The sequence below is a fragment of the Stomoxys calcitrans genome, chromosome 2, assembly GCF_963082655.1.
Source record: "Stomoxys calcitrans chromosome 2, idStoCalc2.1, whole genome shotgun sequence".
Taxonomy (NCBI): domain Eukaryota; kingdom Metazoa; phylum Arthropoda; class Insecta; order Diptera; family Muscidae; genus Stomoxys; species Stomoxys calcitrans.
The window spans coordinates 141,460,945-141,533,033 of NC_081553.1; the positions used below are offsets into that span (position 1 = coordinate 141,460,945).

At 38.6% G+C, this 72,089-nt stretch overlaps 1 protein-coding gene across 3 annotated transcripts; it reads right to left on the reverse strand.

Moving 5' to 3' along the window:
• Nucleotides 1–1,673: 1,673 nt before the first annotated feature.
• LOC106094502 (calcyphosin-like protein) lies at nucleotides 1,674–52,685 on the reverse strand. 3 transcript variants are annotated; one of them, XM_059363199.1, is made up of 6 exons: nucleotides 52,626–52,685; nucleotides 16,953–17,101; nucleotides 16,735–16,854; nucleotides 16,595–16,652; nucleotides 16,250–16,462; nucleotides 1,674–1,900 (listed from the first exon to the last, which is right to left on the reverse strand). In XM_059363199.1, the coding sequence occupies exons 1-6, from the start codon at nucleotides 52,659–52,661 to the stop codon at nucleotides 1,799–1,801; spliced, it is 678 nt and encodes a 225-aa protein (XP_059219182.1). In that variant the 5' UTR covers nucleotides 52,662–52,685; the 3' UTR covers nucleotides 1,674–1,798. The 3 variants fall into 3 exon arrangements, with proteins under 3 accessions (XP_059219182.1, XP_059219183.1, XP_059219184.1); XM_059363200.1 differs by lacking the exon at nucleotides 52,626–52,685 and adding an exon at nucleotides 52,177–52,242; XM_059363201.1 differs by lacking the exon at nucleotides 52,626–52,685 and adding an exon at nucleotides 33,371–33,460.
• Nucleotides 52,686–72,089: the final 19,404 nt, after the last annotated feature.

The following is a 72,089-nucleotide window of genomic DNA, read 5'->3' on the forward strand; positions in this document are numbered from 1 at the left end:
TTGGGGGACCAACCCACTTCCCAAAACACCCCTAAATCGTTCATATTTACCGACGATGTCAATGTGGAGCTTAAATGAAAGGTATTGGGGGGTAGAACAAGCATTGATACCCACTTTCGGGACCAATTTTCTGGGGGTCTACCCCTTTCCCGAAATACCAGACAAACAGCACTTTTTTACTGATCATCGCTATATGGAGATCAAATAAAGGTATTTGGAAGTAGAATGCGAGTTAGATATTTAAATGTAGGAACATTTATTTAGGGTATCACCCCTTTCCCAAAACACCCCCAAACGAAAAAATTTTTCGACAATGACAATATGTGGCTGAAATGAAAGGTATTTGAGATTAGAAAACGAAATTGATAACCCATTTTGGGGCCATTTGAGAGAAGAGCACGATGCTGATATTTTTTCAGGCCCAAGTACCTGGGGGATCACCTTTCCCCCGAAAACACCACTAAATCAGACATCATGAGAATATCGGACTGAAATGAAGTATTTTAAGAATGGAGTACACCTTACATCCAAACTTAAATTCGTAGACCAATAAAGATCGTATGAGATTCATATAATGACACTTATATTGTTAAACTGTTAGTCAAGCGATATACTTTTTTCGTACCATGGTATTTCACTTAAAGCTCTTTAATTGTCGAAAATAAATATTCCAAGGAAACTTTTGTTCCATATAAAGTAAAAGTAGGCGCAGCGGAGCGGGCCCGGGTCAGCTAGTATAGAGATAAAATTTCATCAAAATCGTGCAAAGGAATCGAGGGTCGGGCGTAATTGGTTAAAATTTTGTCTTTAAAAATATTTATTGAAATTTGTCTTTTGAAAAATTTTTAGAAAAATGTTGTTTGGGGCAGATAAGCATAATAAAAAAATAATCTCGAGGATAGGTTGTCTGCAGAGAGTTTTTCGCTGAATGTTAATCCTTAAAAAAATTCATTAAACCTCCCAAGAAATCCATAGTATGACCACGATTGTTTAAAGCTTTATAGGCAAGAATTCGGCGTGCAGGGCAACCATATCATCAGTATCAACGCCAAGGCACATCCTCCCGCAGAGACGAAAAAGGAATTCTGGTAACTGATACAGATATTGTGATTGGAAAGTACATTTTCCCCAGTTGCTATTACCTGACAGTGGCTTCGAAGAGGATACCGTAGAAACAATCCATGATGATTGTAAAGAATGTATACCGCCTAGTCAGAATGAGGTGTAAGTGGCAGTTACCTGACAGAAAAACAGCATGAGTCGATAGGTCCGATCATTGGATCCTCGTCTTACCCTGTACCGTACACAAGAAAGGAGAAAAGGCAGTATGTGCCAACTAAGGAGGATTAAATCTCCTTCCCATCCCATACAAAATTCTCTCGAGGATAACTGTTGTAGACCAGATATTTACACAGCCCCAAATCCTGGAAATGATCCGAGAAGGATAGGTCTACACCATCTTACCATCTCTTCTTTGACACAACGCCGCTTTTGATTGTCATGTCTACGTCGGGTATCCGTTCAAAATTAAGAGCTACATATATTAGTTTAGGGTAGTAAACAAATACAAGTGGTGAAGAGCACATATGTATACAAATTAAATGTAATAATGAATAATCCGATCCTAGAATAACTTACCTGTACAATACTAAATACAAAATAAAACTGATGAATCTTATTTAGAACATTTATTAAAAATTAAATCAAATTTTAAATAGAATAATAAAAGGCGGACATATAAATTTATAAATTAGTATTTAATACAGAAATAACATTTATAAATATAAAGGCTGGAAATTCACAAGGCAAAAGCACGTCTCATCATTAAATCGAAATACATATTATTATCAATGGATGCACTTATTGTGGCGTAATAGTTGACAAACTCTTCCTTCGTTATCTATTGAAAAATAAAAAAAAAAAACATTAGAAAAGGTTCCATATTAGGTGATGACATTTAGTAATAAACAAATATTGTGAAAGACGGAAGAACAGTGCTAATGAACAATTTTGTGAGTTTATATGAAGTAAATAAAGGGTGTTTATTTTTTAAGAGATATAGAAAAGTACTTAAAAAAACACATAAAATTCAAAGAAAATGCATGAAATCTTTATGCATGTTTGAAGATTATTTAATGCAAATGTTGACCGTGACTGCGCCTAAAATGGTCCATCCGCTTAGTCCAATTTTGGCATACTCTTTCTTCAATGGTATTGCCAAAGCGTCAATTGAAGCGTGCTTGTCTGTGTAGACATGAGCTTTAACATAGTCCCACAAAAAAATAGTCTTAAGGCGTTAAATCGCACGATCTAGGTGGCCAATTGACCCATCCCGCATGTGAAATAAAACGTTAACCGGACTCGTCTCTCAATAAGTCGATTGTTAGGCGTGCTGTGTGGCATGTGGCACCGTCTTATTGAAACCACATGTCATGCAAGCCAAGCTTTCAAAAAAAGTTGCATATCTTCTCACGGTAGCGCTCATCATTCACAGTTATGTTACGATTCGCACCATCTTTGAAGAAGTACGGTCCAATGACGCCACAAACCCATAAACCACACCAAACTGTGAGTTTTTCTGGATGCATTGATAGCACTTGCAATGCTTCTAGCTGATTTTCACTCCAAAATCGACAATTCTTCTTATTTATGTACCCATTAAGCCAAAAATTAGATTCGTTGATGGAATGGAAGAAGCGCACGATGAACTTTCTTAACAGATCACGCATTTTGATAATAAAGTTCAATAATTTGCAAGCGTTGTTCGTTTGTAAGACGATTCGTGGTGAAATTATAGACCAAACTGATGATGTTTGACAGCGAAACAAAACAAAATACGAAACGTGCGTAAGCTGTCAAAAGAAATAAGCTAAAAAATCACCCTTTATACACAAGTAAAAACTTGATATGTTCGGCCGGGCCAAATCTTGGAAACTCAACGCCGTAGATTCTTCTAAAAAATTAGCTTGAAGTGCATAATTTTACTCTTGACTTAATTTCCCATGAACAATTAATCCACTAAACTTCGCCTTACTAAAGAATTTTCTATACGTCGTTTATCAATACCCACCCGTGAGAAGCATACGTTTTAAAAAACAAATGGTTTTACATTACATTAAAGAGGAAGAGAGCTTTGACTTTCAATCGCAGATGATTACAAGAATAACAAGTAAAAGCGTGCTAAGTTCGGCCGGGCCGAATCTTATATGTATACCCTCCAGCATGGATCGCATTTGTCGAGTTCTTTTCCCGGCATCTCTTCTTAGGCAACAAAAGGATATAAGAAAAGATTTGCTCTGCTATTAGAGCGATATCAAGATATTGTCCGGTTTGGACCACAATTAAATTATATGTTGGAGACCTTGTAAAATGTCAGCCAATTCGAATAAGAATTGCGCCCTTTGTGGGCTCAAGAAGTAAAATAGAGAGATCGATTTATAAGCGAGCTGTCGGCCTATAGACCGATTCAGACCATAATAAACACGTATGTTAATGGTCATGAGAGAATCCGTCGTACAAAATTTCAGGCAAATCGGATAATAATTGCGACCTCTAGAGGCTCAAGAAGTCAAGATCCCAGATCGGTTAATATGGCAGCTATATTAGGTTATGAACCGACTTGTACTTTATTTGATATAGTTGTTGAAAGTAACAATAAAAAACGTCTTGCGAAATTTCAGCCAAATCGGATAGAAATTGAGCCCTCTAGAACTAATAAGTACAAGTCATTGTTCAATTGTGTATAACAAAATATTGGTCTTTTAGTAGCTATATCTAAAAATAAACCGTTCAGAACCATATATAACATCGAAAGCCTAACATAGTCAATGTGTCAAACTTCTGTACTCACTGTCCCAACTTTCGGTGACATTGGACAATAAATACGCTTTTTATGCGCCTAAGACCCTAGATCGGAGGATCGGTCTATATGGCAGCTATATCCAAATATGGACCGATCTGGTCCAAATTGACGGTGAATATCAAAAGGCCTAACACAACTTACTGTCCCAAATTTCAGCAAAATCAGGTAATAAATATGGCTTTTATGGGCCTAAGATCCTAAATCGGAGGATCGGTCTATATAGCGGCTACATTCAAATCTGGACGGATCTGGGCCAAATTTATGAAGGATGTCGAAGGGCCTAACAATGTGGCTTTTATGAGCCTGAGACCCTAAATCGGAGGATCAGTCTATATGGCAGATATGTCCAAATATAAACCGATCTGGGCCAAATTGACGGAGGATGTCGAAGGGACTAACAAAACTCACTGCCCCAAATATCAACAAAATCGGATAATAAATGTGGCTTTTATGGGCCTAAGACCCTAACTCGGAGGATCGGTGTATAAGGCAGCTATATCCAAATCTGAACCGATCTGGGCCAAATTGACGAAGGATGTCGAAGAGCATAACGTAACTCACTGTCCCAAATTTCAGCAAAATCGGAAAATAAGTGTGGCTTTTATGGGAGTAAGACCATAAATTGAAGGATCGGTCTATATGGCAGCTATATCCAAATCTGGACCGATCTGAATTGATAGCGGATGTCGAAGGACCTAACATAACTCAGATTTTTACGCTGATCCAGAATATATATATTTTGTAGGGTCGAAAATGGATATTTCGATGTGTTGCAAATGGAACGACAAAATGAATATACCCCCATCCTTCGGTGGTGGCTATAAAAATATATATAGGAGCTATAACCAAATCTGAACGGATATCAATGAAATCTTGCAGATGTGTTAAGGTCGGTAATTAAACAACCAGTGCCAAATTTTGTGCAGATCGGTTGAAAATTGTAGTTACTACTGCTATTTCAGTGCAAATCGGCCGATACATATATATCGAAGCTATATCTAAATCTGAACCGATTTTGATGGAATCTTGCAGATATGTTAAGATCAGTAATAAAACATCATTGCCAAATTTTGTGTAGATCGGTTTAATATTGTAGTTTCTACGGCTATTTAAGTGCAAATCGGGCGATACATATATATGGGAGCAATATCTTAATTTGAAGATATGTTAAAATCGGTAGCAGAACAATCCATGCCTAATTTTGTGCAGTGATGATTAAAAACATCCACTGAGACATTAACATATGTGTTCTGTTTTTGCTTCTAACATCCCCTTCATAATTAAGCAGCAACAAGTTTCAGCAAACAACAGACTTTACAGCAGCGAGCCTGCTACTCTGAAATTGCAGTACAACTGCTGTAATAGCAGTAAAATTAACTACTAATATTCAGCAGACAGTGTTTGCTATTTTCAGCAAACATTTTTCTATGAGTGTAAAAATTAGGCAATATTTATACATAAACTTATTTAAACCAATTGCGAAATTCCGCAAAAAGATAGTTAACACCATAGCTATGTAAAAAAAGTATGTATAATATGAAATTAAACCTTGTCTAAAAGCATTTACTTCATTGAATTCTTAAGTGGTCACCCGGGTGGGTATTGGTAATCCACGTAGAGATTTTCAAAAAATATAAAAATGTTAATGTTAGAAGCGAAAATTATAATTTTTTTATTATATTTCAAATATATGTTCAGTGAGTCCAAACCACATCAAAATTGGACTAAAATTGACTAAGATATATGAATAATAAAACCGAAATGGTCACCCGGATGGGTATTGGTAAGGCGAAGGTTAAGGAACAGGGGATACTTCTCTGATCTCAATGAGTGCAGATCGAATAAAGCATGAGCTCAATGATAAGGGGCTCCTTTTTTATGCCAAGTCCGAACGGTGTGCCGCATTACGACGTCACTTGGTATAGAAGTTTTTAACATGGCGATATACATCACAATTGCTGCTAACATTAGTAAGGGGATAATCACCGCTGAAAATTTTTGGATGTTTACGGCGGGATTAGAACGGACATGTCAACTTCTGCGCCACGGTGGCCTAATTTTACATTACGTACCGATTTTTGCCAAACTAGACAATAATTAAAGCTTTTAGGGTCTTAGAGGAATGATCGTGAGATCGGGTTATATGTGAGCTATGTATAGCAAATTAAAAACTGATTTAGGCAATACTTATCATGGATACTGGATGTGATAAATAATACTATGTACGTGCAAAATTACAAATAGGACAAAAAATCTAAAAGTCTTATTGGCTCAAGAAATCAATTTGGGAGATGGGTTTATAAAGTAGCTCTATCAGGTTATAGACCGATTTTTATACCCCATGCCACTACTGTGGTACAGGGTATTATAATTTAGTGCTTTTGTTTGTAACACTCAGAAGGAAGAAAGCCAGACCGATCTATTGATAAGTATACCGATTGATTCAGAGTCATTTCCTGATTCAATTTTGCAATGTCTCTCTGTCCGTCCATCCGTCTGTCTGTCCATGTTATTTTGCGTACATAGCACAGTGCGCAATTTTCATTCTATCGTCTTCAAATTTGGCACGGGAGTCTGTTTTGGCCTAGAGACAAAGGCTATTGAAATACGAAAAAATCGGTTCAGATTTGGATATAGATCCCATCAGCGACGTAGCAAGAATTTTATTTGGGGGTGCGCCAAATTTTTTCAAAATCGAAAATTGCCAAAATTCTCCTTTTACTATGAAATCGGAAAAGATACCTTAAACTTTTTTTTTTTGTAACTTGTGGTCGCTACCGGGTGAAGGATCAGGCCCATGGGTGGTAACATTTGGTTAAAGTCAGAGCTGAATTTTGTACTGCTTGGCAGCACACTATTTATAGGGCGGTCCTAATCATTCAAAAGCTTCAAAATGTGGTTGTCTTTGCATATGTCTGAAAAAATAATTGCTACATATTTCCAAAAAAAAAAAAAATTTTTTTTTAACAATTTTTATGACATTTTTGATGGTAAAGATGTACGGTAGAAAAGAATTTCAAACCCACTAATTTTTACCCCGTAAATAAAATTAATAAATAATATGTAATGACAAATGACCTAGCAGGAACCGCAAGTGTAGGAATCTGCTGACTAATATTATTTTAACACATTTCCTTTCTTAAGGTGGGCACAACAAGCCGATTACTGGCTTAGGTGTATGTCCATAGTGGCATGGATGGATTAATATATGCACCCTCTTTTCATCCTAACCTAACCTAACCTAAGGTGGGTGTTAAGTTCTTTCCATTGTAAAAGGATTTTCTTTGAAGAAAATCAGTAATTCAAAATGTAAATCTTAAAATTTTTTAAAAAATGTTTCACTGTGTCGTAATCTGCGGTCAAAGCCTACAGAAATAATAAATTTCTACCAGAATCAACGCTGCTTGCTATTGACTGATAGATTTCGATCCTAAGACATTTGAAATAATTATTTTAAAATGTAAAACAGGATATAAAAAAATATTTGCTCTGCTATTAGAGCGATATCAAGATATGGTCCGGTTTGGACCACAATTGAATTATATGTTGGAGACCTGTGTAAAATGTCAGCCAATTCGAATAAGAATTGCGCCCTTTGGGAGCTCAAGAAGTGAAATAGAGAGATCGATTTATATGGGAGCTGTGTCAGGCTGTAGACCGATCCAGACCATAATAAACACGTATGTTGATGGTCATGAGAGGGTCCGTAGTACAAAATCGGCAAATTGGATAATAATTGCGACCTCTAGAAACTCAAGAAGTCAAGATCCCAGATCGTTTTATATGGCGGCTATATCAGGTTATGAACCGATTTGAACCTTATTTGACACAGTTGTTAAAAGTAAGAATAAAATCCGTCATGCAAAATTTCAGCCATATCGGATAGGAATTGTGCCCTCTAGAAGCTCAAGAAGTCAAGACCCAAGATCGGTTTATATGGCAGGTTATGAACCGATTTGAACGATACGTGGCACAGTTGTTGGATATCGTAACAAAATACTACGTGCAAAATTTCATTCAAACCGGATAAGAATTGCGCACTCTAGAAGCTCAAGAAGTTAAGACCCAAGATCGGTTTATATGGCAACTATATCAGGTTATGGACCGAATTTATCTATTCTTAACACAGTTATTGGAAGTCATAACAAAACACGTCGTGCAAAATTTCAGCCAAATCGGATAGGAATTGCGCACTCTATACGCTCAAGAAGTCAACCGATTTCAATCATATTCGGCACAGTTGTTGGGAGTCATAATTAAACACCTCATGCAAAATTTCAGCCAAACGGATAAAAATTGTACCCTCTAGCGGCTCAAGAAGTAAAGACCCCAGATAGGTTTATATGACAGCTATATCAGGTTATGGACCGATTTCAACTATACTTGCCAAACAGAATGACGAAATTAGTAAACCCCCATCCAATGGTGGACGGTATAAAAATTAGGTATAACATATAAAAGCGTCCTAAGTTCTGGCGGGGCCGAATCTTATATACCCTCCAACTTGGATCGCATTTGTCGAGTTCTTTTCCCGGGTTTGTCGAGTTTTTTTCTTTCCTAAGAAGAGATTTAGACAAAAAAGGATATGAGAAAAGATTTGCTCTGCTATTAGAGCGATATCAAGATATGGTTCGGTTTGGACCACAATCAAATTATATGTTGGAGACCTGCGTAAAATGTCAGCCAACTCAAAAAGTAAAAAAGAGAGATTGATTTATATGGGAGCTGTATCGGGCTATAGATCGATTCAGACCATAATAAACACGTATGTTGGTGGTCATGAGAGAATCCGTCGTACAAAATTTCAGGCAAATCGGATAATAATTGCGACATCTAGAGGCTCATGAAATCAAGATCCCAGATTGGTTTATATGGCAGCTATATCAGGTTATGAACCGATTTGAACCTTATTTGACACAGTTGTTGAAAGTAAGAATAAAATACGTCATGCAAAATTTCAGCCAATTCGGATAGGAATTGCTCCCTCTAGAAGATCAAGAAATCAAGTCCCCAGATCTGTTTATATGACAGCTATATCAGGTTATAGACCGATTTGAACCATACTTGGCACATTTGTTGGATATGATAACAAATTACGTAGTGCAAAATTTCATTCCAGTCGGGTAAGAATTGCGCACCCTAGATGCTCAAGAAGTCAAACCCCAAGATCGGTTTATATGACAGCTATATCAGGTTATGGACCGATTTCAACCATACTTTGCACAGTTGTTGGATATCATAACAAAACACGTTGTGCCAAATTTTATTCCAATCGAATAAGAATTGCGCACTCTAGAGGCTCAAGAAGTCAATACCCAAGATCGGTTTATATGGCAGCCATATCAAAACGTGGACCGAGATGGCCCATTTGCAATACCAACCTACCTACACTAATAGAAGTATTTGTGCAAAATTTCAAGCGGCTAGCTTAACTGCTTCGAAAGTTAGCGTGCTTTCGACCGACAGACGAACGGATATGGCTAGATCCACTGAAAATGATATTACGATCAAGAATATATATACTTTATGGGGACTCAGACGCATATTTCGAGGTGCTACAAACAGAAAGACGAAATTAATTTACCCCCATCATATGATGGAGTTCGGCCGGGCCGAATCTTATATACCCTCCACCATGGATCGCGTTTGTCGAGTTTTTTTCCCGGCATCCCTTCTTAGGCAAAACAAGTAAAAGCGAGCCAAGTTCGGCCGGGCCGTATCTTATATACCCTCCACCATGGATCGCATTTGTCGAGTTCTTTTCCCGGCATCTCTTCTTAGGCAAAAAAAGGATAAAAGAAAAGATTTGCTCTGCTATTAGGGCAATATCACGATATGGTTCGTCATGGACCACAATTTAATTGTATGTTGGAGACCTGTGTAAAATGTCAGCCAATTCGAATAAGAATTGCGCCCTTTGGGGGCTCAAGAAGTAAAATAAAGAGATCGATTTATATGGGAGCTGTATCAGGCTATAGACCGATTCAGACCATAATAAACACGTATATTGATGGTCATGAGAGGATCCGTCGTACAAAATTTCAGGCAAATCGGATTATAATAGCGATCTCTAGAGGCTCAAGAAGTCAAGATCCCAGATCGGTTTGTATGCAGCTATATCAGGTTATGGACCGATTTGAACCTTATTTGACACATTTGTTGAAAGTAAGAATAAAATACGTCATGCAAAATTTCAGCCAAATCGGACGAGAATTGCGCCATCTAAAAGCTCAAGAAATCAAGTCCCCAGATCTGTTTATATGACAGCTATATCAGGTTATGAACCGATTTGAACCATACTTGGCACAGTTGTTGGACATCATAACAAAACACGTCGTGCGAAATCTCATTCCAATTGGGTTAGAATTGCGCACCCTAGAGGCTCAAGAAGTCAAGACCCGAGATCAGTTTATATGGCAGCTATATCAAAACATGGACCGATATGGCTCATTTACAATACCAAAGGACCTACACTAATAAGAAAAATTTGTGCAAAATTTCAAACTGCTTCTTTACTCCTTCCGACAGACAGACGGACGGATGTGGCTAGATCGACATAAAATGTCGCGACGATCAAGAATATATATACTTTATGGGGTCACAGACGAATATTTCGAGTAGTTACTAACAGAATGACGAAAGTAGTAAACCCCCATCCTACGGTGGAGGGTACAAAAACTGGGAAGACCCTTCCATTTCTCAAAACTCAAAGCTGAGACCCCCAAATTTATGACATATTTTCATTGCCTCAAGTAATGACTAATTGCATGCAAAAACTTTTTGCGCCATCCAAGGACTGAGGTTTCCACGGACATTTTATTAAAAAATGCCAATTTTGCAAACATCTTTCCCCAGTGTATGGATTTTGTGTGTTTTCATCAAAAAATGTGGTCAAAATTTGTACTCAATTTTTTAAAAAAAATTAGAACGAAATCTTTAATAGTTTAGGCTTTATGTTATTTTTAATTTGAATTTTATTTTTCACAAAAGTGTATTTGTTGGTGTATTTTGTATTGCAAACATATAAGTAATGAACAAACTGCATCCCTTGGTACACAGTTATAATTTCGAGACACCTTTGTGCATCGATTTTAGCCCATATGATAACATAGTAAATCATAGTAAATTGTAATAGCTTTCTACAGTAAATTAGCTGTTTAGAAATGCTTTCTCAAGCATCATAATAAGCCTCTGCGAAAATTTCAAAAAGAAATTTGTTAGTCAAATTGCTCGGACAATGTAAAAGCTATTCCGCAGGGCTTTTTAAGCACTTTCCAGCAAACAAAATTTTTGAAAATCGGGCCATAAATTCGCTTTTGATAACCCGAACAAAATTTTGTGGGTCGAGGTGACCAAGTTTGAAAGCCCATCAATGGGCCCCTGGGACTTTTAGGGCCCTGAAATCTTAAATATAAAAATCAATTTGAAGATGATTCCATCACCCACTATCTAGGAGCCCATTTACTGGAGGGCCATTGATTGAGGTCACAAAGATAAATGTTCAATGGAGCGAGCCAGCACACGCCCTAATGAAGAAAATCAGCAAGAGCAAAATTCATATTGTAGTAGTTCCGGAATTATTCTTTGCTAAAACTGTCATAATTGGAGGCCACCGTAGCGCAGAGGTTAGCATGTCCGCCTATGACGCTGAACGCCTGGATTCGAATCCTGGCGTGACCATCAGAAAAAATTTTCAGTGGTGGTTTTCCCCTCTTAATGCTGGCAACATTTGTGAGGTACTATGCCATGTAAACTTCTCTCCAAAGAGGTGTCGCACTGCGGCACGCCGTTCGGACTCGGCTATAAAAAGGAGGTCCCCTTATCATTGAGCTTAAAACTTGAAACGTACTGCACTCATTGATATGTGAGAAGATTGCCCCTGTTCCTGAGTGGAATGTTTATGGGCAAAATTTGCAATTGCAAAACTGTCATAATTATTTAAATTATATATTTTCCCCAGATTTGCTTACGTGGGTTGCAACAGTGATGAGACAGGGAGACGGTGGAGCATATCTTACATCACTTTATCTGCCTTTCGACTCTCCGACACCGTTACCCACGTTGGAGCTGCAACGTCTGGTAGGAAAGGTAGTACCAACATTAATAAGCGGGGCACGCTCTGGCAGAATTCTTGAATACTAACGACCTAATACAACTTAAAATTGATAGCACCGCTACCTTTGTTAATAGGATTAGGAGGAGGAGGAGGTTTTAGATGCGACAATTTGTTCGGAAAATCTAATCAATTAGTTTCAGGCATGGAGGGCTTACATACAACACTCCTTCTCTGAACAGAAAGAAAGAAGCCTTTGTAATAAGTTGAAAACGAACTAGAGAAAATTCGGAAGACTACTCAGAAGAAAATTTGGGCAAGATAATTTAGATTGTCCAAACATAGGAGACATTGACAATAAGGCCAACGTACAATTGAACTAGTGGAGTCTTACGAAAATAGATAAAAAAGTTGCTCTCAAAACCCTTGTCCAAACTGACATGGGAGTAAGAGCAGAGACAGCGTAGGATATATTGAGGCTTTTAATAAAAACGCATTTTCCACAGGATACGACGGGATTCACGGACACACTGGAATCTTGGAATAATTTGGTTGATCGAAGGCTTATTATACGGAATTTATGGTCAAGGAAGCCTTGAGGAGCTTCAAACCATTTAAGCCACCCGGGCCTGATGGAATATTTCCGGCGTTACTACAAAAGGAGGCAGACTATCTGGCGCCCCAACTGGGCACTATTTTCACAGCATGCCTGGCACTTGCATATACATCGAAAGCCTGGCAAGAAGCATGGGTGTTATTTATACCCAAACCCGGCAAGGCAAGTAATGCAACACCAAAGGGTTACACAACAATAAGCCTTACGTCCTTTCTTCTCAAAACCATTGAACATATAGTGGATACCATGATACAGAGTAGAATAGTCAGCGAACTGGTCAGATACAAAATACACGCCTATTACAAGGGAAGTTCAGTGGAGACTGCCCTGCACGAGATTGTGCATAAAATAGAAGAATCCTTCAATGCGAAGACGTACACATTGACGATATGCATTGACATCGAGGCGGCGTTTAACACCGACCGACATACTGATCCAATCGTTAGACCAGTACCGGGTAGACCTGGAGAGACTGTATAAACCATATGCCAAGGAACAGGTTGATAGATTTTGGGCCCCATGAAGGTCGGTGGAGACTGTCCTGCACGAGGTTGTGCATAAAATAGAAGAATCCTTCGATGATAAGACGTATGCATTGACATCGAGGGGGCTTTTAACAAATTGCGGACGGACGCACTGTTCCAATCTTTAGACCAGTATCGGTTGGACCCGGTCCTTAAACCATATGCTAAGGAAAAAATGGATAAGTTGAGGGTTCCATGACGCAAGCAAGGGAGAAAGTGGCATAGGGTGACCATGGGTGGCCAGCATAAATAATCTTTAACGGATGCTGACTGAGGAGGGATTTGAACCCAGATAATGTTATAATACTTCTAAGAGGTAAGGATTTGAACCATCTATGCAGAAGAGGCGAAAGGTTCTCGAAAATACCATATGTTTTCTCAAAAAAACGATTTCGATATCTAACAATGTCAAGTACTTCTTGAACAGGAAGTGTCACATTCAAGAACGTACTGAGAAGCCTCACAGATGGGCACTATGTAGCTTGGCCGTAGTCACGAAATGGGGCATGAATCCGAGAACAGTCCATTGGTTGTACAAGAGAGTTACTAGACCAATACTTACTTACGTCTCAGTAGTTTGGTGGACAGCGATGGAGAAAAAGTGAAAGGTAAGGATAATACAACAGATTCAGATATCCGACCCATAGACATATATATAAAGTGTGGGGCAGCCACTACGGGAGAATAGATAGAGAAGCAGGTCATACCATCGATGTGTAATGGAGGCGATGATTGGAAACCTGGAAAAAATGGAAGAAGTTCCGATCGGATACCTGAGACGTCGCTTCAAGTCGAGTGCAAGGCAGTGCTACCAGCGACACAGTTTTGTATTGACGGAACTCTGGAATTGCCATATGGAAGGTCATACCACACAGATGCATCAAAGCTAGAGCGTAGGGTGGGCCTGGGAGTCAACAATGAGAACCCAGGGACTAAGATTTGTTTTCGACTGCCTGACCATAATACGGTACTGCAGGCGGAGATCCGGGCGAATGCGTGAGGTGGTGTGGTGTTAACGCAGACGTCGAGTGTAAATATCAATTTTACTAGCTGTGTATGACAGCAAAATGGCCATCAGGACAATAACAACCAAGATGACAACTGGTTGTTAGTGTAAGAAGATGACAAACGCATACTTTGATGATGGCACGATTCTCATCGTTTGGGTGCCGGGACAAAGCGGAGAAAAGAAGAATGATAGCTGACAATTTGGCCGTGAAGATTAGAGACTGCCATTAATAAACTTGGTTAACCTGAAGCCTTTCGGGTCGCCGCAGTTCGAGTTAAGGGCGTGGACTACGAATGCGAAACAAACGGCAGGACGGCGAAAATCTTATATGGAAATCCAGATTGTGGAAAGACGAGGCTATTGCTGAAAGTAAGCAAGCAGAGGGTGAGTATAGCTCTTGGTATCATAATAGGACACATAGGACTTCGAGGTCACTTATGCAAAATCGATGCGTCAAGTGATGGCACGTGTAGAGCATGTGATGAGATGATGCTTTAGAAAATTTTTGACAACAAATAATTTTCATATTGAAAATGACGCCTTTTTTAAGCCGCTAAACATATTGACACGACTCTTATTTTTGTACACACATATACTGGCACAATTTGTGTAAAATTTGAAATACAAAGCTAAAAAATTGACTAAGTTGATAGAAAAAACTCCGAAAAAAACTAAGGCAAAATGTTGATATTTTAAAATTAAACAATCCATACCTCGTTAATGGTACACGATGGTATAGCAATGTTTTTTTTTTTGGACCTCGTCAAGCCCTTTCTCCATAATCCTAAACCATGCAAATCGGTTGAGTACATTCAGAAAAATGCTTATCGTAAATATGAGTTGATTACATGGTATACGTTAGTTCATACTCTTTACTCAAGTTTAATTAAAAATTCGTAATGGTTTAGAAAATAAACTTTGTAAAAATAAAACCAATTTTTTATAAGTATATATGATATAATTAAAAACTCAGGTGGTGTTAGTAATTTTACTTAAACTTATTTCTTTGGAAAAAGCAAGCACTTTACCAAACATTGGTAGAAGCATATTATGGTCGATGATACCTCTTCTAAATCTAATTACTGAATAAACTAGTCAAAGAAATTTCGAATTTTCATTTTTAATTCAATATATGTAACTTAAACGTTTACAATTTTTATTTCTTGACTTCACAATAACATGCTCAGAAGTAAATATATTTTAAGAACTGTTAGTTAGTGTTGAACTAAAATTTAATTTGCTGATGTGCATTTGTCAAATTGTTTGCATTACTTTTTCAAATATACAGGAGTTATATCAGGTTATTGACCGATATGGACTGCACTTGTCATGCCGTACAAGTCATAGAAAAACGTCACCTCCAAAATGTCAGGCAAATTGAGTATAACTGCGCCCTCAAGAGACTTATAAAGACAAATATTATAGATTTCTTGACCTTTAGAGCCACTAGAGAGAGAAATTCTTATTTGATTTGATTTACAACAACTGTGCCAAATATGCTTTTAATTGGTTCATAACTAGATATAGCTGCCATATAAACCGATCTGGGATCTTGACTTCTTGAGCATCTAGAGGTCGCAATTATTATCCGATCTCTCATGAACTTCAACATATGTGTCAATTACGGAATGAATCGGTCTATAGCCTGATACAGCTCCCATATAAACCGATCTCCCTATTTTACTTCGTGGGCCCCTTAAATTTTATTCGAATTGGCTGAAATTTTACAGAGCGACTTCTACTATGGTCTCCAACATTCAGTTTAATTATGGTCCGATCGGACGATAATTTGATATTATAGCTCCAATATCATAGGAATTCTTTTCTTTATCATATGTTTGCCTAAAAAGAAATACCGGGAAAAGAACTCGTCAAATGCGATCCATGGTGGAGGGTATGTAGTATTCGTCCCGGCCGAATTCAGCACGCTTTTACTTATTAAACATCAAATGAATTTCTTTTATGAGTCTTTTTGAAAATATTCACATAATTTTAACAAATACGGTTTAGAAACTTGGTTTTTGTCGTCTTAACCTTGAAAATGTTATTTTTATATGCCACCCTATGTCTGCTGAGGTCAAACTATCACTCAATTCTTTGCTCATATTTGAGTAAGTTCCAATTTGTTCATGGTCCACTGTACATTGCACTTTTATTCATTAACAACAAAAATAAATTTACTCACGATGCCATCGTTATTGCCGCGTCCTCCTTCGAAATTGTTCAAGTACTCTGTGAGTAATTCATCCTCAGATATTTCGCCAGTTTGATACTTGGGATTCTCCTTCACAGAGTAAACATTTTTCAAGTCGTTCACTGTAATGACTCCATCATCATCTGCATCCATTTTATCAAAGGCTTGATCAATGATGTCTAGACGGCACTGCGGCATGGATGGCTACTCCAAATGCCAAATATTTTTGAAAAGAATATCAAGGAGACGAAAAGAAAAGAAATGTGATCAAAGGAATTATCCTTGCAGTTCGCGACATGGTGGACACAAACGACCGCACACCTAGACTAAACTCACCCTTAGCTTGAGCAGGAACTCTGTCATATTTATGGACCCGCTGCCATCGTCGTCAAACCTGTATTATCGTCAAAACGCAGAATTAATGTCATTCATTTCATTCTTGGCCTTAACAGGCGTTGTAATGTAATGTAACTTACTGATGAAACAACTCCTGCATCTCCTCATCACCCAAGTCCAAGCCGAAATCACGTATACCTTTGACGAATTCATCTTCATTTAATGCCTTACTGCCATCATCGTCCATATTGCGAAAGGCTCTTTTGTCATAATAATTATTCAGGAACAGAGCACACGTAATAAAATGATAAAGTATTAAAAATTTATCTCAATTTAATGACGAGCCCAGGACACATACCTGCCAAGGCCTGAGATGCCGGTAGCACCACGACTGAAGCACAATAAACGCAATTTAGTTAATGTGTCCTTTTCACTACCATCGGCCAATTCCCGTTGCGATTTGTTAATGAGCTTTGCTTCGTGTGAATACAGATTCTTGGTCTTGTTCTGAAAAAGAAAGAAAAATTTAAAAAATCTTAATTAGTAGTCTTACCACCTGCAATCGAAAATAAATTCAAAGAAGGAATACAAATGGCAATACGTTTGTCTCTGTTAATTGTCTACCTGACGGAATTTTAATTTAATGACCTTACATCCAACAAAAATTTTTTATATAATCTAACACCTGCTCTAACTTGCCACATTCCATAAACTTATAAAGCTAAAATAGGAAAATATTCTTGGTAATATTCATCATATATACAATCATACTTGAATTTGTGAAAAATCCTGATGTTCCAATATTAAAATCTTTGCCAATACTAGCCTTAAGTAAATGGGCTTCTGGTGATGGTCTTATCGTCACACTGTGGCACACAGAGGAAAGAGGTGGCAAAAATCCAAATTTTCATGTGGACCTTCAAAATTTCGAAAGAAACTATGTTATATAAAATTTGCAAACAATTTCCAACACATGCACAGAATCATATGTACCTCCGAAGTAGTGTAATTGCCACAGAAAAAATGTCTGGCATTTCACAAAAACACATGCATTGGGAAAAAGTATAGCTTATTGACAGGGTTGTCGAGCGTGGTTAATGTGGTGATTGTATCATAGATGCATTTTCGCAATTTGTACGATTCAAATACAATTAACCAATGCACGGCCCTTGAAGCCATCACACCTAATATGGTTGAAAAGTCTTCTGACCAAAGATGAAATGGGTCCCATAGTGGTTGGTGTGTGTTGCTATCTTTGGCTTTTCTTTTCCATTTGCAATCTCCCATCATTTACCTCGTCTCGAAAGAGAGACAAACAAAGATTTCAAAAGTGGTACGTGTAGAAAAGACAGATTTTTAGTCTAGGAGATATGACCGTTACAAGTAGACCAATTTTCGATTTTCAAAAAAAGTACACAATTTTCAGATAGGAATAATTCTATAACATTTGAAACTTAACATAATGAATGTGAAGATACCCAGCAAAAAATTGTTCCTGTCTTGGAAGCAATAAGAAAATATTCTAGCATACTAATTCGCATTTTGAAGGCTCAAAAAGTATGTATGAAACTATAATATAATGTAAAGTAATATTCTTCAAAAAATTTACAAAAAAATATGGTTTTAACATACTTTTGTGCTGTAATCTATAACATAGGGTATGCATGAAACATGGTTTCAAAGTATGGTAAAGACGAATTTGTTTTGCATCCACATTGCTTCTGATCAGCGGTTGTGCATGCTAATAGTGCTTTGAGGTCTTTGAACGAAGATCAAGTAAAACAATTCGTTCTTTACGAAAGCTAGAAATTTACCCGATCTTTATCGGCATGCTTTAAAGAGTTTAATATCTTCAGTTGAATTTGCGAATTCGGGCAAAAGGTTATCGCGCGTGTTGTGTTTTATCTTTTGTTGTTGTTTTATACTTTTTAAGGCAGTATTCTTAAAAGATTTTGAGACTGAATTCAAATTTAATTACTTTTATTTTATTTCATTTATTTTTTTATTTAATTACAATAAAACGACATCTGAGACTGAGCTTTGTATGTTATTGACAAGACCCGATCTTGGGTCTTGTCTTCTTGAGCCTCTAGAGTGCGCAATTCTTATCCGATTGGGATGAAATTTGGCACGACGTGTTTTGTTATGACATCCAACAACTGTGCTAAGTATAGTTCAAATCGGTTTATAACCTGATATAGCTGCCATATAAACCGATCTTGGGTCTTGACTTCTTGAGCCTCTAGAGGGCGCAATTCTTATCCGATTGGAATGAAATTTTGCACGATCTATTTTGTTATTATACCCAACAACTGTGCCAAGTATGGTTCAAATCGGTCCATAACCTGATATAGCTGCCATATAAACCGATCTTGGGTCTTGACTTCTTGAGCCTCTAGAGTGCGCAATTCTTATCCGATTGGAATGAAATTTTGCACGACGCGTGTTTTGTTGCGCGTGTTTTGTTACGATATCCAACAACTGTGCCAAGTATGGTTCAAATCGGTCCATAACATTATATAGCTGTCATATAAACCGATCTTGGGTCTTGACTTCTTGAGCCTCTAGAGAGCGCAATTCTTATCCAATTTGAATGAATTTTGGCACGTAGTATTTTGTTATGATATCCAACAACTGTGCCAAATATGGTTCAAATCGGTTCATAACCTGATATAGCTGCCATATAAACCGATCTGGGATCTTGACTTCTTGAGCCTCTAGAGGTCGCAATTATTATCCGATTTGCCTGAAATTTTGTACGACGGATTCTATCATGACCATTAACATACGTGTTTATTATGGTCTGAATCGGTATATAGCCCGATACAGCTCCCACATAAATTGATCTCTCTATTTTACTTCTTGAGCCCACAAAGGGCGCAATTCTTATTCGAATTGGCTGACATTTTACACAGGTCTCCAACATATAATTTAATTGTGGTCCAAACCGGACAATATCTTGATACCGCTCTAATAGCAGAGCAAATCTTTTCTTATATCCTTTTTTTGCCTAAGAAGAGATGCCGGGAAAAGAACTCGACAAATGCGATCCATGGTGGAGGGTATATAAGATTCGGCCCGGCCGAACTTAGCACGCTTTTACTTGTTTTTAATTACACACTGCAAATAAAAACAAAATAATAAAAAAATCATTTATTTTATGGGGCATTAAGCGCCGAAAACTGTGTTTTAATTGAAAACTTTACTTGCATGAAAAAGCAAATAAAATTTGTGCTGATAATGTTTCATTTTTGATGTTAAACAAGAAGCACATTTTGGATCTTTAAACAATCGCATTTTAGTGGGACATCGGAAAAATCATGCATGCCGGAAGCAACTGTGTATGCTAATGTCACAATAGTTTTGACTTACAAATTTGGGGAACCTAGTAGGTCCAGGGGCTGACATGGGGCGTTTATGTTGGCATGCATTTATAGGGCGATAATGACGATTCTTTTTACAAAAGATAGAGCTCGTGAAATCCTGCAAACATGCCTCTTGTCTCGAATATCTATAACGGTTTATGAGATATTGGAGCTACAACAATTTTTTTGGAGATTTCAGTCAATGTATCGTCGCACAGTGGGAATAAGTCTGCCATTTAAGAATGGATACGGGTAAGCTTATGAAATTTTATACTGTTCGGCATTTAGGGCATCACCCCTTCCACAAAACACCTTCCAAAGGGTAAAAAATTTTCAACCATGCCAATATGTGGCTCAAATGAAAGGTATTTAAGATTAGAAAACGAATTTGATAACCTATTTTGGGGCCATGCGTTTGTTTGAAAGTAGTGCACGATGCTGATATTTTTTCAGGGCCAAGTGAATGGGGGGCGATCTCTCCCCCAAAAACACCACTAAATCAGAAATCATGAGAAAATCATTAGGTGGAAATTATACTAAGGGAATAGATGGCACAGCGCACGCAACAGGGGGCATTTTATCGCCACTCCTATGGGTGACCACCTGACTGATGCTGACTGAGGAGGATTTTGATGTTACAATACTTCTAAAGGCTAACGATCCGAGTCAGTTATGTAGTGTAACCCAGAGAAGACTGAATGAAGACGAAAGTGGACTAATTTGACGGGCCATGTTTTCAGAATTCAACGATTTCGATACCTGGCAAGGTCAAATATTCTTGTCTTGGCATAGGCGGAGCAATGTGGGCCACGCTCATTAGGGCACTGGAGATTATTCTAGATATCCAACCCATAAACATACAGATTAAGCGTGAGACAGCCACTGCGCCTATGAGACTTCAGGCGATGAGAGAATAGAAAGAGGATAGTAGCAGGTTATACCATCGCGGTATAATCGGGGCGACGATAGGAAATCTGGAAGGAATCAAAGAGGTTTCCAATCGGATACCTTAGATGACACTTGAAGTCGAGTGCTGCCAACGGAACAGACTTGGATTGACGGAACTCTGGTATTGCTGCACAGGTAGATCAAAGCTAGAGGACAGAGAAGGCCTGTGGGTCTACCTTGAGAATCCGGGTACAGAGATCTGTTATACGGTCAAGCAAGCGGAGATCCGGCGAACATGGAATGCGTATACTGGCCACCAGGCCAATAACTACCATGATGGCAATGTCACGAACTGTCTTGGAGGGTAAGAAGGAGATAACGCCTTATCTGAGGATGGCACCGTTCTTATCACTTGGTTGCTGGACTAACCTAACGATCTCCTAAAGGGAGATCCGGATCGTGGGAAGACGAGGCTTTTACTGAAAATATGTAAGAAAGAGGTCATTATTGCTTTCGGTATCATAAGGGAACACATAGGACTACGAGCTCACTTATGTAAAATCGGTGCGGCAAGTGATGGCATGTGGGTAAGATGATAAGACGTTGGACAATTTTTTAGTGGCCACAGTGGCATGGGTCGGATTAATATCAATATCAAACAAACCTAACCCATTCTGATATACTTTAGTTACGAGTAATAATTAGTAGGGTGTCCAAAGGATAATTAGTAATATTTTTTTATAAATTATTTAAATTTCATAAGCAATGAAATGAAAAATTAAGGACACGAAATCACAATTTTAAAACGCCGAAATTATTAACCAGATTAATGTACATTTTGAAATAATTATTAAAAATGAAACCATTTCGTTTTCTTTACGAATCTCATAGTAATTAAGAATCGGAACCTGTATTCAATAGCTAGCAGTGTTGATTCTCGTAGAAATTTGTTGGTTTTGTAGTATTTGACCGTAGTTTTGAGCACAGCCAAATTTTTTTTAAATGTTCAAAATTTACTTTTTGATTTTCTTCCAAAAATGTTTCTACAATGAAAAGATTTTGTGAAAAGTAAATTCCTTAAAAACTGTAATGAAATTTGACGAGCCAAATTCAATGTTTACGAAAAATTTCAAAACCCTAGATAAGGAAAATAAGTAAGATTTTTGGTAAATCCCATTAGTAGCACACTTTTTCCTATGAGAGCCATTTTTATATATACTACACTTCCGTTTTGATTTTTGGTTCTTACATCTTATTTTATCTCCAATAAATTGGGGAAACTTCAGGACTTTAAAAGAAATGATGCAAATTATAAGCAGATGCAATTACATTACAGGACATCTTTTCAGACAGCTTCTTCAAGAGATATTATTTAAGCAGAATTTTTTTTTTTTAAATATTTAATAACAATAGTTCCTTAATGTTTTCAGTTTGTATGCGTAAAATTTAATGGAAATAAAAGTAATCTTAAATTTGATGGACCGACTCAAACAATAACCTGTTCAAATCAAAAACTAGTTTGAGAGAAAATTAAAATTATACTGAAGCAAACACATTTTGATGGACTTAAAAGCTTAGGATTGGCGAATAAATAGGTAAGGCAAGCAGTTCAAAATGTAGCTCGGACTTTATGAAAAAATGTTGCCGGCGATGAATAATTTCTTGCATCAAGTAGTGACTACAATTTTCAATAAAAAATTGAAGTATTTTCACCAATTGCATAGTAAAAAATAATATTGGCATTTTTTGGGTTTTGAAAAAAGGTGCGTGCTCAATGTGGCTTGGAAACCAAATGGTCGGCTTTGCCCGACTTTAGCACGTGCTTACTAGTTTTGATTTACGAACTTGTTATTTTGGTAAATTGTTACATTGCAAATGCAATAAAAACATGTAAAAGCGTGCTAAGTTCGGCCGGGCCGAATCTTACATACCCTCCACCATGGATCGCATTTGCCGAGTTCTTCTCCCGGCATCTCCTCTCAGGCAGAAAAGGATATAAGAAAAGATTTGCTCTGCTATTATTATATTATTACATGTTGGAGACCTGTGCAAAATGTCAGCCAATTCGAATAAGAATTGGGCCCTTTGGTGGCTCAAGAAGAAAAATAGAGAGATCGATTTATATGGGAGCTGTATCGGGCTATAGACCAATTCAGATCATAATAAACACGTATGTTGATGGTCATGAGAGGATCCGTAGTACATAATTTCAGGCAAATCGGATAATAATTGCGACCTCTAGAGGCTCAACAAGTCAAGATCCCAGATCGGTTTATATGGCAGCTATATCCAATCGGATAAGAATTGCGCACTCTAGAGGCTCAAGAAGTCAAGACCCAAGATCGGTTTATATGGCAGCTATATCAGGTTATGGACCGATTTGAACCATACTTGGCACACTTATTGGACATCATAATAAAATACGTCGTGCAAAATTTTATTCCAATCGGATAAGAATTGCGCACTCTAGAGGCTCAAGAATTTAAGACCCAAGATCGGTTGATATGGCAACTATATCAGGTTATGGACCCATTTGAGCTATACTTGGCACAGTTGTTGGATATCATAACAAAACACGTCGTGCAAAATTTTATTCCAATCGGATAAGAATTGCGCACTCAAGAGGCTCAAGTAGTCAAGACCCAAGATCGGTTTATATAGCAGCTATATCAAAACATGGACCGATATGGCCCATTTACAATACCAACCGACCTACACTTATAAGAAGTATTTGTGCAAAATTTCAAGCGGCTAGCTTTACTCCTTCGGAAGTTAGTGTGCTTTCGACGGACAGACGGACGGACCGACAGACGGACGGACGGACAGACGGAAGGACGGATAGACGGACAGACGGACGGAAGGACATGGCTAGATCGACATAAAATGTCGCGTCGATCAAGAATATATATACTTTATGAGGTCTCAGACGAATAGTTCAAGAAGTTACAAACAGAATGACGAATTTAGTAAACCCCCCATCTTATGGTGGAGGGTATAAAAATAAACCGATTTAAACCATATACGACAAGGATGTCGAAAAGCCTAGCATAAGTCACTGTGTCAAATTTCAGTGAAATCGCATTATAAATGCGACTTTTATGGGGCCAAGACCTAAAATCGAGATTTCGGTCTTTATGGCAGCTATATCCAAATATGGACGGGTTTGGCCCAAGTTTCAGAAAAATGTCGAAGAGCCTAAAACAAAACTCACTGTCCGAAATTTCGGCGAAATCGGACAATAAATGCGCCTTTTATGGCCCAAAAACCTTAAACCGAGAGATCGGTCTATATAGCAGCTATATCCAAATCTGGACCGATCTAAGCCAAATTGAAGAAGAATGTCGAAGGGCCGAACACAACTCACTGTCCCAAATTTTGGCGAAATCGGACAATAAATTCGCCTTTTATGGGCCCCAAGGCCTTAAATCGAGAAATCGGTCCATATTGCGGCTATATTCAAATCTGAACCGATCTGGGCCAAATTAAAAAATGAAGTGGCAGGGCTTCACAAAACTCACTGTCCGAAATTTCGCTGAAATCGGACAATAGATGACCCTTTTATGGCCGCAAAATCTTAAATCGGGAGATGGGTCTATACTGCAGCTATGTCCAACTCTGGACCGATCTGAGCCAAATTGAAAAAGGATGTCGAAGGGCCTAACATAGCTCAATGTCCCAAATTTCAGCAAAATCGGATAATAAAGGTGGCTTTTATGGGCCTAAGACCTTAAATCTGCGGATCCGTCTTTATGGGGGCTATATCAAGATATAGTTCGATATAGCCCATCTTCGAACTTAACCTGCTTATGGACAAAAAACAAAGAATCTGTGCAAAATTTCAGCTCAATATCTCTATTTTTAAAGACTGTAGCGTGATTTCAACAGACAGACGGCGGACATGTCTAGATCGTCTTGGATTTTTACGCTGATCAAGAATATATATACTTTATAGGGTCGGAAATGGATATTTCGATGTGTTGCAAACGGAATGACAAAATGAATATACCCCCTCCTTCGATGGTGGGTATAAAAATCAGAATATATGATACATATCGTGAAAACCTCAATATCAATCTGGGAAAAAAATAACAAGAAGTTATTTTCTACTTATTTTGCTTAAATGTCTGTCCTTTTGTAGTGTTTGAACATGAAAGACAGATGAAATTTCATTTCTCTTGGTCTCAAAGAAAATCAAATCAAATCAAATCATCAAATATTAAAATACCCTTAAGTGTTTGCGGTTCCCTTTTGACATGGTCCAAATGTGAAAATAATTTATATTAGTATCAAAGACCTGCACAATACCATTCACTTCTGATTTCAAGACGCATTGACAAGCATAGAGAATTTCAAGAACTGAATTATGAACTATTGCCAAAAAAGTGTATATCAGATGAAGAATGTATGTGGAACGATAAATCAAACTCTTCGTGCAAAATTTTGTGAATATCGGACTAAAGTTGTGGCTGCTACAGCCTTAGGCAATATCGGATGAAAGAAAGATATGGCAGCTTTGTCTAAAACTGGACCGATTTGAATGGACTTTGTGGACAAGTCGAAAAATCAAATCCAACACCATACATAAAGTTGTAATACCCTGTTCCACAGTAGTGGGGTAGGCTATACAAATACAACATAGTACGAGACAATTGAGAACTGAATAAAACTTATAATAAGTTACCAAGACAACAAGATGAGTGAATGCAAAATAAGAGCCCTTCGGGTAAAAAGAGAGAGTGATTCAGATTTCTGTGAGTGCACGTTGCACAATGCATGTATACGGGTACATTTTGCTTCAGATAAAGTATTTTTCTGGCCGTCTGTTTTCGTAGTACGAAATTCGTATGAAGGCAAATTGGTTCATTTAAAAAAGCATGTGTAAAAACACAGGCGTTGGTTTTTTTATATGAGAAAAGAAGCAGTTTGCAAAAAAACTGTCTGATCAGTTCTTGTTTTGAAAATGGCAGACACGCTTCCATATAATTCAGTGTGCAGCGAGTAATTTCTCATATCTCACTGTAGCGGCGATGAATCTGAGATACAAATGGGAGTTTTTTGAATGGGGTTTGCTTTTAAAATTATCTACCAAAAAGCAACTTGTTGGTTTTACTCTATCTTCAGTGGCTCGCTCTTCAGTAGTCTTGAAATACAAAATCATATGGGTTCAGCGGTCACTAGTTCAGCAAAAATAGTCACCAATGAATGGTTTTGTGCAGGTGTTTGATACGTATACGTAGTGCTCTTAAGGGTGGGGCAGCCCCCTGGCACTTAACCCTAAATGTTTATAAATGTTTCGTATATTTGGACAATTTTTGGTTGTAGGGCGAGCTCCCTGACATTTGTGGTATAATTTTTATATGTATACCAATTTTGTGTTTCCGGGTTACTATAAGGGATGTTAAGTCGATGTACCCGAGACCTTGTGTTTTTGAAAATGGGAGTTAATGGAAGGGTCTACACCCCTCACTGATATCACAAAATAAAAAACCCTATTTCTTTGGCAGCCAAACTCTAACGTCTGTAAAAACTTCATGAAAATCTTACTGCCGTTTTTCAGCCTACTCTGAACAAACAAACCAACAAAGCGAAACTCTTTAATTTTTATGTAATACTAGTTGGACCGGGCCCGCTCCGCTGCGCCTTCCATTACTTTCTATGGAACAAAATTTTCCTTGGAATATTTATTTTCGACAATTAATGAGCTTTTAGTAAAATACTATGCTACGAAAATAGTATATCGCTTGACAAACAGTTTAACTATGTAACAGCCTTTATCTGAATCCCATATGATCTTTATTGGTCTACGAATTTAAGTTTGGATGTAAGTGTACCCCATTCTTAAAATACTTTATTTCAGCCCGATATTCTTGGGATGTTTGATTTAGTGGCGTTTTCGGGGATGAGGTGGTCCACCAGACACTTGGCCATGAAAAATATCAGCATCGTGCTCTTCTCTCAAATACCACTTATTTAAACCCCATATTGCCATTGGTTTTGAGGGGAGTTCACAGGATGAGGCGTACCCCAAACACATGGTCCGAAAATTGGTTATCAGATTCGTTTTCTAATCTCAAATACCTTTCATTTGAGCCACATATTGGCATGGTCGAAAAATTTTTACCCTTTGGAGGGTGTTTTGGGGAAGGGATGATGCCTTAAATACTTGGTCCTACATTTGGTTATCAAATTCATATTCTACTACCAAATACCTTTAATTGAGCCACAAATTGCGATGGTCAGTAAAAAGTTGCTGTTTGTGGGGTATTTTCGGATAGGGGTAGAAAATTGGTCCCGAAAGTGGGTACCAATTCTTGCTCTACCCCAAACTCCTTCCATTTAAGACTTACATTGACATGGTAGGTAAATGTGCCCGATTTAAGGGTGTTTTGGGGATCGGGGTGGTACCCAAATCACTAAGCCCTGAAAATATATCAGCAACGTGCTCTATTCTCACATATTTGAACCCTATATTGCCATTGGCCTCAAATATGTCCGGTTTGGGGTATGGGCCCTAAAAACTATGAATAACGAGCTCCACTATCTTGAAGATCCAAATTGTCTCGGTGAGCAAATACATCCTACTTGGGGGCCGTTATGGTAGTGGGACGTCCCCTAGACAGTTGGACCCGAATGTTGATGTCATATTCATGGTTTACTCCCAAATACATTTGAGCTCCATCTTTCTATAGTCGGCAAATATATTCGGTTTTGGGGGATGGGGCGGCCGTTCAGTGACTTGGCTTTGAAAATATATTGTATATCAAATTCGTGTTCTACTCTAAAATACCTCCTATGTAAGCATCATATGGTCAGCAAATACTTCCTATATGGGTGGTATTATAAGGGTTGAGTGCCCCCATGGACACTTTTCCCGAACATTGATATCAGACTCGTGCTTTACTTCCAAAGACCTTTCAAAGACCTAGGGGATGGGCGGCCCTCAAACACTTGGTCCCACACTTAAATACCTTTTATTTAAGCCCCATATTGTCATGGTCAGTAAATAAGTGCTGTTTGGCGGGGTGTTTTGGGGAAGGGGTGAACCCCAGAAACTTTGTCCCAAATTTGGATATCAGATTCGTATTTAACTCGCACATACCTTTCATTTGAGTCCCATATTGCCATGGTCGGTAAATATGTCCGATTTAGGGGTGTTTTGGGGGTTGGGGTGGCCCCCAAGCACTTGGTTCGACAAATGGATATCAGATACGTTTTCTTATCCTAAATACCTTACATTTGAGTCCCATATTGTCGTGATTGGTGTAAATATATCTTTGGTAGGTTTTAGGGTGGGGCGGCCCCAATTTTTATTTTTTGGGTACTATATGAAAGCACACAAAATTTCGCTTAAATAGCACCACCCATCTCCGAGATCTGTCGTTTCTGAGGGCTCAAGAAGTAAAATAGAGCGATCGATTTATATGGGAGCTGTTTCGGGCTACAGACCAATTCCGACCATAATAAACACGTATGTTGATGGTCATGAGATGATCCGTCGTACAAAATTTCAGGAAATTGGATAATAATTGCGAACACTAGAGGCTCAAGAAGTTAAGATCCCAGATCTGTTTATATGACAGCTATATCAGGTTATGAACCGATTTGAACCACAGTTGTTAGATATCATAACAAAATACTTCGTGCAAAAATTCATTCAAATCGGATAAGAATTGCGCCCTCTAGATGCTCAAGAAGTCAAGACCCAAGATCGGTTTATATGACAGCTATATCAACTTATACACCGATTTGAACCATACTTGGCACAGTTGTTGGATATCATAACAAAACACGTCGTGCAAAATTTCATTCCAATCGGATAAGAATTGCTCACTCTAGAGGCTCAAGAAGTCAAGACCCAAGATCGGGTTATGTGGCAGCTATATCAAAACATTGACCGATATGGCCCATTTAAAATACCAACCGACCTACACTAAGAAGAAGTTTTTGTGCAAAATTTCAAGCGGCTAGCTTTACTCCTTCGAAAGTTAGCGTGCTTTCGACAGACAGACTGACGGACATGGCTAGATCGACATAAAAAGTCACGACGATCAAGAATATATATACTTTATGAGGTCTCAGACGAATATTTCGAGTAGTTACAAACAGAATGACGAAATTAGTATACCCCCCATTCTATGGTGGAGGGTATAAAAAGTAATACTTTAACCCAAAAATAAACTTTTTATTTTTAGTGATTACTGGCGCTTAGTTTAAGTGTTGGGCTAAGGTGTAGTCAAAAGCCTATGGTAGAATTTTATTGCAAACATTTTTGTAGTATATTTTGATCAGCTAAAATACGTTTTTAAATGAATTTTAAGCGTTTTTTAATCGGACCAAAAAGACTCTTTAAGTGAGTGTATTGAGTATTAAGATGTTCCACAAAAATACTTCCCGCAGTCTTGCTAGTGATATTGCCGAATACACTATACACCTAAATTGAAAAGATGACGAATAATCGTAGAACCAATATTAACAAAAATGTCCACAAGGTGGAACTTCCACGGAGGTGTCGCTTTGCAGCAAGCTTTTCCGACTCGGCAATGGAAAAGAGGTACCTGTTTCGGTTTTTAGGTAATGAATGAATCATAGTGTATTCCAGTACGGGTGATAAGAATGCTAATTAGAAAGATAGTATGCCATTTGGTCGGGATTATCCCAACTTTCTGTGGAAATCCCGACTCCCGAGTATTGCGAAAAAATATCGGAAAGTCCCGACTTTTGAATCGTACTCAGTAATCGAATGAAAGTTCAGTATTAATGCGATTGAATATCGTTCAACTCTCATATCATATACACATAATGTTGCGTATTTTCCTTGGTGCAATCAAATATATGAATCGTTCAGATTCGTCTACCCAAGTGCACTCTGCTTATAATAAGAAAATATGACAAAGTAGTACTAGTTTCTACCAGTTTCACGAATCTGACATGTTTTATGACGAGTCTTCGAGCTGTTTATGAAACCTTTCCTAAAAGACTGCTTGGAGATTTCTCGAACATATTCCAGCTCGGAATTATTTAAATAAATTCAATCCTTTCTATTCAAAAAACAGCATAGCAAAGAACTTATAAAGAGTGTATGAGATATGTGTTTTAAAAGCACTTTGGCTGACAAAGTGCATCGCGATTTCTGATTCGCCATGCATCTTCATCAACACCTTTGTCAAATTGGTAAAGGTGCTCTACATACATAACAACTATTGAGAAAGGTGTAGATCACGATTTTATATTTTCTATACCTATGAGTAATACCTGTTGCGAAACTTTTCAGTATTTTAAGTAATGTATACACCGAAGAAAGACAGAATCTGGTATGCAAATTGCTAATTTTGCCCATGAAAATTTCACTAAGGAACAGGGGCAAACTTTTCACATTTCAATGAGTGCAGTCCGATTCAAGTTTAATCTCAATGATAAGGGGCCTATTCAAGTTTAATCTCAATGATAAGGGGCCTCCTTTTTGTAGCCAAGTACGAACGGCGTGCCGCAATGCGACACATCTTTGGAGAGAAGTTTTACTGGCATAGTACCTCCCAAATGTTGCCAACATTAGGAAGGGAAAACCACCGCTGAAAATTTTTCTGATGGTCTCGCCAGGATTCAAACCCAGGCGTTTAGCGTCATAGGCGGAAATACTAACCTCTGCGCTACGGTGGCCTCCCAGAATTTGATGTAGGCTTAATTAATAATAAGATTGAACATTAGTATGCATTGTAATAAGTTCTTCACATTTTTTGAGCACCTATTGCTTTGACTATTGCTCTGAGTTGATAAAAAAAACTTGCAAGTTTCACGAATGTGGTGAATTTACGAACATTGTGTTTTCTTACGAGAAAATTTTTCTAACTGAGCAGGTCGTATACTTCCAAAATGATCGTGTATTTTTAACTGGGAGCATGTATAAGCAATTAATTCTACGAAGACCAATGATTTTCCAACTCAAGTGGTGGATTTCATCGAGGCCGGCGTAAAAAAAAATGCAAATTGGTATCGGGAAATTGTTTTTAAAGCTGCTTTGGAAGCTACATCGTTACATAAGCAAGTTTAAACCAAGAATGCCTAAAAAATTATCAACCCTTTAATTTTTTTTTAATAATTAGTATTTTTTTTTTTTTTCTTTATAATCAAAACTGAATTTTGACTACAATTTTGGTTTCTCAAAAAATTCTGACTGTAATTTTTGGGTTTGCCAACTTGGAGCTTTGGGGACCTGGCAAGCCTATTAGTGTGAGCTAAAAATTGGATGAGCCGTTTTTGCAACATGTGGCCGAGCGTTGTCACGATGAAACAGTACGTGCTCGTAATTGGTTGAATATTCTGAAAATTTTCCATAAATTGCTTTTTTCAAACGAATCAATTGCGTTGGGTACAAGCCCCCTGTGATCGCTGCGTTTATTTGGTTACGGCGTTGATTACTACTACTACTACTAAATTTCTCATGAACATTTCATTAAGGAACTGAGCATACTTCTTTCATATCAATGAGGGCAGTTCGATTAAAGTTTTAAGCTCAATTAAATGAGGCCTCTTTTTATGCTAAGTCCGAACAACGTGCCCCATAGAGACAACACTAAATAGAGAAGTTTTAACATGGGGGATACTTCACAAATGTACAAATGCTGGCAGCATTATTAAGGGGATAACCACCGCTGAACATTTTTCTGATGTTCACGCCGCGGTTTGAACCCAGGCGTTCGGAGTCATAACCGGACATGCTGACCTCTGTACACCGGTGGCATCAAAATCGCGATCACTGTTGCCTGCTCACTGTCCACTGCACTTTGAATACCACACTTTGCCCAAAATTTTTAAAGGGCAAAATCAAAAATTTTAAAGTACCTATCATTGACCGGCGGAATTGTCGAAACTGTCATGCTAATATTGGACTTATTAATGATAGTCAATAGGGCTTGCAAATGGATCAAATCGGTCCATGCGTATATATACAATAGAACCATTATAAATCTACCTTCCGAATTTATGTCTTTAATCCCTATTGAATCGATGTATATCCTCACACAGGATCCACATAGATCGATCCCCTAATTGACTTCTAGAGCCCCTTATCAGAATTTAAATTCCTTTCACACTAATTATTACCCAAATAGTTCCCTATATAAACCGATCTCTCAATTTGTCTTCGTGAGCTGCAGCTTTGAAAAATCCATGGTGACTCTTGTTCCGACCACCAATTCTTTATTTTTAGTTTTTGCCTAGAAAGAAATGGCCGCAGCCGTATTTTGCTGTTTTTCACTCATAACCCAATATGTGCATCTACACTTTATGATGATTGATTATGAAATTTCAAAACTTGCAAAACATTACTCATATACAGAGATGGTTAGTATGACGATTTTTTAGGGTTTCGAGGGTCAAAAAGTTGTAAACTTGAATAAAACTTATGAGAAGTAGTAGAAAAAGCTCTGCTACTTCCTTAGTTTCGACATCATATCATTGTTTTAGATTTGTTTTTGTTCCTATAGCGCCTGTATAAATATTTGAAAGTTTTATGATGAATAGTTTTTGCTTTCAATATTTTTATAGTCAGCGCTACGCCTTGCGGATCTGTTTGTTTTTAGTGAGAGAGACCAAAAGCTGAAAATGTGTTTGATGTTCCTGACAGGATTCCAACAAGGACGTTTTCGAACATTCTAACCTATGCAGCATTCCAACCTGGGCACTATGACTAGGTTCACGACGTTTTCGACGTACGCATTATACATCGGAAATGTATGTCATATACGTCATAGTTTCCGACAGGCCATCTCTGCTCATATATACTAAACCATCAACAAATCCATGCTAAAAACAACTTTTCAAATAAGCTCATTTTCAATTGGCTATTCGTGGCTCCATGCTAGATGTTATTCTTGAAATCAAACATTTAAAAGCCTCAAGATCACTGATGGCATGTTTAACCCCTCACCGTGAGGTCGCAAAATGGTTTGCGTGATTAAACCGATTACACTAGCGAACTTTCGGGGGTTGATATCACAATCCGTGTTAACTATTGGACTGCTTTAATTAGAATTTATGTTTATACATCTAAATGTATGTAAAAGGCAATTTTTTAAGAGCTAGAGGAAAGTTAAGAAAAACAACACATAAAATTCAGAACAATTCATGAAATCTTTGTTTGAAACGATAGGACCGTTCTATATATTTTAATATATATAATTTAATGTTTATATAATTTAATGTTTGAAAATGATTTCATGCAAATGTTGACCGCAGTCACGGTCTCAAATAGTCCATGCGTTTAGTCCAATTTTCCCATACTCTTTTCAAAATTTCGGCCGGTATCTCACAAATAAATGCTTCAATGTTGTTTCCTATGCGTTAATTGAAGCGGACTTGTCTGTATAGACATGAGCTTTAACAAAGCCCCACAAAAAATAGTCTAAAGGCATTAAATGACACGAACTAGGCGGCCAATTGGCCTCTTCCGAAAGTGAAATGTTCACCGAACTCCAAACGATAATAGCTAAAAAATCACCCTTTATTATCACGGCACAATACTTACACTTTCTTCGTCGGACATTTCAATTTCTACGGAATTCTCTCAGGCGACAACCTAAACTTGAAACTGTCTGATATACAAGTATCCACTCTGACTAACAATGACAGACTGTATAACCAACCTATTCTAAGTTGCAACAACAGCAAATAGAAGGTTGTTACTGTCGGATATGAATATGTGTGTGAAAAGCAATAACCTTCAGGCAGGACACTTAAATATATGGTTAATTTGCTATGGACTGGTGGAAATGGAACATTGGCTCTTGTATAATGAAAATGGAATTTAAACTGTGGGTGGCCCATATCTCTCCATAAATATTGTATGTAAAAGAAACATGCATTAGCGTTTAGATAAGAAATCAGGTCATGCGGTTTATTTAATTTCAGGAACTTTGTTTGAAATGACTGACTCATAAGTGCCATAATACAGTCAATGAGTGTTTGTGTGTATCTAAGAAGCTAATTTAATGTGTTTCCCCTTGAAGACTACTTCAGGTAAAGGCTCTATTACACGGCATGTAGTTGTCTTATGACATGTCAAATTTAGCGCATGTTGAGTTGTACATGTCGTGTTATTCAAACGAAACTTATATATAAAAATCACTTTTCGAAATAGCACATGTCATTTTTTGCGATTGGAGCGTGCCATTCCTTCTGACAAAAACATAAATAAATCAGCTATTTTGGTTGTCAGTCGAATGAAAGCAATCCGAAATTAAATTGTTTTCACAAATATTTGATTTAATCAGCTTTCTCACAACTTTAACACTTATTACGCATAAAAAATCAGCTTTTGCTTAAATTTTTAGGTTATGTCATGCGAAAATAACATATAGGTGTGATAGCACAAAAGATGAATCGTATGTCAGTTGACAATTTTGACAAACATTTTCAATTACATGTGAACACAAAAAGTGACATGTCATTAGACATTAAATGCCGTGTAAAAGCGCCTTAAATAATCAAAATAAATTGAATATGTAAGTATATGATTGAAATGTCTGACCCTGAGTCACTGAACTGTGTGATATTAATTTTTATACCCACCACCGACGGATGGGGGTATATTCATTTTGTCATTCCGTTTGCAACACATCGAAATATCCATTTCCGACCCTATAAAGTATATATATTCTTGATCAGCGTAAAAATCTAAGACGATCTAGCCATGTCCGTCCGTCTGTCCGTCTGTCTGTTGAAATCACGCTACAGTCTTTAAAAATAGAGATATTGAGCTGAAATTTTGCACAGATTCTTTTTTTGTCCATAAGCAGGTTAAGTTCGAAGATGGGCTATATCGGACTATATCTTGATATAGCCCCATATAGACCGATCCGCCGATTTAGGGTCTTAGGCCCATAAAAGACACATTTATTATCCGATTTTGTTGAAATTTGGGACAGTGAGTTGTGTTAGGCCCTTCGACATCCTTTGTCAATTTGGATATAGCTGCCATATAGACCGATCCTCCGATTTAGGGTCTAAGGCCCATAAAAGCCACATTTATTATCCGATTTTGTTGAAATTTGGGACAGTGAGTTCTGTTAGGCCCTTCGACATGCCTCTTTAATTTGGTCCAGATCGGTTCAGATTTGGATATAGCCCCCATATAGACCGATCCGCCGATTTAGGGTCTTTGGCCCATAAAAGCCACATTTATTATCCGATTTTGTTGAAATTTGGGACAGTGAGTTGTGTTAGGCCCTTCGACATCCTTTGTCAATTTGGCTCAGATCGGTCCAGATTTGGATATAGCTGCCATATAGACCGATCCTCCGGTTTAGGGTCTTAGGCCCACAAAAGCCACATTTATTATACGATTTTGATGAAATTCGGGGCAGTGAATTGTGTAAGGCCCATCGACATCCTTCGTTAATTTGGCTCAGATCGGTCCAGATTTGGATATAGCTGCCATATAGATCGATCCTCCGATTTATGGTGTAAGGCCCATAATAGCCACATTCATTATCCGATTTAGCTGAAATTTGGGACAGTGATATGTGTTAGGCCCTTTGACATATTTCTTCAATTTGGTCCAGATCGGTCCAGATTTGAATATAGCTACCGTATAGACCGATTTGATAGACTCTGGATTTAAGGTTTAGGGCCCATAAAAGAGGCATTTATTGTCCGATTTCGCCGAAATTTGGGACAGTGCTTTGTGTTAGGCTCTTTGACATGTTTATGCAACTTGGCCCAAATCGGTCCAGATTTGGATATAGCTGCCATGTAGTCCGATATCTCGATTTAAAGTCTTGGCCCCATAAAAGGCGCATTTATAATCCGATTTCACTGAAATTTGACACAGTGACTTATGTTCGGCTTTTCGACATCCTTGTCGTATATAATTCAGTTCGGTATGAGGTATATGAGCATAAGGTATGAAATTTTCACTGAATTTTGATGAAAGGTGGTTTACATATATACCCGAGGTGGTGGGTATCCAAAGTTCGGCCCGGCCGAACTTAACGCCTTTTTACTTGTTTTATTTCAATTGTCTATTCATGTTGAATTGATACTCTTTAAAGAACTTCCTGGATTGCTAAAGAGTGTTACCTACATTTGAATAAGAATTGATGAAAAAGCCAAATAGGAAGATCGATCTATATGAGGTATACCAGTTTATGAACCAATGCTGGAAAACACAAGTAAGAACGCGCCAAGTTCGGCCGGGCAGGATAATTCGACATACCAAATTTCTGTCTAAGGCTTCTAGCGGCTCAAGAAGTCATATTGCTTGACCACTTTATATGAGAGTTTTATCTAAATCTTAACAGATATGGCCCCAAATAACATAAAGTACCAGTGCAAATTTTTGAGCGACTAGCTTTACGCGTATGACCGCTATCTTGATTTCCACAGACGGGGGATATGTCTTGATTGACTTAGAATGTCAAGTTCTCTTGTAAAGAAGACATGATGTAGATGCGTTTTAAGTAAAATTTGAACAACATATGTCAACTTAAATGGGCTGTATATGTACTTCAAGATGGACAATTATATTTATCAAAAAATTTTAATAGCTAGTTCTCAAAACACAACGCCCAGACCCCCATTTGGGTTATGATTTTTTACTTTATATGTCCCCTAAACTCATGACAAATATTCCTGGAACCAAACAATATTTGTAGCCTTTACAACCAATTTACTACAACCGATTTGGAAACCATCCCAGCAAAAAATGTTTCCTGTCTTGGAAGCAATACAAAATTATTCTAGCATACTAATGCGCATTTTGAAGGCTCCAAAAGTATGCATGAATTTATAATAAAGGGTGATTTTTTTGAGGTTAGGATTTTCATGCATTAGTATTTGACAGATCACGTGGGATTTCAGACATGGTGTCAAAGAGAAAGATGCTCAGTATGCTTTGACATTTCATCATGAATAGACTTACTAACGAGCAACGCTTGCAAATCATTGAATTTTATTACCAAAATCAGTGTTCGGTTCGAAATGTGTTCATTCACCGTAACGTTGCGTCCAATAGCATCTTTGAAAAAATACGGTCCAATGATTCCACCAGCGTACAAACCACACCAAACAGTGCATTTTTCGGGATGCATGGGCAGTTCTTGAACGGCTTCTGGTTGCTCTTCACTCCAAATGCGGCAATTTTGCTTATTTACGTAGCCATTCAACCAGAAATGAGCCTCATCGCTGAACAAAATTTGTCAAAATTTGAACACATTTCGAACCGAACACTGATTTTGGTAATAAAATTCAATGATTTGCAAGCGTTGCTCGTTAGTAAGTCTATTCATGATGAAGTGTCAAAGCATACTGAGCATCTTTCTCTTTGACACCATGTCTGAAATCCCACGTGATCTGTCAAATACTAATGCATGAAAATCCTAACCTCAAAAAAATCACCCTTTATAATTTTACAAAGAATTATGGTTTTCACATACTTTTGTGTAGCAATCTATTTCATAGGGTGTGCATGAAATATGGCTTCAAAGTATGGTAAAGACGAATTTGTTTTACATCCATATTGCTTTTGATCAGCGGTTGTGTATGCTAATAGTGCTTTGAGCTCATTGAACGAAGATCAAGTAAAACAATCCGCATGCTTTAAAGAGAGTTTAAGGTCTTGTGTTGTGTTTAATCTTTTGTTGTTGTTTTCTACTTTTTGACGCATTATTCTGAATAGATTTTTGGACTGAATTGAAATTTAAATACTTTTATTGTATTTCATTTATTTTTTTAATTAATTACTTAAATCGCCATCGGAGACTGAGCTTTGTATGTTAATGGCATAATAATAACACACTGCATATAAAAACAAAATAATAAAAAAATCATTTATTTTTGGGGCATAAATCGCAGAAAACGGTGTTTTCATTGAAAACATTACATGCATGAAAAAGGCAAATTAAATTTGTGCTGCTGATGTTCCATTTTTGATGTTAAACAAGAAGCGCATTTGGATCTTTAAACAATCGCATTTAAGTGGGACATCGCCCACAAAAATCATGCATGCCGGAAGCAACTTAGTATGCTAATGTCACAATAGTTTTAACTTACACTATTGCATCCAGGGGTGCAATATTATCTTCTGGGATCTTTGTCCGAAATGCCGAACTCTTTTATATGAAATAGAAAGAATTAAAAACATTCAAAAGAATGTTTAATAAGTCACTGTGGACCAGAGGTTAGCACGTCCGTCTGTGACGCTGTACCTTGTGTTCAAATCCAGGCGTGAAAATTAGCAAAATGTTCTTCCGGCTACATTTGTGAGGTATCCTGCCACGTTAAATCTTCTGATAGAGAATTCGGGTCGCTATGCGGCACACCGCTCCGACTCGGCATAAAAACAAGCCCTTAATCACTGAGCAGAAACTTTAAACGGATTCCACTCATTGATAAGAGACAAGTATTCCCTATTCCTTAATGGAACGTTCATCGGAAATGTAGTAGTAGTTTATATTGCCAATTACATAAAATCGGATAGAAAAGAGATATTTTCATCATTCTCTCTGTTTTTTGTAGAAAAAGTGGTACAGAATTAAAGTTCCTTACACATCCATCCAATGAAATGTGACATCACACGGTGTGATGGTAAAACAAGTAAAAAGGCGTTAAGTTCGGCCGGGCCGAACTTTGGATACCCACCACCTCGGAAATATATGTAAATCAACTTTCATCAAAATCCAGTGAAAATTGCATACCTTATGTCCCATAGCAGTTATATCGAAATATGATCCGATTTGGACCAAATACTAACAAGTACAACTCATTGTTCAATTATGTATAACAAAAAATTGGTCTTTTTAGTAGCTATATCTAAAAATAAACCGATCTGAATCATATACAACATGGATGTAGAAAAGCCTAACATAAGTCAATGTGTCAAATTTCAGTTAAATCGGATTATAAATACGTCTTTTTTGGGGCCAAGACCTTAAATCGAGATATCGGTCTATATCGCAGCTATATCCAAATCTTGATCGATCTGAGTGAAATTGAAAAAGGATGTCGAAGGGCCCAACACAACTCACTGTCCCAAATTGAGGCGACATCGGACAATAAATGCGTTTTCTCTGGCCCCAAAACCTATAATCGAGAGATCGGTCTATATGGCAGTTATATCCAAATCTGGACCGATCTTTGCCATAATGCAGAACTAAGTGAAGGGGTTTGACCTAACCCAATGTCCCAAATTTCGGCGACATCGGACAGTAAATGCGCATTTATGGGCCTAAGACCCTAAATCGGAGGATCGGTCTATATAAAAGCTATATCCAAATCTCGACTGATCTGAGCCAAATTGACGAAGGATGTTGAAGGGCCAAATATAACTCTCTGTCCCGAATTTCGGCGACATCGGACAATAAATGCGCCCTTTATGGGCAAAAAACCTTAAATCGAGATATCGGTCTATATTGCAGCTATATCCAAATCTTGACCGATCTGGGCCAAATTCATCTAGTATGACGAGGAGCCTAACATAACTCACTGTCCAAAATTTCAGCAAAATCGGATAATAAATGTGGCTTTTATGGGCCTAAGACCCTAAATCGGAGGATCGGTCTATATGGTAGCTATATACAAATCTGGACCGATCTGGGCCAAATTGACGAAGGATGTCGAAGAGTATAACACAATTCACTGTCGCAAATTTCAGCAAAATCGCATAAAAAATTTGGCATTTATGGGCCAAAGACCCTAAATCGGCGGATCGGTCTATATGGGGGCTATATCAAGATATTGTCCGATATTGCTCATCTTCGAACTTAACATGCTTATGGACAAAAAGAGAATCTGTGCAAAATTTTAGCTCAATATCTCTATTTTTGAAGACTGTAGCGTGATTTCAACAGACAGACATATCCTCATCGTCTTAGATTTTTACACTTTATAGGGTTGGAAATGGATATTTCGATGTGTTGCAAACGGAATGACAAAATGAATATACCCCCATCCTTAGGTGGTGGGTATAAAAAATTAGTAGAAATTATTCTGCCATTGGGAAATGGATGAAGATATCTTCTTTTTATCGCTGAAGTATTATCCAGATTACGTGAACTATTTCAGGCCCTAGAAGACCCGGACCATTGGTGGGCCTTCATTTTTTCGGGCTGTCAAAAGCGCATTTTCAATTCAATTTTCAAAATTCTTTATTTGCTGGAAAATGCTCAAAATAACTCTAAACAAGTAAAAGCGTGCTAAGTTCGGCCAGGCCGAATCTTATATACCCTCCACCATGGATCGAATTTGTCGGTTTTTTTCCCCGGCATCTCTTCATAGGCAAAAAAAGGATATAAGAAAATATTGTCTCTGCTATTAGTGCGATATCAAGATATGGTCCGGTTTGGACCACAATTAAATTATATATTGGAGACCTGTACAAAATGTCAGCCAATTCGAATAAGAATTGCGCCCTTTGGGGGCTCAAGAAGTAAAATAGAGAGATCGATTTATATGGGAGCTGTATCGGGCTATAGACCCACTCAGACCATATTCAATCGTATGTTGATGGTCATGAGAGGATCCGTCGAACAAAATTTCACGCAAATCGGATAATAATTGCGACCTTTAGAGGCTCAAGAAGTCTAGATCGCAGATCGGTTTATATGGCAGCTATATCAGGTTATGAACCAACTTGAACCTTATTTGACACAGTTGTTGAAAATAAGAATAAAATACGTCATGCTAAATTTCAGCCAAATCGGATAGGAATTGCTCCCTCTAGAAGCTCAAGAAGTCAACTCCCCAGATCTGTTTATATGACAGCTATATCAGGTTATGGGCAGATTTGAACCATACTTGGCACAGTTGTTGGATATCATAACAATATACTTCGTGCAAAAATTCATTCAAATCGCATAAGAATTGCGCCCTCTAGATGCTCAAGAATTCAAGACCCAAGATCGGTTTATATGACAGCTATATCAGGTTATGGACCGACTTGAACCAAACTTGGCACAGTTGTTGGGTATCATAACAAAACACGTTGTGCAAAATTTTATTCAAATCGGATAAGAATTGCGCACTCTAGAGGCTCAAGAAATCAAGACCCAAGATCGGTTTATATGCCAGCTATATCAGGTTATGAACTGATTTAAACCATACTTAGCACAATTGTTGGATATCATAACAAAACACGTCGAACAAAATTTCATTCCAATTGGATAAGAATTGCGCACTCTAGAGGCTTAAGAAGTCAAGACCCAAGATCGGTTTATATGGCAGCTATATCAGGTTATGGACCGATTTGAACCATACTTGTCACAGTTGTTGGATATCATAACAAAATACGTCGTGTAAAATTTAATTCCAATCGGATAAAAATTGCACTCTCTAGAGCCTCAAGAAGTCAAGACCCAAGATCGGATAATTTGGCAGCTATATCAAAACATGAACCGATATGGCCCATTTACAATACCAACCAACCTACACCAATAAGAAGTATTTGTGCAAATTTGCAAGCGGCTAGCTTTACTCCTTCGGAAGTTAGCGTGCAGACAGACGGATGGACGGACAGACGGACGGACATGGCTAGATCAACATAAAATGTCTCGGCGATCAAGAATATATATACTTTATGGGGTCTCAGACGAATATTCGAGTAGTTAGAAACAGAATGACGAAATTAGTATACCCCCATCCTATGGTGGAGGGTATAAAAACATGCTTTTGTGTGGGATATATCTTTAATAGTGCCCAAGAATTTCGACAAACGCTTTTTTTATACACTCCACCAATGGATGGAGGTGTTTTGTTATGACTTCCAAGTCATGGCCAAGTATGGTTCAAATCGATCCATAACCTGATATAGCTGACACATAAACCGATCTTGGATCTTGACTTCTTGAGCCACTAGAGAACGTAATTCTCTTCCGATTTGGATGATATTTTGCATGAAGTTTTTTGTCATGAATTGTGCCAAGTATGGTTTTAATCTGTACATAACCTGATATAGTTGTCATGCAAACCGATCTTGAACTTTGACTTCTTGAACCACAAGAGTTCCCAATTATTCCCCATTTGGCTGAAATTTTGCATGAGGTGTTTTGCTATGACTTGCTGTAACCGTGCCGAACATGGTTAAAATCGGTCCATAAGTTGATATAGCTGCCATATTAACCAATCTGTGATCCTGACTTCTTGAGACTCAAGTACAATGGCTTCTCCCATGACCTTCAACATACGTGTCATAAATGCTCTTAATCGGTCTTTAGCCTGATACAGCTCCCATATAAACTGATCTCCCTATTTTACTTCTTAAGCCCCTAAAGGGCGCAACTTTTATTCGAATTGGCTGAAATTTCACATAATGTTTTCTACTATGGTCTCCAACATTCAAATCAATTATGGTCTGAATCGGACCATAACTTCATATAGCTCCAATAGAATAGCAATTTTTTTATACCCACCACCATAGGATAGGGATATATTCATTTAGTCATTCCGTTTGCAACACATAGAAATATCAATTTCCGACCCTACAAAGTATATATATTTCGGATCGTCGTAAAATTCTAAGATTAACGATGTCCGTGTGTCTGTCCGCCTACCCGTCTATTGTAATCACTCTAGAGCCTACAAAACTTGAGATATTGAGATGAAATTTGGCACAGATACGTCTTTTTGATGCACTCTGGTTAAGTCCTTGAACGGACCAAATCGCACCATATTTGGATATAGCTGCTATATAGACCGATTTTCCGATAAAAGGTCTAATCCCCATAAAATTTTTGATTTTCATTGCGATTTTGCTGAAATTTGAAACAGTGAGTAGTTTAAGGCTTCCCGAAAACTGACCCAAATATAGTGCAAATCGGACTATATTTAGATACCATATAATCCGATCTCCCGATAAAGGGTCTGAAGATCATAAAAGCATTATTTACTACCCGATTTCGCTGAAATTTGCAACAGTGGGTTATTTTAAGCCTCCCGACATCTAAATATGGTTCAGATTGGACTATATTTAGATATAGCTGTCATATAAACCGATCCCCCCATAAAGGGTCTGAAGACCATCAAATCTTTTATCTATTACCCGATTTTCCTGAAATTTGAAACAGTGAGTAGGTTAAGACCTCCCAACATCCGACCTAAATATGATTCAGATCGGACTATATTTCGATTTGCCGATAAGGAGACTGAAGCCCATAAAAGCTTTATTTATTACCCGATTTCGCTGAAATTTTAAACAGTGAGTTTTTTGAGCCTCACGATGTCCGACCTTTATATGGTTCAGATCGGTTTATAATTGGATATATCTGCCAAAAAGACCAATATTTTGTGTTACAAAATATAATAGTGACATATATATTAGACCACTCAATGCCTGTTCCGAATTTGGGTGCTTAAGTTATCCAATTTTCACCTGATAACCGAGGTGGTGGGTATCCAAAGTTCGGCCCGGCCGAATTTAATGCCTTTTTACTTGTTTTTGATCCTTTGTTTGCCTAAAATGAGATACCGGAAAAATTACTCGACAGATGCGATCTATGGCATATAAGATTCTGCCCGGCCGAGCTTAGCACGCTTTTACTTGTTTTATATTTTTACAGAGTTGTTTTGAAAGCATTTCTCCACGGATTTTACAAATTTTAATTCATTTGGCCAGCTGATAAAATGTATTTTTAATATCTTTGTTTGCCCCTGTTCCTTAGTGGAATGTTGCATTTGCAATATATTTGCCACAATATATGCACAGGTCTAATTCTTCAGTCAAATAAAAAATGCAATTTTTGGCATTTTTTGACTTAGACAGCAAACAAAATTTACAATTATTTTGCGGTATCGTGTCTTTTGGCTGAAGAGACGGTTATAGTAATAACATTTTTGTAAATTTTGCAAGCTTTTTTTATTCCTTCATAAATGACAGGTTTATTTCAAAAATTTTTTTCCATCCCACTGTGCGTCATACTTGGTTTTTAACAATAAAAATAGCACTACTTGAAATGTCTATATTTTTAACAAATGAGCACTTTATTGCAATATTTCTCAAAACCGGACCAAATATGTATGGGAGGTACATCTAAATCTGACCCGCTTTCGACCATACTTTATAGATATTGTGGTAGTCGTCGAGGAAAGCGATGTACAGTTTTCTGAAGTTTGGTCATTAAATGCGTTTGTAGTGACTCTAGGAATGAAAATCGGGCGATATACATATATGGCAGCTATATTTAAATATGAACCAATTTCTATGAAATTCATCAGTAATATTAGGATTCATAAGAAAATTCTTTTTGCCAAATTTCGAGAGAACCGGTTAACCAATATTATTATATCTCACTTTATTGCTATATTTCTCAAAACCGGACGAACATATATATGGGAGCTATATTTAAATCTGAACCGATTTCGACCAAACTTTACGGATATTGTGAAAGTCATCGAAGAAAGCGTTGTACAAAATTTTGGCAATAAGTGCGCTTGCAGTGGCTCTAGAAGTGAAAAATGGGCGATATATATGCATTAGAGTTATATCTAAATCTGGACCGATTTTCATGAAATGCACCAATAATATCGAAAGTCAAGAGAAAACCCTTTCTACCAAATTTCAAGAGAATCCATTAACAAGCGACCATTTTATTGTATTATTACTGCAAATCGGACGAACATATATATGGGAGTTATATCAAGATCTGAACCGATTTTTTTCAATTTCAATATGCCTCGTCTCTAGGCCGAAGAAAATGCTCTCATCTAATTTGAAGACGATCGGATGAAATATGCGACATATAGTTTGTACACAAATTAACATGGGCAGACGGACAGATAGACAGACGGACATAGCTAAATCGAATCGGAAAGAGAACAAGAGTCGATTGGTATACTTATCAATGGGATCTCTCTTCCTTTTGTGAGTTACAAACAAATGCTAACTAAATGCTAAAGTAACTTATAATGCACTGTACCACAGCAGTGATGTAGGGAATAATTAAAAGTGAACAAGTAAAAGCGTGCTAAGTTCGGCCGGGCCGAATCTTATATACCCTCTACCATGGATCGCATTTGTCGAGTTCTTTTCCCGGCATCTGTTCTTAGGCAAAAAAGGATATAAGAAACGAGTTGCTCTGCTATTAAAACGATATCAAGATATGGTCCGGTTCGGACCACAATTAAATTATATGTTGGAGACCTGTATAAAATTCCAGCCAATTCGTATAAGAATTGCGCCCATTGGGGCTCACGAGTAAAATAGAGAGAACGATTTATATGGGATCTGTATCGGGCTATAGACCGATTCAGACCATAATAAACACGTTTGTTGATGGTCATGAGAGGATCCATCGTACAAAATTTCAGGCATATCGGATAATAATTGCGACCTCTACGGGTCAAGATGCCAGATCGGTTTATATGGCAGCTATATCAAGTTATGAACCGATTTGAACCTTATTTGACACAGTTGTTGAAAGTAAAAATAAAATACGTCATGCAAAATTTCAGCCAAATCGGATAGGAATTGCGCCCTCTAGAAGCTCAAGAAGTCAAATCCCCAGATCTGTTTATATGACAGCTATATCAGGTTATGGACCGATTTCAACCATACTTGGCACAGTTACTGGATATCATAACGAAATACTTCGTGCAAAAATTCATTCAAATCGGATAAGAATTGTGCCCTATAGAGGCTCAAGAAGTCAAAACCCAAGATCGGTTTATATAGCAGCTATATCAGGTTATGGACCGATTTGAACCTTATTTGACACATTTGTTGGGTATCATAACAAAACACGTCGTGCGAAATTCCACTCCAATCTAATAAGAATTGCGTCCTCTAGAGGCTCAAGAAGTCAAGACCCAAGATCGGTTTATATGGCAGCTATATCAGGTTATGGTCCGATTTGAACCATACTTGGCACAGTTGTTGGATGTCATAACAAAACACGTCGTGCAAAATTTCATTCCAATCGGATAAGAATTGCGCACTCTAGAGGCTCAAGAAGTCAAGACCCAAGATCGGTTTATATGGCACCTATATTAAAACATGGACCGATATGGCCCATTTACAATACCAACCGACCTACACTAATAAGAAGTATTTGTGCAAAACTTCAAGCGGCTAGCTTTACTACTTCGGAAGTTAGCGTGCTTTCGACAGACAGACGGACGGACAGACGGACGGACGGACGGACAGGCGGACGGACATGGCTAGATCGACATAAAATGTCGCGACCATCAAGAATATATATACTTTATGGGGTCTCAGACGAATATTTCGAGTAGTTACAAACAGAATGACGAAATTAGTATACCCCCCATCTTATGGTGGAGGGTAAGGTAAACCGATCTTGGGTCTTGACTTCTGGAGCCTCTAGAGGGCGTAATTCTTATCCGAATGGAATGAAATTTCGCACGACGTGCTTTGTTATGATACCCAACAATTACGCTAAATATGGTTTAAATCGGTTCATAACCTGATATAGCTGCCATATAAACCGATCTTGGGTCTTGACTTCTTGAGCCTCTAGAGTGCGCAATTCTTATCCAATTGGAATGAAATTTTGTACGACGGATTCTTTCATGACCATCAACATACGTGTTTATTATTGTCTGAATCGGTCCATAGCCCGATACAGCTCCCATATAAATCGATCTCTCTATTTTACTTTTTGAGCTCACAAAGAGCGCAATTCTTATTCGAATTGGCTGACATTTTATTTAATTGTGGTCCAACATATAATTTAATTGTGGTCCAAACCGGACCATATCTTGATATTGCTCTAATAGCAAATCTTTTCTTATATCCTTTTTATACCCTCCAATATAAGATGGGGGGTATACTAATTTCTGTTTGTAATTACTCGAAATATTCGTCTGAGACCCCATAAAGTATATATATTCTTGATCGTCGTCACATTTTATGTCGATCTAGCCATGTCCGTCCGTCTGTCCGTCCGTCCGTTCGTCTGTCTGTCGAAAGCACGCTAACTTCCGAAGGAGTAAAGCTAGCCGCTTGAAATTTTGCACAAATACTTCTTATTAGTGTAGGTCGGTTGGTGTTGTAAATGGGCCATATCGGTCCATGTTTTGATATAGCTGTCATATAAACCGATCTTGGGTCTTGACTTCTTGAGCCTCTAGAGTGCGCATTTCTTATCCGATTGGGATGAAATTTTGCACGACGTGTTTCGTTATTATATCCAAAAACTGTGTTAAGTATGGTTCAAATCGGTCCATAACCTGATATAGCTGCCATATAAACCGATCTGGGGTCTTGACTTCTTGAGCCTCTGGCGTGCACAGTTCTTATCCGATTGGAATGAAATTTTGCACGACGTGTTTTGTTACGATATCCAAAAACTGTGCCAAGTATGGTTTAAATCAGTTCATAACCTGATATAGCTGGCATATAAACCGATCTTGGGTCTTGACTTCTTGAGCCTCTAGAGGGCGCAATTCCTATCCGATTTGAATGAGTTTTGACACGTAGTATTTTGTTACGATATCCAACAACTGTGCCAAGTATGGTTCAAATCGGTGCATAACCTTATATAGCTGTCATATAAAGCGATCTTGGGTCTTGAGTTCTTGAGCCTCTAGAGGGCGCAATTCTTATCCGATTTGAATGAATTTTGACACGTAGTATTTTGTTACGATATCCAACAACAGTGCCAAGTATGGTTGAAATCGGTGCATAACCTTATATAGCTGTCATATTAACCGATCTTGGGTCTTGAATTCTTGAGCCGCTAGAGGGCGCAATTCCTATCCGATTTGAATGAATTTTGACACGTAGTATTTTGTTATGATATCCAGCAACTGTGCAAAGTATGGTTCAAATCGGTTCATAACCTGATATAGCTGTCATATAAACAGATCTGGGGACTTGACTTCTTGAGCTTCTAGAGGGCTGATTCCTATCCGATTTGGCTGAAATTTCGCAAGACGTTTTTTATTGTTACTTTCAACCACTATGTCAAATAAAATACAAGTCGGTTCATAACCTGATATAGCTGCCATAGCCCGATACAGCTCCCATATAAATCGATCTCTCTATTTTGCTTTTTGAGCTCACAAAGAGCGCAATTCTCATTCGAATTGGCTGACATTTTACACAGGTCTCCAACGTATAATATAATTGTGGTCCAAACCGGACCATATTTTGATATCGCTCTAATAGCAGAGCAAATCTTTTCTTATATCCTTTGTTTGCCGAAAAAGAGATACCGTGGTAAGAGCTCGACAAATGCGTTCCATGGTGGAGGGTATATAAGATTCGGCTCGGCCGAACTTAGCACGCTTTTACTTGTTTAACCTAACCTAACCTAAAGTGAAAAAAGTGGAAAATCACTGTGAAGCATTTTTGCAATGTGAATCTTTTGAAATTTAGTAAAGTGGCCATATTGGTTTAAGGATAACGAGATGGTTAGATATCGAAATGAATCGAATAAGCATTTAAATCTTTTCCCAGAACATCAGCTTTAAGCAAGAAATGATAATGCTTTGATGGCCAAAGATTGCAAAACTTGAAGGAAATTGGAAAAAAAATATATTTTCTTACATTGAACACTACGCGATTTTTTAACCGCTATAGATTACGGAATGATTTTTTTTTTATTTTGTGCATAATTATAGTGGCACAAATTATAAGAAATGACGGAGCTATTATTGTATTATAAGTTTAAACCATCAATATCTAGTTAACGGTGCCCTATGGCATAAAAGAATTCATTTTTCCTATAGATCACGTCTTGTTCTTTCTCTAGAGTCTTAAATAATTCAGTTCAGTAAATCAACAGTTATTGCACCTTGAAGGTTGGAGAGGTGGAAAGTGGTTTACTTTAACACCTGTATTAAAGCTATAGACCAACAACGCAATTTTCCTGAAGGCCTTTGTCCCCCTCTACAAATGTCTAGAACAGACAAAAAGTTGTGGACTTACTTCCACAACTTTTTGTCTTTTTGTCATTATATTTAACAATAAACGTAACCTGTTTTCTAATATCGACCTGATGGTCGTAATAATTATGTGACCTTCATTGTAAAAAATCGTCACAACATAATGGGATTTAAAGCAAAAATTGTCTAGCGTCGAAAGGCCAAATTTTAGCGTAAATTAGTCACATGTGGTGGCCGTCATCAGAAGTGTAGACGGTAGAATTCCCCCAGACCTACGGATCTAAGTGGAGGATGTGGTTAACGAATGGATTTTGGAATATGTGTTGAACACTGAAGAGGGTCTGCCTACACAAACTAAGAGCTGTGAGTATAGAGGGGACATCTTGATGTTGCGTTTTTGCGTCAGCAGAATGTATCGATGCAGTCAAAAAGCTCGTTGAAAGTATTCCCACTCCTTGTGAGGGCTCAATTTTTGACATCCTTCAGCTCACAAAGGCGACGGTCTTCATTAAAGGTTTGGGTAGCAAATTCGCGTCAGAAAGCAAACAAAGCAAGGTTTGGTGTCGGAGAAATGGGATATCTGCCATAAGGACCTACATTATATGCCTTAAATTTAAATTGCATATTTTCCACACAGTTGTCAACGTCGGATGCAACAGTGATGAGACAGGGAAACGGTGGAGTATACCTGGCATCATCTGCCTTTCGACTCTTCTACACCGCCAACCCTATGGGGGCTGCAATGTCTGGTGGGAAAGTCAAAATAGACAGCCAACGAGGTACTAATAAGGTGCTATGCAAATTTTCACCATATTTCGTGGGGTAGTACAATCATAAGTCAGCGGGACCAAGCTCTGGCAGAATTCTTGAAAACTAACGAACTAATAACACTTAATATTGTTAACACAGCTACCATTGTTAATAGGATTAAGGAGAATGTTTTAGATGTGACAATATGTTAGGAAAATTTTCGATAAGGTTCAGGATTGGAGGGTCTCCATGCAACACTTCTGTTCTGAATAGAGAAGTTAAGGTTTAGAATAGCACGTCCAACGCCGAATCCGATAAGCTTCCATAATAAGTTGAAAATCAACTGGACAAAACTCGGAAGACTAATCAGAAGAAGACTTAGGCAACATAATTTAAATTGTACGATCATGGAAGACGTTAATGACATTATCAACAGGATTAAAACTGCAATAGCGGGACTTTTCGAAGATAGTTATCATCTTCGAGAAAGGAAATCAGGCCAAAAAAAAAACCTGGATGATCTGGGAGAATCGCAATATTGAGAAAGTGGTCTGCAGGGTGACGCTGAGCGGCAAAAAGTGCCTCCTGGAAGATATTCTGCGAACAGCCATTAAAAATAACGATGTTAATCTAAGGTTTATAAATACAGAAGGAAGCCTTAAGGAGCTTCCGACCATTTAAATCACCCGGACCTGATTAAATATTTCCAGCGTTAATACTGCCTAGGACTTGCATGTACTCCGAAAGCTTGACAGGAGGTAGAGTGATATTCATTCCCTAGCCCCGCAAGACAAGCTATGCGAAACCTTTCTTTAAAAACCATGCAAGGTATACCATGCCAAAGAGTAGGGTCAAGGGATGGTCGGTGAAGACTGCCTCGCACATCGTTGTGCAAAAAATAAAAGAATTCTTCAATGCCAAGAAGTGAACGTACGGTATGCATTGACATCGAGGGCGCTTTAAACAATGTAAGCACCGACTTACTGATCCAATCAGCTGTGCATACGGGCCGAAAAGGTCTTGCAAATGACATACGACTGGGCTAGACTAAGGGGTCCGAATGTTTACCCACAGAAGACTGAAATCTGCTTGTTCAAGACGAAGTAAGCCAATTTGACACACTACGTGTCCTCAATGGGGCGATTTCGATATCTGACAAAGTAAAATACTTTGGAGTTACCCTGGACAGGAAGTTGAACTAGAAGTGTCACAATCGGAAGCATACCAAGAAGGCTCTCATATGTTGGGCAGTATGTAGACGTGCCATATGCTCCTCAGTAGTTTGGTGTATTGCGATGGAGAAAAAGTTCATAATACAACAGACGCAGAGAACTGTCGTCATGTCATGGGCTGGGCGAACCAACCCCACTTGGGCACTGAAGGCAATCCTAGTTATCCGACCCGTGGACATACAGATTAAGTGCGAGACAGCCAATGCGGCTAAGAGACTAAATGCGATGGAGAATGGATAAAGGATAGGAGCAAACACACCAACGGGGATAATCGAGGCGACCATAGAAAACCTGGAAGGAATGGAAGAGGTCTCCGATCGAATTCCTGAGACGACACATCACGTCGAGTGCGAGGCACTGCTGCCTGCAGCACTGTGTTGCATTGACGGAACCCTGGTATTACCATTTGGAAGATCATGCTACATGAATGGATCAAAGCTAGAGCCATGGACTGAAATCTGGTTTCGACTGCCTGACCGGTCCTGCAGACGGATATCAGGGCGATTGCGGAAAGCGTGAGATGATATAGAGTTTACTAAAGAGTAAACTAGCCATCAGGGTAATAACAACCAGGCGCTAAAGTCACGAATATTCTTGGAGTTTTAAGAGATTGTGACCTTCTCTGAGTTTGCCATGATCCGCCTTGTGTGGGTGTTGGGCCATAACGGAGTAACTGTTAAAGAAGACTTGGCCGTGAAGGGAAGAGCACTGCCGTCTATAAACTTGGTTAATCCAAAGCCTTTCGGGACGACCCAGTCCAAGCTTATGGCGTGGGAATTACATCCCGACCCCTTTACCAAATAAAAGTATTTAAATTTCCAGCGGAAAAAGACAACGACTTTGAGGCCTGATATCATTCCTTGTTTTGCATCCGCGAGGCCTGGTCTCCGAATTCCATGTTTATATATTTTTAACATTGAGTGGCATTGTTAGGTTAGTACTTGCCTTTCACGGTAAATAGATGGCCTTAAGAAGGACACAATTACTATAATTACAATTACGCAGTTACCCATATAAAAATTTAGAACGAACAATAAGCAAATTATTGGCTTAGGAGTATGTCCATAGTAGCATGGGACGGATCAATGAACGCATCTAGCGCATGCTAACCGAATTATGGAAAAGAGTATTTCGCATAGTGTGTATTGCCACCTTTACACACTCCATTACGAGTATATGGAAAATGGGTCGTTCTTAATACACTTTTGATTATCATTTACTACTATGAGCATATACATCGAAACATTGTCTTTGTTGCTCGGAATTTCAATAAAAAATTAATCTGTATATAGAAGCTACAGCCCTACCGAGCTTAAGGCATTCTTGCTTATTTTAATTAGAGTTTGTTTTTTGACGCAATTCTACCATAGTTACATTTGGTTAGCTATTAATTAAAGTCTTCGGTCGATTATTGTCCACCCTCGCGACCAGCACAGCCACTTCCGTTTTTAATTCGCACCTTTACATTTGCACTGTTTCATGCCCATGTGTGCATACAATTTTACTTTCGACTCACTCTTCCGGTCATGTTAATAATAGTCACTTGCATCTGTTTCCATGAACATTCTCAATTTTGCCGTTGATGACTTGGGACGGGTTTTAAGCCGATTGCCATTCCAAGGACAACGTTTAAAAAATCTGTCAAGAGAATATTCCAATTAAATACAGCTTGACTTTAATTACGCCTTTTATCGGAGATATTAAAAATTAAAGAACCCGTGCAGAAACACGCATACTTAAGGACACAAATACACATGTGAGGCTATTGGGGCTGTGTACGGCCCAATTCGGATTTATTGTAAATTGCGCCTTCCTTTGTTATCACTTGATTAAAATGTGAATTGTATTGACTTTTAGTGGATGCAGCCTTTGCAGTTGGAGCACTTAAACGTTTACACAAACGGTTTCGAACAGAGAGACCAACGTTTTCCCGAGAACAACAATTTAAAACGAAGGAAAAAATACCTCTTTTCTTTTTGTGAGCTTTCGATAAGTGGACATTCTGTACTCAACGGATATTACACTTTGTCTCGACGACGAATTCGACTAAGACTGACTACCAAGCCATCAACAACAAATGGAAATGTGCGTAGAAAGTAGTGGACTATAAAATAAGGACTGTCATGTTTTGGGCAGTTTGTTAAAGTACACAAATTTACATGCTTACTAGAATGGGTGTTAGAAAGGAACCATTGCTTAAAATACAAAATAACCAGGCTCGCTCAAAAAAAATAGACTGTCTAATGGGAGAAAGAAATAAAGCAATCTCCCTTTGGCAATAAAAACAGTTCTGAGGATGATATCTTTCAATACATACTCATTTAGCATTGCGCTATCCGTTGGATTCGATATATTTGGCGTCGATGGGCTCAAGTTTGATCCTCTTTGTGGGTTGGTAGGCTCACCTCAATTTTTAGTACACTCATAGAAATTTGTTAATAAAAACAGCACAAATGTTTGCTGAAATAGCGGAAAGTCTGCTAAAATTGGGGCAACAGGAAATTTTTGCTTCAATTTTACAAGCATATAACTTAAAATTTATTCAAATTTTCTACAATTTTCTTTTTTTCAATCAAATTTAAATAACAGCAAACAACTACCACATAAAAAGAAACATATATTAAATATGTTTTTTACCGAAAAAATTAACATCAAAAATTGCCATTTCTTTACTTATGTTGTATAGATTTATTCAAAAGTTCAAAATGTTTAATTAAATAACAGCGATAGTGTTTGATGATATCAGCAGACTAATTTTTCTGGGTGTAGGTTTTTCCAACATGTAAATACCATGTTAAGTACTAAAAAATCGACGGGAATAACTCAACATTTTCACACTTCTTGTCCTTTCTGTGAATTCGTTAAGAACCCAGACTAAAACCATGGGTGTCGAGGGGATAAGTACTGTTACAACGGGTATCACTGCTTCCAATTTCAGAAATAAAACGTTGGATGTTGTTGTTGTTGTAGCCACATTTTCATGTGGAGGTGGCGAACCTCGTCGTACTCTTTTTTGTGGGCAAGCTCGTTCCGGTCCAATGGACCGATCGCCGCAGGAACTAGGTGGCCATTGGTTCTTTAAAGGCGCCAATAACTCGCCTTCTCATAACGACCATCATAGGCACTCAGTATTTGTGCAAGAGCCGGTCCCGCCCGGCCTCTCACTAAGACTCTCTGCTCGATACCGCCGATTGTCCGCGACTGCAGTTGCAGCTACTCCATATGGATTATTCCACTATCCGCAACCTGTGCCCGGTAGCTATGCTTAATGCTTAATGTTCCAGCAGGGTGTTGTTCACAGCTATCCCGTGCCGGGCTGTAACTGGTGCGAGTGTTAAGGGATCTCTTCCAAGTTTCCAAAATGTTGGATGAGAAATGCGGCATTTGTGCATTCAAGGCCTTCAATCGAAAAACAGAGCAATGTGCAGCTGCAATATGGTCAAATCTGGCCCATACTCAATGCAACGGCGAAAATGGGTAGCAAAAGCATATTTCTGGCCTCAAATCCTTAAATCGGGACATCGCTTTATCCAAACTTGGATATCATAACAAAACACTTCGTGCAAAATTTCATTCCAATCGGATAAGAATTGCGCACTCTAGAGGCTCAAGAAGTCAAGACCCAAGATCGGTTTATATGGCAGGTATATCAAATTTTGCACAAATACTTCTTATTAGTGTAGGTCGGTTGGTATTGTAAATGGGCCATATCGGTCCATGTTTTGATATAGCTGCCATATAAACCGATCTTGGATCTTGACTTCTTGAGCCTCTAGAGTGCGCAATTCTTATCCGATTGGAATAAAATTTTGCACGACGTAATTTGCTATGATATCCAACAACTGTGCCAAGTATAGTTCAAATCGGTCCATAACCTGATATAGCAGCCATATAAACCGATCTTGGGTCTTGACTTCTTGAGCCTCTAGCGTGCGCTATTCTTATCCGATCAGAATGAAATTTTGCACGACGTGTTTTGTTATGATATCCAACAACTGTGCTAAGTATGGTTTAAATCGGTCCATGTTTTGATATAGCTGCCATATAAACCGATTTTGGGTCTTGACTTCTTGAGCCTCTAGAGGACACAATTCTTATCCGATTTGAATAAATTTTTGCACGAATTATTTCGTTATGATATGCAACACTTGGCACAGTAAGTATGGTTGAAATCGGTCAATAACCTGATATAGCTGTTATATAAACAGATCTGGGGATTTGACTTCTTCAGCTTCTAGAGGGCGCAATTCCTATCCGATTTGGCTGAAATTTTGCATGAGGTATTTTATTTTTACTTTCAACAACTGTGTCCAAATCGGTTTATTACCTGATATAGCTGCCATATAAACCGATCTGGGATCTTGACTTCTTGACCCCTAGAGGTCGCAATTATTATTCAATATGCCTGAAATTTTGTACGACGGATCCTCTCATGACCATCAACACACGTGTTTATTATGGTCTGAATCGGTCTATAGCCCGATACAGATCCCATATAAATCTTTCTCTCTATTTTACTTCGTGAGCCCCAATTGGCGCAATTCTTATACGAATTGGCGGAAATTTTACACAGGTCTCCAACATATAATTTAATTGTTGTCAGAACCGGACAATATCTTGATATCGTTTTAATAGCAGAGCAACTCTTTTCTTATATCCTTTTTTGCCTAAGAAGAGATGCCGGGAAAAGAACTCGACAAATGCGATCCATGGTGGAGGGTATATATGATTCGGCCCGGCCGAACTTAGCACGCTTTTAGTTGTTAAGGGATATTATAGCATACTTAACATCGTCCATTGCTATTGCAGTTCCTGCTATTGGGTTCTCCATAGAATTCTCAAAAGTTGTTCGTTGACTATCGGTGAAAAGCTTCCTTATATATTCCATCTAAGTCTGTTTTCTGCCCTCTTAATCAAACACAGCTTCATCTTTCACACAGTATGCTCTAAAGAATCTTGTATTCGATGGGTAGAAGACTTATTCCTTTGTAGTAGGCACATTTCGTCTTGCCTCGTTCTTGCGTTTTTTTAGCCAGATCGTGCAGTTAAGCTGATGCATACATCTGGTGTCGCCTACGGGCTAAAAAATTTCAGCCGGCAACCCATTAGCTCCTGATGACTTGTTGTTCTTTAGTCGGCAGTCGGGTCACTGCTACTTGGGCATCATTTTGACGAGTAGGTAAAAAAATGTTTACTATCATCAGGGATTGATTCCGCGCTTTCTTCTTCTTTCTATATCCTCAGCACACTATCTGTATCAGTTACCAAATCTCGTTCTTTGTCTTTGCAGGAGGATGTTTGATGTTAAATTCTTTGGTAGAATTTCCAGACTTCATTCTGATTCCTGTACGTCTCAGTCCGCTCATACTCACGTTTTTCCATTTTCCTTTTTTTTGCGGAATAGACGTTTCTCCTCTCTCCTTTTCTCCCGATATCTCTCCTGAACTGGGACTGGGCAATGGTTTGCCACTGCGCCATTACATCACCTGCACAGGGAGTGCTTTCATCAAGCAGTTGGGTCAGTCAAATGGAGTATTCCGTTGCCGCTGTTGTGTTTGCAGCTATTCAATGTCCAGCTTCTGTGCTGTGTCAGATCGTACTTTTCTCACCATACTCATATGGGTGCGAACCTTTTCTGTAAAACAACCGCTTCACGGATCGATCGAACATATAACACCCTGGTTGAATGCCTTCCGTCAATCACAACGTGACCAATTTGGTTCCTTACTTCTTGATCGGGTGACAGCCATGTGGTTTGTGAATTTTTATACCTTCCACCATAGGATGGGGGTATACTAATTTCGTCATTGTTTGTAACTCCTCGAAATATTAGTCTCAGACCCCATAAAATATATATATTCTTGATCGTCATGTCGTTCCAAGTCGATCAAGCCATGTCCGTCTGTCGATCCGCCCGTCTATCTGTCGAAAGCACGTTAACTTTCGAAGGAGTAAAGGAAGCCGCTTGAAATTTTGCACAAATACTTCTTATTAGTGTAGATCGGTTGAGATTGTAATTGTGCCATATTGGTCCATGTTTTGATATAGCTGCCCTATTAACCAATCTTGGTTCTTGACTTCTTGAGCCTCTAGAGTGCGAAATTCTTATTCGATTTGGTTTTGTTATGATTTCCAATAACATTGTCAAGAGTAGTTTAAATCGGATCACAACCTGATATAGCTGTCATATAAACCGATCTGGGGTCTTGAATTATCCGCCTCTATAGGGCGCAATTCTAATCCGATTTGGATGAAATTTTGCATGAGGTGTTCCGTATGACTTTCAACAATTGTGCTTAGTACGGTTCAAATCGGTCCATAATCTGATATAGCTGCCACATAAACCTTTTATCGTATGTTTGCCTAAAAAGTGATATCGGGAAAAGAACTCGACAAATGCGATCCATGGTGGAGTGTATATAAGATTCGGCCCGGCCGAACTTAGCACGCTTTTACTTGTTTATGTTGAAATCTGGTGCTGCTAACTACCATGTTTTTTGGAGAGGCGAATTCTTTTTGCCTCAACCCATTATGGGACGTTATCTCAGGGAGGCGTTTGGAACACATCGAAATATTTTTTTCCGACCCTATAAAGTACATGTATTCTTGATCGTCATAGAAATCTCTAGAGGGCATATCAACAGATCTGGGATCTTGACTTCTTGACCCCTAGAGGTCGCAATTATTATTCAATATGCCTGAAATTTTGTACGACGGATCCTCTCTTGACCATCAACACACGTGTTTATTATGGTCTGAATCGGTCTATAGCCCGATACAGATCCCATATAAATCTTTCTCTCTATTTTACTTCGTGAGCCCCAATTGGCGCAATTCTTATACGAATTGGCGGAAATTTTACACAGGTCTCCAACATATAATTTAATTGTTGTCAGAACCGGACAATATCTTGATATCGTTTTAATAGCAGAGCAACTCTTTTCTTATATCCTTTTTTGCCTAAGAAGAGATGCCGGGAAAAGAACTCGACAAATGCGATCCATGGTGGAGGGTATATATGATTCGGCCCGGCCGAACTTAGCACGCTTTTAGTTGTTAAGGGATATTATAGCATACTTAACATCGTCCATTGCTATTGCAGTTCCTGCTATTGGGTTCTCCATAGAATTCTCAAAAGTTGTTCGTTGACTATCGGTGAAAAGCTTCCTTATATATTCCATCTAAGTCTGTTTTCTGCCCTCTTAATCAAACACAGCTTCATCTTTCACACAGTATGCTCTAAAGAATCTTGTATTCGATGGGTAGAAGACTTATTCCTTTGTAGTAGGCACATTTCGTCTTGCCTCGTTCTTGCGTTTTTTTAGCCAGATCGTGCAGTTAAGCTGATGCATACATCTGGTGTCGCCTACGGGCTAAAAAATTTCAGCCGGCAACCCATTAGCTCCTGATGACTTGTTGTTCTTTAGTCGGCAGTCGGGTCACTGCTACTTGGGCATCATTTTGACGAGTAGGTAAAAAAATGTTTACTATCATCAGGGATTGATTCCGCGCTTTCTTCTTCTTTCTATATCCTCAGCACACTATCTGTATCAGTTACCAAATCTCGTTCTTTGTCTTTGCAGGAGGATGTTTGATGTTAAATTCTTTGGTAGAATTTCCAGACTTCATTCTGATTCCTGTACGTCTCAGTCCGCTCATACTCACGTTTTTCCATTTTCCTTTTTTTTGCGGAATAGACGTTTCTCCTCTCTCCTTTTCTCCCGATATCTCTCCTGAACTGGGACTGGGCAATGGTTTGCCACTGCGCCATTACATCACCTGCACAGGGAGTGCTTTCATCAAGCAGTTGGGTCAGTCAAATGGAGTATTCCGTTGCCGCTGTTGTGTTTGCAGCTATTCAATGTCCAGCTTCTGTGCTGTGTCAGATCGTACTTTTCTCACCATACTCATATGGGTGCGAACCTTTTCTGTAAAACAACCGCTTCACGGATCGATCGAACATATAACACCCTGGTTGAATGCCTTCCGTCAATCACAACGTGACCAATTTGGTTCCTTACTTCTTGATCGGGTGACAGCCATGTGGTTTGTGAATTTTTATACCTTCCACCATAGGATGGGGGTATACTAATTTCGTCATTGTTTGTAACTCCTCGAAATATTAGTCTCAGACCCCATAAAATATATATATTCTTGATCGTCATGTCGTTCCAAGTCGATCAAGCCATGTCCGTCTGTCGATCCGCCCGTCTATCTGTCGAAAGCACGTTAACTTTCGAAGGAGTAAAGGAAGCCGCTTGAAATTTTGCACAAATACTTCTTATTAGTGTAGATCGGTTGAGATTGTAATTGTGCCATATTGGTCCATGTTTTGATATAGCTGCCCTATAAACCAATCTTGGTTCTTGACTTCTTGAGCCTCTAGAGTGCGAAATTCTTATTCGATTTGGTTTTGTTATGATTTCCAATAACATTGTCAAGAGTAGTTTAAATCGGATCACAACCTGATATAGCTGTCATATAAACCGATCTGGGGTCTTGAATTATCCGCCTCTATAGGGCGCAATTCTAATCCGATTTGGATGAAATTTTGCATGAGGTGTTCCGTATGACTTTCAACAATTGTGCTTAGTACGGTTCAAATCGGTCCATAATCTGATATAGCTGCCACATAAACCTTTTATCGTATGTTTGCCGAAAAAGAGATATCGGGAAAAGAACTCGACAAATGCGATCTATGGTGGAGGGTATATAAGATTCGGCCCGGTCGAACATAGCACGCTTTTACTTGTTTATGTTGAAATCTGGTGCTGCTAACTACCATGTTTTTTGGAGAGGCGAATTCTTTTTGCCTCAACCCATTATGGGACGTTATCTCGGGGAGGCGTTTAGAACACATTTTTCCGACCCTATAAAGTACATGTATTCTTGATCGTCATAGAAATCTAAGACAATCTAGCCATGTCCGGCCGTCTATCCGTCCGTCTGTCTGCTGAAATCACGCCACAGGCTTTAAAAAAGGATATAATTAACTGAAACATGGACGGGATAAGTTCGATGGTGGGCTATATCGAACTATGTCCTCACATAGCTCCCATATAGACCGATCTGCCGATTTAAGTTCTTAGACTCACGCTTATTATCCGGTTTCGCTGAATTTTGGCACAATGTGTTGCGTTTAAACTCCTCGAGATTCGTACGAAGTATGGTCAGGATCGGGCTAGTTGCCATATAGACTAATCTCCTGATTTATGGTCTTGGGCCTAAAAGAGGCACATTTCTTATCCAATTTTGGCACAGTGACCTATCTTAGGCTTTTCGACATCGGTGCCTTATATGGTTGAGATCGGTCTCTATTTGGATATAACTGCCATATATACTGGACTCCCGATATAAGGTCTTGAGCCCACAAAAAACCACTATGAGAGGCGTTTCGTCTTTGGTTAGAAGACTATTCAACCATATTAGGTGTGGAGGCTTCAAGGGCCATACATTGGCCTTGTTCTAGGGATAGCAAAGTAGACGTATAGAAACGACTACTTAGCTTCCAATTTTATGTTTTGTTCGGCAACATTTCTCAATTTAATGATTTGTTCGGTAACATGTTTAGGGGTACACTAACAATATGCTTTGGGTGTAAAATATACGTGTTCCATTTGGTCTATCGCACCCCAAAAATTAAATATAAATATGTCTGTAAAACATAAACATAGACCTTGACATACACCGATTGCCAATGGTCACGACTAAGCGAATGGGGTATTTCGCCCCACACTTGGTCACCGTTGCTTAGATCCAAAGGTAAATGACATGTTCTTGGTCACTTTGACTACAAACACAACACCACTACCAGTAGAAACAAGTAAAAGCGTGCTAAGTTCGGCCGGGCCGAATCTTATATACCCTCCACCATGGATCGCATTTGTCAAGTTCTTTTCCCGGCATCTCTTCTTAGGCAAAAAAGTATATAAGAAAAGAGTTACTCTGCTATTAAAACGATATCAAGATATGGTCCGGTTCGGACCACAATTAAATTATTATTGGAGGCCTGTGTAAAATTTCAGCCAATTCGTTTAAGAATTGCGCCCATTGGGGCTCACGAAGTAAAATAGAGAGAACGATTTATATGGGATCTGTATCGGGCTATAGACCGATTCAGACCATAATAAACACGTTTGTTGATGGTCATGAGAGGATCCATCGTACAAAATTTCAGGCATATCGGATAATAATTGCGACCTCTAGGGGTCAAGAAGTCAAGATCCCAGATCGGTTTATATGGCAGCTATATCAGGTTATGAACCGATTTGAACCTTATTTGACACAGTTGTTGAAAGTAAAAATAAAATACGTCATGCAAAATTTCAGCCAAATCGGATAGGAATTGCGCCCTCTAGAAGCTCAAGAAATCAAATCCCCAGATCTGTTTACATGACAGCTATATCAGTTTATGAACCGATTTGAACCATACTTGGCACAGTTGTTGGATATCATAACGAAATACTTCGTGCAAAAATTCATTCAAATCGGATAAGAATTGTGCCCTCTAGAGGGTCAAGAAGTCAAGACCCAAGATCGGTTTATATGGCAGCTATATCAGGTTATGGACCGATTTAAACCATACTTGGCACAGTTGTTGGGTATCATAACAAAACACGTCGTGCGAAATTCCATTCCAATCGGATAAGAATTGCGCACTCTAGAGGCTCAAGAAATAAAGACCCAAGATCGGTTTATATGGTAGCTATATCAGGTTATGGACCGATTTGAACCATACTTGGCACTGTTGTTGGATATAATAAGAAAACACGTGGTGCAAAATTTCATTCCAATCGGATAAGAATTGCGCACTCTACAAGCTCAAGAAGTCAAGACCCAAGATCGGTTTATATGGCAGCTATATCAGGTTATGAACCGATTTCAACCATACTTGGCACAGTTGTTGGATATCATAACAAAACACGTTGTGCAAAATTTCATTCTGATCGGATAAGAATTGCGCACGCTAGAGGCTCAAGAAGTCAAGACCCAAGATCGGTTTATATGGCAGCTATATCAGGTTATGGTCCGATTTGAACCATACTTGGCACAGTTGTTGGATATCATAGCAAAACACGTCATGCAAAATTTCGTTCCAATCGGATAAGAATTGCGCACTCTACAGGCTCAAGAAGTCAAGACCCAAGATCGGTTTATATGGCAGCTATATCAAAACATTGACCGATATGGCCCATTTACAATACCAACCGACCTACACTAATAAGAAGTATTTGTGCAAAATTTCAAGCGGCTAGCTTTACTCCTTCGGAAGTTAGCGTGCTTTCGACAGACAGACGGACGGACGGACGGACGGACAGACGGACGGACATGGCTAGATCGACATAAAATGTCACGACAATCAAGAATATATATACTTTATGGGGTCTCAGACGAATATTTCGAGTAGTTACAAACAGAATGACGAAATTAGTATACCCCCCATCTTATGGTGGAGGGTATAAAAAAATAATACAAGAAGCAATCAATAAAATGCTCGAATGCCTGTTCGCTCGGCTGAGAAATAAATGTAGAGTAAAATATGTTCATTTGTTTTGTTGGACAATATGGAGCTCCTGTACCTAAGGATGAATTATGGACTTTGAAAGCAACAGTATAATAAATTTAAAACCATTTGTGGTTGCTTCCCATTTGGTTCAAAGTGTATGGGCAAAGTGATATCATTTTGGCCAACTAGCTTTTGTCTGAAGTTTTGGTGCGTTCGTGCGTCTTCCTTTCTTACTTTATAGAGGGATCGTAGACTTAATGATGATTTTTCATACAGCAATAGGGGATTGGACAGTATTTGGGCGCAACGCGGACATTCGTATATGGCAAACCTTCCTTGTTAAAGCAATGAATTGACTTTAAATTGAGTATTAAAAGTGGTTTATATCTCAGCTAGGTAATATGTTCAATCGTTGAGCACAGCAACATGACTGATGTATTAACGGTTTGAGCACTATATATTTATTCCCTCCGTCATGGCATATTAATTCAATATAGCCATGCCCATCCATCCGTTTATCTGTCGACATGGACGAATGGACATGGCTAGATCGACGCAGAATGTCGAGATGATCAAAATAATAAATGTATACTCTTTGGGGTCGAAAATCAATATTTCCTGGTGTAACAAACGGAATGACTAGAATAGTATAGAAAAAATTGAGATTCAATAAAAAAAAAATAGTGAATCAAACAATTATTCCCACCACCGAAGGATGGAGATATTTTCGTTTTGTCATTCCGTTTGCAGCACATCGAAATATCAATTTCCAAAACTACAAAGTTTATATTTATTATTATATTATATTCTTTATCGTCTTCAAAATCGAAGACGATCTAGCCAAGTCCGTTCGTCTGTCTGTGGAAATCTGGCTACAAATCCTTCAAAATCTAAATATTGAGCTGAAACTTTGCACAGATCCTATTTTTGTTTTTGCCCATAGGCAGGTTAAGTTTGAAGATGGCCTATATCGGACTGGGTGTATGTCTTAGGCCCATTCAAGCCTGATGAGCCCATAAAAGGCGCATTTATTATCCGAATTCTCGTAAGTATGGCGCGAGTTGCGCTAGGCCTCTCTACATTCGAACTGAGTTTGGTAGGGATCGAATTATATCTGGATGTAGCTGCCTATCTCCTGATTTAACGTCTTGGATCCATTAAAGCCGCATTTATAAAGTAAGCTCGAAAGAGAAAATCTAAGTCAGGAATTTCTAGCTACTTACAAAATCCCTAATTATTTTCCGTACATGCCCCATAAGTTGGTTTTAGTCTGGTATTGTGTCCCCACCTTAGTGCCGGTGTCTGTTAGACATGCTACACATGCTATCCCTTGCCGCGCCGACTTTACATAAGTGAGCTCGTAGTCCTATGTGTATCGTTATAGACTCCTCTTCACACGATCCGGATCTCCCCGTAGGATTTTCGTCGTCTTGCTGACCGTTACCTGCGTCGACCCGAAAGGCTTCGGGGTAGCTAAGTATATTGACGGCAGTTTTCTGGTCTTCACTGCCAAATCGTCCCTTTGATTTCCCCTTACTCCACTGTGGCACCTCAACGATGCGGATAGTGGCATCCTCAGAGGGGGCGTTAATCTCCTTCTTAAACTCCAAGACTGTTCGTTACCTTACCGTCCTGGTTGTTATTGTCCAAATGACTATTTTACTGTCCGTTAGGATGTTCACACTCGACATGCTCGCCTTAACACCACACCACTTCACGCATTCCGTGATCGTCCCGATCACCGCCTACAGAACCAAATTTTGGTCAGGCAGTCGAAAACAGATCTCAGTCCCTGGGTTCTCAATGTAAAACCCAAGGCTCAAGCTGTCTTCTAGCTTAAGGCTCAGGTTCAAGTCCCTCCTCAGTCAGCATCCGAAATAGGTTATTTATGGTGGTCAGACATAGAAGTGGCATAAAATGCCCCCCGGTGGCGTGCCCTGCTCCACCTTCTCCCGTATATTCATTGTCATGGGACCAACAGTTTATCCACATTTTCACATATTTGGATATAACTGCCATATATACCAAAATTCTGTATTGGGCTCATCGACGTCCGTGCCGAATTTTGCTGAAATCGGACGATATTTCGATATAGATGCTATTGGTTAACAAATGATTCATTTTTCACCAGATTATGATGAGAGTTTGTAAATACATATATATCTGAGGTGGTGAGTATCCAAGGTTTGGCTAGAGCGAACTTTAATGCCACTTTACTTGTTTTTTTAATGGAAAAAGTTGTATTTTTATAACATTTTTAATTGGGAAAATGTTCGTGATTTTTTCGTGTATGTTGTTGGGTACAAAAATCGGTGGAATATATTGCATAGCCTCTACTAAATACCAAATTTCCCATGAACATTCAATTTAGAAACAGGGGTCATTTCTCTCATATAAATAAGTGCAATAAGGGTAGGATATCTCACAAATGTATCCAGCATTAGTCTGATGTTCGCGCCGAGATTTGAACCCAGGTGCTCGGCGTCATAGGCGGATGCGCTAGCCTCTGGGCCACGGTGGCCTCTTTACATTACCAAAAATATCTTAACCTACCATCAACAGCTGGAAATCCTTTTAATTGTGCTCAGGATACAAAATGTCCTCCAAATATTAACAGCCTTAAATGAGTGGTAATTATGTATTTTCCTGCCACCTGTAGGACCACGTCATACACACTAATTTCTTATATGAACTGAATTGTGAACCCATCATTCGCACTTAGACCATGCTAAATATAACATTCTGATTAGCAAACTTTAAATGTCGGATCATTGCAACTATAACTATTACTGTATATATTTACAATTATTAGAAAAGTTCCACAAAAATGTTATTAATGAGGAAACACAACTTGAAACTAATAAACACAGGGAATTATTGAGGAAGCACACCAACGAAGGAAAGGAAAAGTTTGTGCTATTCCTCATGTGAAGAACATACGTAAACACACGCAGACCCATTGGTGAAGTAATGGCTCTGTGTTCGATAACATAATGATCACGTAATTCATTAAGGCTTAAAAGCTAATCAACATTAGAACAAAGTAACTAGAAAACAGGGGATGCAAGAACGTGGAAGTGACGAACTGGGGGAAACGAAACTCAATATTAAAGGACTTGGGAAATAGAGAAACTGTTTACATTACTCATACTTGCTTGGACTTGGAATAAAAGAATAAACGCCCGGATTTACTAACTCCCAAATTCCGCAGATGCCGTACATGAGTGCACGAGTACACGCAAGTGTTAAACTGGCAAGTATATTCTTCTTTACTTATAGCACACGTACGCGCATAGTTTACAAATAGCGTCAATAGCCTTTTGCCCTTTACTATTGTATTTACCACCAAAGTCCAGGCATTCGCAGTTTCCAATGAAACTGGATACACACATACAAGTTTGTGGAGCAGGGTTATGATTTCCTCTTCAGCAAACTATCTTATGTAAAGTAATTTTGTAGAATGAGGACTTTCCAAAATGCTCTATTTACCAATCCCCTAAATATAAGAAATTCAATGGCCGATATCGTTACCGAGTTCACACAACTGAAGAAGAGATACAGTGATTTATAATTAAAAAAAAAAAAAACATCTAAAAACCAAAAGGGAAATGTCAAATCTCTCCTTTTTTGCCCCAGAGGTTTTCAATGATGTTAAGTTCCGATGGACCTTCCACAATAGGTACAGAAAACTCTTGAAACTAGAAGTCAGATAGTCTGGAAGAGTTCTTTGAATAAATAATTTACACGAACAGCCACTTAAGTGGCATTTCTTCCTCAATAAATGGAAGCATTTTATTCCTTAAGATTTCGTCGTAATACGCAACACACATTTTGCTCCTAATCCAGAAATTTGGATGCGAACCAAATGCAAAAAAAAAACATCCACAGATTTTAAATTGCACCACCACATCTGACGGTCCAGTATTATACTCCCTTTATGTTTTGTAAAAAAATCCACTGGTGCACGATTTTAATACTCACCTTTTGAATTACGACGATATCTTTGAAAATAAAACGATCCATTTGTCGAGGAAGAAATGCAACTTGAGCGACTGTTCATGTAAGTTAACGAATCAAAACATTCTTCCAGACTAGCGAAATTCTACACTGCAAGAAAAATGTTCGAACTATTTTGATCGTTGCATTAATGAAATTTGATGTTAATATTGAACCAATGTACAATGTTATTAATACAATGAAACCTGTTACGTTGTGTTTACAATCAAGGTCAGTTCTAAATATGATGAGTTCAATTGTAATATTTACGAAACACAGTCGTTGCATTAATGACGACCGATCATTGTATTAACTATCAAAATAGTTAAAACAAGTAAAAAGGCGTTAAGTTCGGCCGCGCCGAACTTTGGATACCCACCACCTCGGGTAACTATGTAAAGGACTTCGGAAAATAAATGCGCCTTGTATGGGCCTAAGACCCTCAATCGGAGGATCGGTCTATATGACAGCCATATCCAAATCTGGACCAAAATCTAGTTTACTATTTTGGCCTATTTTAACTAAATCATAAGTAATAATTCGTTATTTCGACCATACAACAAAACCACCGCTTAAGAAAATGTTAACATATTTGAAACTAATTGTTCTAATAAAATTGTTATAATAATTGTTCTAATAATATTTTCACAATAAATAATCTTAACAAACATATTGCAAAAACTGTGCATAGAAAAAACATAAAATAACTTATTTTTAGCTATCACTTTAGCTGCATATCGACATTCAAATATCCAATGTTAAATGTGTAGTTTGCTATTCATGTTTCATTGAATTCAGAAAAGTATTGTAATTTGTAGATAAGTCGTTGGATTATAACCTTTACCGCTGTATTAAGAAGTTCCATGGATTCGCTGCTTCTCACAGTATCAGTTTGATTTAAATTTTCCAGGTTCCCACTATTGTCAAGATGCAAAATATTGTTACTATTATTAATTTTCAGTTTTATACTTACCGACAAAATAGGTATATGTTCGCCTCGCTGTATGTTAGCAGAAAATCAATTGATTATTATCTTTTCCCACTTTTATTTTAAAATATCTGAAAAAGCAGGTTAATGAAAGCAAATAAAACTGCGGCGATTACTTCGTATTTTAAGTTTTAATGCTTACCAGACAATGCCAATAAACTGAGAAATAGTGATATTCATTATATCTAATATCTAATATCTTCTAATTCTATTTTTGGATAAAAAAATAGTATCCGATTTGAATAGGAAGAAAGTCATCACTTTCGGAATTTAACCCAAAATTTTACATATATACTGTTTATTCTTATTGATTCGAATAGACAAAGTGATTACAAATTTTTCCAACTATTCACTTGTAATTACATTGGCAACATTTACGTCCGTTCACATCCACCATCAAAACTAAAATAACTTTTTTTGGAGTTGAAGCAGATGTCTCAATGTTAATCCAGAGAAGACAGAAATATGCCTGTTCATGAGGAAGACGAAGGTGGGTCAATTTATCGCACCACGTTTCCTCAATAAGACGATTTCGATGTCTGACAATGTCAAATACTTAGGTGTGATCTCGGACAGGAAACTGAATTGGAAGTGTCACATTCAGGAGCGTACTGAAGAGGCTCTCAGATGTTGGGCACTATGTAGACGGGCCGTAGGCTCGAAATGGGCCCTGAATCTGAGGATAGTGCATTGGCTCTAAAGGAGCGTGATTAGACCAATACTTACTTACGCCTCAGTAGTTTGGTGGACTGCTATGGAGAAAAAGTGCAACATAAGGTCCATACAACAGTTTCAGAGAACATATTGTCTTGGTATAGGCGGAGCGATGAGGACCACGCCCACTAGGGCACTGGAGACTATTCTAGATATCCGACCCATTGACATACAGATTAAGTGTGAGGCAGCCATTGCGGCTTTGAGACTTAAGGCGATGGGAGAATGGACTGAGGATGGGAGCAGCTCATACCATCGCGGTAAAATCGAGGCGACGATAGGAAACCTGGAAGGAAGGGGAGAGGTTTCCGATCGGATACCTGAGATTAACCTTGAAGTCGAGTGCGACGCACTGCTGCCATCGGCACAGTCTTGGATTGACGGAACCCTAGTATTGCCATCTGGAAAATCATGTTACACGGATGGACCAAAGCTAGAGGACAGAGTGGACCTGGGGTTTTACATTGAGAACCCAGGGACTGAGATTGTTTTTAGACTGCATGACCACAATACGGTCCTGCAGGCGGAGATCCGGACGATCACGAAATGCGTGAGATGGTGTGGTGCTAACGCGAGGACGTCGAGTGTGAACACCTTTAACGACAGTAAAATTGCCATTAGAGCAATAACAACTAGGACGGTAAAGTCACGAACAGTCTTGCAGTGAAAGAAGGAGATTAACGCCTTCTCTGAGGATGGGAATATCCGCATCGTTCGGGTGCCGGGCCATAACGGAGTAAGGGGAAATGAAAGGGGAGACGATTTGGCGATGATGGCCAGAGGACGGCCGTTAATAAACTTGGTTAACACGAAGGCTTTCGGGTCGACGCAGTCCGAGTTAAGGGAGTGGGCGATGAATGCGCATGCAACAGTTTGGAACAGCGAAACGGTCGGTAGGACGGCGAAAATCCTACGGGAAGATCAAGATTGTGAGAAGACGAGGCTATTACTGAATGAAGGCAAGAAGGAGGTCAGTATAGCTATTGGTATCATAACGGGACACATAGGACTACGAGCTCACTTATGTAAAATCGGTGCGGCTAGTGATAGCATGTGTAGGGCATGCGGGGAAGATGATGAGACGTTGGAGCATTTACTTTGTCATAGCCCGGCGTACCACGCGTCCATCAGATACCGGTACTTAGGTGGAGACACAATAAAAGACATGAACCAATTTAGAGGAGTGATATTGAAAACAATTAAGGATTTTGTAAGTAGCACGGAATTCCTAACTTAAAATTTTCCTTTTAGAGGTTACTTAATAGTTTTTAGAGCGCACAACAAGCCGATTACTGGCTTAGGTGTATGTCCATAGTGGAATGGGGCAAATTAATATCTGCACCCTCTTTTCAATCTTACCTATGGTTCAAATCGGTCCATATCGCTGCCGTATAAACCGATCTTGAATCATGACATTTTGCATGACGTGTTTCGGTATGACTTTCAACTACTGTGCTATTTATGGTTCAAATCGGTTCATAACCTGATCTAGCTGCCATATAAACCGATCTGGTATCTTGACCTCTTGAGCCTCTATAGGACGCAATTATTATCTGATTTGGGTGACATTTGTACAACATGACCTTCACCATACTTGTCAAATATGGTCTGAATCGGTCTATAGCCTAATACAGCTCCCCTTTAAAACGATCTCCCTATTTTACTTTTTGAGCCCCTAAAGGGCGCAATTCTTATTCGATTTGGCTGAAATTTTACACAATGACTTCTACTATGGTCTCCAACATTAATTTCATTATGGTCCGAATCTGACCATAACTTCATATAGCTCAAATAGCATAGCAATTACTTTCTTTTATCCCTTCCTTTACTTTGTTTGCCTAAAAAGAGACACCGGGAATAGAAGTAGACAAATGCGATCCATGGTGGAGGGTATATAAGATTCAGCCCGGCAACTTAGCACGCTTTTACCCCCATAAGATAGGGGGTATACTAATTTCGTCATTCTGTCTGTAACTACACGAAATATTCGTCTGAGACCCCATAAAGTATATATATTCTTGATCGTCGTGACATTTTATGTCGATCTAGCCATGTCCGTCCGTCTGTCCGTCCGTCCGTCTGTCGGTCGAAAGCACGGTAACTTCCGAAGGAGTACAGCTAGCCACTTGAAATTTTGCACAAATACTTCTTATTAGTGTAGGTCGGTTCGTATTGTAAATGGGCCATATCGGTCCATGTTTTGATATAGCTGCCATATAAACCGATCTTGGATCTTGACTTCTTGAGCCTCTAGAGTGCGCAATTCTTATCCGATTGGAATGAAATTTTGCACGACATGTTTTGTTATGATATCCAACAACTGCGCCAAGTATAGTTCAAATCGGTCCATAACCTGATATAGCTGCCATATAAACCGATCTTGGGTCTTGACTTCTTGAGCCTCTAGCGTGCGCAATTCTTATCCGATCAGAATGAAATTTTGCACGACGTGTTTTGTTATGATATCCAACAACTCTGCCAAGTATGGTTTAAATCGGTCCATAACCTGATTTAGCTGCCATATAAACCGATCTTGGGTCTTGACTTCTTGAGCCTCTAGAGTGCGCAATTCTTATCCGATTGAAATGAAATTTTGCACGACGTGTTTTGTTATTATATCTGTGCCAAGTATGGTTCAAATCGGCCCATAACCTGATATAGCTGCCATATAAACCGATCTTGGGTCTTGACTTCTTGAGTCTCTAGAGGGCGTAATTCTTATCCGATTGAAATGAAATTTTGCACGACGTGTTTCGTTATGATACCCAACAACTGTGCCAAGTATGGTTGAAATCGGTCCATAACCTGATATAGCTGTCATATAAACAGATCTGGGGATTTGACTTCTTAAGCTTTTAGAGGGTGACGTATTTTTTTTTTTCTTTCAACAACTGTGTCAAGTGTGGTTTAAATCGCTTCATAACCTGATATAGCTGCCATATAAACCGATCTGGGATCTTGACTTCTTGACCCCTAGAGGTCGCAATTGTTATCCGATCGGTCTATAGCCCGATACAGATCCCATATAAATCGTTCTCTCTATTTTACTTCGTGAGCCCCAATGGGCGCAATTCTTATACGAATTGGATGAAATTTTACACAGGTCTCCAACATATAATTTAATTGTTGTCCGAACCGGACCATATCTTGATATCGTCCGGTGATTTTTTATACCCACCACCGACGGATGGGGGTATATTCATTTTGTCATTCCGTTTGCAACACATCGAAATATCCATTTCCGACCCTATAAAGTATATATATTCTTGATCAGCGTAAAAATCTAAGACGATCTAGCCATGTCCGTCCGTCTGTCCGTCTGTCCGTCTGTCTGTTGAAATCACGCTACAGTCTTTAAAAATAGAGATATTGAGCTGAAATTTTGCACAGATTCTTTTTTTGTCCATAAGCAGGTTAAGTTCGAAGATGGGCTATATCGGACTATATCTTGATATAGCCCCCATATAGACCGATCCGCCGATCCGATTTAGGGTCTTAGGCCCATAAAAGACACATTTATTATCCGATTTTGTTGAAATTTGGGACAGTGAGTTGTGTTAGGCCCTTCGACATCCTTTGTCAATTTGGCTCAGATCGGTCCAGATTTGGATATAGCTGCCATATAGACCGATCCTCCGATTTAGGGTCTAAGGCCCATAAAAGCCACATTTATTATCCGATTTTGTTGAAATTTGGGACAGTGAGTTCTGTTAGGCCCTTCGACATGCCTCTTTAATTTGGTCCAGATCGGTTCAGATTTGGATATAGCCCCCATATAGACCGATCCGCCGATTTAGGGTCTTTGGCCCATAAAAGCCACATTTATTATCCGATTTTGTTGAAATTTGGGACAGTGAGTTGTGTTAGGCCCTTCGACATCCTTTGTCAATTTGGCTCAGATCGGTCCAGATTTGGATATAGCTGCCATATAGGCCGATCCTCCGATTTAGGGTCTAAGGCCCATAAAAGCCACATTTATGGTCCGATTTCGCTGAAATTTGGGACAGTGAGTTGTCTTAGGCCCTTTGACATGTTTCTTTAATTTGGTCGAGATCGGTTCAGATTTGGATATAGCTGCCATATAGACCGATCCTCCGGTTTAGGGTCTTAGGCCCACAAAAGCCACATTTATTATACGATTTTGATGAAATTCGGGGCAGTGAATTGTGTAAGGCCCGTCGACATCCTTCGTTAATTTGGCTCAGATCGGTCCAGATTTGGATAT

Excerpts from the sequence above, each read along its gene's own strand:
- LOC106094502 (XM_059363199.1), bottom strand. The coding sequence starts at position 52,661 with ATGTCCACTTATCGAAAGCTCACAAAAAGAAAAGAG. Across the intron at positions 17,102-52,625 it reads AGCTCACAAAAAGAAAAGAG|AACAAGACCAAGAATCTGTA; the intron begins GTATTTTTTCCT and ends TTTCTTTTTCAG. Across the intron at positions 1,901-16,249 it reads GCGGCAATAACGATGGCATC|ATAACGAAGGAAGAGTTTGT; the intron begins GTGAGTAAATTT and ends ATTTTTCAATAG.